Source organism: Sorex araneus, chromosome 2, assembly GCF_027595985.1.
Source record: "Sorex araneus isolate mSorAra2 chromosome 2, mSorAra2.pri, whole genome shotgun sequence".
Lineage (NCBI taxonomy): Eukaryota > Metazoa > Chordata > Mammalia > Eulipotyphla > Soricidae > Sorex > Sorex araneus.
In genome coordinates this window covers 342,711,570-342,780,920 of record NC_073303.1, presented here as the reverse complement: position 1 = coordinate 342,780,920, position 69,351 = coordinate 342,711,570, and the positions used below count along the sequence as shown (strand labels likewise).

Below are 69,351 nucleotides of genomic sequence, written 5' to 3'. Positions count from 1 at the left end.
TGGACAAATGGAGATGTTACTGAGACCGCTCGAGAAATTCAATGATCAACGGGATGATGATGATGATGATGATGATGATGATGATGATGATGATGATGATGATATTAATTCATCAATATCCCAAAGGCAGCACATGAAGGAGTAAATATATTGAATTTAGCTGCTGGGGTAATTTGTTTTGTTTATTTTTATTTGTTTGGTTTTTTGTTTTGGAGCCATATCTCGGGGTGCTTGAGCTAACGTGTGGCTCCAGGGATGGAACTGAGCCTTCTGAATGCAGAGTACATGCTCCCTCCATTTTGATTTGGCTCTGGCCCCCTGGGGAGTGATTCTGATGCAATAAAGTTGGGTTAAATTTTATTTTAAAAATTTAACATTTAATTTTAAATATGACAATATTAAATATCTTTATTAGTAGAGTCTCTGTATGCCAAAATTTAGATATGTGAAATGGTTAAAATTTCTTCAAAAGTCCAGAGTGATATTACAGCAAGTATAGGGCGTTTGCCCTTTACATGGCGGACCCAGGTTCAATCCTTGGCATCCCAGATGGTCCCCCAAGCTCTGCAGGAGTAATTCCTGAGTGCAGAGCCAGGAGTAACCCCTGAGCATCGCTGGGTGTGACCCAAATCACAAATCACAAATCACGAATCACGAATCACGAAATCCCATTGATTGTTGATTTCTCTAGCGGGCTCAGTAACCTCTCCATTCATCCTATCCCTAAGATTTTAGAAGCCTTCCCAATGATGTCGCATTGGAGGCTCTTTCAGGATCAGGGGAATGAGATCCAGCTTGTTACTGGCTTTGGCATATGAATACACCATGGGAAGCTTGCGAGGCTGTCCCATGTGGGCAGGAAACTCTCAGTAGCTTGCTAGTTTCTCCCAGGGGGAGAAGTAGGTTATAAGATATCGCTTCTGGGAAACTTGCTTTTAAGTCTCTGGATGTTGGCCGTTGATAGGATTACACATTACAGAGAGTCTCTTGCCCACACGCCTGGCTGTCTTCCCAGGGGCTCCTCGGAGAGCTTCCCTCTCCGCCCCAAGCAGAGCTCCCATGGCCGAAGACCTCCAGAACCTAGCCACAGCCATGCTCAAGGCCCTTCTCCACACGTTTGGACAAGCCTCACGCATGAAGGTACCGGCAGAGTGACCCAAAAAGCCAAAAAAAAAAAAAAAAGAGAGAGAGAAAAAAAATTTTCTTCAAGAATCTCTCCATTTTAGAGCAATTGGTTCACATGATTATGTTATAATCAGAGGGCATGGACATTTTGGTTGGTCTTCAGAAATGTCTATTGCCCTTGGTCAATCAAAACTGGTAGAAATTATAACATTATGCTCCACGCCTTGCACACAGCCGACCCGGATTCAATTCCTAGCATCCCATATGATGAGCACCACCAGGATTAATTCCTGAGTGCAGAGCCAGGAGTAATCCCTGAGTTTCACCAGGTGTGACCCAAAAATTAAAAATAATAATAATAATAATAATAACATTACAACCACAGGCCTCCCAACTCAACAACCAAGTTGTGTTAGCCTGCATGACCACGCATGGAGTCACGGACTGCTGGTTCTGTGGGTGCAGGGGATGTTTAGATGATCAAGTCTCATTTCCTCAGCTGAAAGTGTTAGAACATTTCATTAAGAGACTTGCTCCACTTGAAATAATAGTAAAAATTCTTGGACTCCACCCACCAGGGAAGCAGTTCCTGGTCTCTTTAGGACACCGATAATAAAGATCAAAGGGCCTAAGGATCATGGGAAACTTGATCAGAGGAAAGTATGACTGAGAGAATCATGTAGTTTCTGGATCATGGCAATGGAGATGCTTCCATTTCCCTCACATGTCATTTGTTGATTGATACGTTGGGCTTGGGATCAAATCCCTGGGCAGTACTCAGTGGCTCTCCTAGTAGTGCTCAGGCTGCTGTGCAGTTCTGAGGATCAAACCAGCTCCACCAAAGTGCCCATGACCCTCCACCAATGTCTTTATATGTACTCCCCAGTTTTATCCAAGTTGCAGCGAACTGCAGCTTTCATCATTTATAATTGCAACGATTCCATTATATTCCATAATGGAATATATATATATATATATATATATATATATTACAACTTCTTTATCCAGTCAATCATTCTTGGACATTTGGGTTGTTTCCACACTATGACTTTATAGGTATGTATTTATCTTTTCAAATTAATGTTTTTGTGTTTAGAAGTAAATGTCAAGAAGTGGAATCTTCTAGATTATATGGAAACATTTTTTTTAAGTAGTCAAAATTAAAGCTTTAATCATGCAAATATCAATTACATTTTAATTTAAAATTTTATTTCTTATTAATTAAAATAAATTCATTAAAAAACCTATCTTGGAATACAGTATATGTTTTCACTGCTCATGAACAACAGTACGAATACAGTAATTGTAACGCTCAAATCTTAAGATTAGTCTATTTACTGAGTTAGTTATGAACAACAATTACATAACCCCTTATCTTTAACACTTCATAGCATTTTTCATTTTAGCAAAACAATGCTAACATGAACTGAAATTAAAAATCAACAGTTTGCATGGCAAGGGTACAGGCTAGCAATAAATTCATTTTTTTTAATTATCTATAAACCGAAACAATTTTCTTTATGAGTCTGACAAGGCCAAAAACTACTTAAGAGCAAACAGAACCTTGTGACAACAAAATAAATAAAAAGTCGAACTCAATAGTAACAGTGTATTTGCCAGGGTGGAGGCTTCCTGTGCACACACAGATCCGCAGGCCCACCCTGAAAACCTAAATATTAAAGCTCAGGGCCGGGGAGAGGGAGCTCGGCAGGGCTAGCACAGGCAAAGCACACTTCGCACGCCGGAGGCCCAGCACTTGATCCCCAGGAAACGGACCCCGAGCACTGCCAAGAGTGACCTCAATATGGAAACATTTTTCTGGTTTTTTTGTTTGTTTGTTTGGGGACCACTGACTATCCTCACAGCTTAGTTCCAGCTCCACACTTGGGAATCATCCCAGGCAGGACTTTGCCTACATTGCACTCAGGGATCACACTTGCCAGGGATCGAAGGTCAGCTACATGCAATGCCAACATCTTATCCTCTCTCTGTCTCTCACTTTCTCTCTCTCTCCTCTCTCCTCTATCACGTCTCTCACTCTCTCTCTCTCTCTCTCTCTCTCTCTCTCTCTCTCTCTCTCTCTCTCTCTCTCTCTCTCTCTCTCTCTCTCTCATAGGAAGGTTTTTTCTTACTTTTTTGAGAATTCGCCATACAGTTTTCCATAGGTGCTGAACCAAAGGACATACCTACCAACAGTGAACAAGGGACTAATATTTCTTTTTCTTTTCTTACTTGCTTGCTTGCTTTTTTTCTTCTTCCTTCCTTCTTTCTTCTTTCCTTCTTCCTTTCATCTTTTTTTTAATTAAATCATCATGAGACACACAGTTACAAAGTTAGGACTAAATTTTCTTTCTGTCTTGTGTGTGTGTGTGTGTGTGTGTGTGTGTGTCTGTGTGTGTGCTTTTTAGGTCACACCCGGCATTACTCCTGGCTCATGCACTCAGGAATTACTTTTGGTGGTGTTCAGGGGATCATATGAGATGCTGGGAATCGAACCCAGGTTGGTAGCATGCAAGGCAAACACCTGACCCACTGTGCTGTCGCTCCAGTCCAGGACTAAATTTTCTTAATAAGACTTTTGGGTTGATGCTTGGTTGGTTGCTTGGGGGTCCACACCCAGCTATGTTAGGGTAGAGCTTCTCCCAGCTCAGTGTGTGGAAACTATTCTCAGTAGTGTTCAAAGGACTGTGCCATGCAGGGGACTGAACCCAGGACTCCAGAATGCAAAGCATGTACCAACCCTTAGAATCACATTCTTGGACACTTAGCCAGAATGTTTTGGGTTTTTTTTTTAAATTTTTAATTAGTGAATTAATGTGAGGTACAGTTACAGACTTACAAATTTTCGTGCTTGCATTTCAATCATACAATGATCAGGTGCCCATTCCTCCACCACTGCCCATTTTCCACCACCAGCATCCCTCCCACCATCTCCAACCCGCCCTCCCCCCACCTCACCCCGCCTCTGGTGAGGGCATTCCCTTTTGCTCTCTCTCTCTCCTTTTGGGTATTGTGGTTTGCAGTAGAGGTATTAAGTGGCCATCATGGTCGGTCTATAGTCTACTTTCAGCCCGATCTCCAATCCCGAACAGGCCCTCCTAGCACCCTTTACTTGGTGGTCCCTTCTCTATCTGAGCTGCCTTTCCCTCAGCATGCGAAGCCAGCTTCTCAGCTGTGGAGTGATTCTCCTGGTACTTATGTCAATTTATGCCTGCTTCAAAAAAAGAGTTTATTTTCCTTCTTTGCCACTTTCCAGAACAGTATAAAAATGTACAAAAATCAGAGAGAGATTTATTTCTGTACTTATCTCTACTGTTCTTGGGTGTCAGTCTCCCACAGAATCATTTCTTATTGTAAACCATCGTGAATGTGTATTGTGAGGGGCAAAAATATGCAGTTGCTTTAACTAACCACTCATTTAAAAATAAAAAGAAATTAAAGACTTTTATAAGCTGGAGATATAGTCCAGGGATTAAGGCTCACTTTGTATGAAGCTGCCACTGATTTAATCCCCAGCACCATGTATGGTCCCCCAAATATTGCAAAGAGTGAGCACAGAAATGGGAGTAAACTACAAGTACAGCGGAGTGTGGCAAAAAAAAATTAAAATAAAAATTTTAATTGAGGGGCTGGAGCAATAGTACAGTGGATAGGGCATTTGCCTTGCACGCGGCTGACCCAGGTTCGATTCCCAGCATCCCATATGGTCTTCTGAGCACCGCTGGGAGTAATTCCTGAGTGCAAAGCCAGGAGTAACTCCTGAGCATTGCCGGGTGTGACCCGAAAAGAAAAAAATAAAATTTAAGTGAGGTGCCATAGAGATAGCTCAACAAGCTGGAGTTCGTGCTTAGCATGGCAGGGCAGGGGATACCTGATTTCTACCTCATGGTCCCCCAAACACCATGAAGTGATGCGCCCCCCACCAAACACACACACACACACACACACACACACACACACACACACACACACAAGCTAGAAATAATTCCCGAGCATCATTTGGTTTGGCCTAAAAACAAATTTAAAAAAATACATGGACTGCAGAAAAACCTCACGCAGGAGGAGGGGATTCGATCTCCTGCACCACAGTCCCCTGAGATCATGGGGAGCAAGTGTCCTGGGCACTCCAGGTGTTGCCCAAACCTCTCCCCAGATAATATATATATTTGTCTTTTCTAGAGAAAATCTTCAAGGGCGAGGCTGAATCCTTAAATGATACCAGAATCATAATTCATACAGAAGAGGGAACTTCTTTCTGCCAGGGGCCATTGGCTATTTATGACATCATTTGCGGACAATACAGTCCAGGCAGAGGGCCACGGGCAGGCAACAAGCAACATTCCTGTCTGTGGCAGCAAGTTTCAGGGTCAAAGCACATGATTTCAGAGGCCAGATGTTCCCTACCCCGGCTGGAAAGGAAAACTGATAAACTGGACTTTTCAAAGTTAAAAATTAGTACAGGGGCTGGAGCAATAGCACAGCAGGTAGGGTGTTTGCCTTGCACGCTGCCAACCCGGGTTCGATTCCCAGCATCCCATATGATCCCCTGAGCACCACCAGGGGTAATTCCTGAGTGCAGAGCCAGGAGTAACCCCTGTGCCTCGCCAGGTGTGACCCAAAAAGCAAAAAAAAAAAGTTAGTACGGTTTAACAGTATGTAAAAACACAGCTACTAGAGTAGGAAAAATATGCTTCCAAAACACACATTCAACAAAGAGATCAGTCAAACATGGTTCCCTGGGCACCGAGACACAAGTAACCTTTGACATTGTCATGTGGCATAGCTGCCCAGTCCCCCCCCCCCCCCCGCCTGCCACCAAAAAAAAAAAAAAAAAAGGAGAGAGAGAGAGAGAGAAATAAATGGCAAAAACAGTAAATGTGGGGCCAGAGAGAGAGCTTCATCAATGGAGCACATGCTTCGTATGCAAGAGGCCTGGACCCTATCCCCAGCACCATATGAACCCCTGAGCACTAAGCTCCGATCCAGAAGCAGGCCCAGAGCAGTACTAGGTAGGGCCCTCTGCAAAAGACAAATGCTCAATTAGTCATTCTGAAAATAGGGGCCAAAGTCATAATACAGCGAGTAGGATGTTTGTCTTGAATGTGGCCAACCGGAGTTCTATCCCAGCAACCCACATGGTCCCTGGAGCCCACCAGGAGTGATCCCTGAGCTCAGAGCCAGGAGTCAGCCATGAGCACCACTGGTGTGGCCCCAAAAACAAAAAAATACAAAAATGATAGTCATTCGGGAAATGTAAATTAAAATTATTGAAATATAAGAGTGTCTAAGATTTTTTAAAAATAGTGACAAGTGAAAGAAGCCAATCTGTAAAGATTACATACTATGTGATTTCAACTAAGTGACATTCTATAACAAGCAAAGATCTATGGAAAAGGTGAGAGGACTCGTGGTTGCAGAGGTTCCAGAGAGGGGAGGAGTCGGAGAGAAGGTGTGGCTGCAGAGCACAAAGGGACTTTGAGGGCTGCGAAAGTATTTTGCAGAACACGTGCCAAACCCATAAAATAAACAATACCTAGAGTAAAACCTGAAGTAAATTATGAACTTTAGATGTGGATGTGTCAAAGTAGTTCTTCATTTATAACAAATTTATTACTGGTGCAAGATGTTAACTGGGGACAGAGGCCTACATGCAGGAACAGGGGATATAAAAGAAATCATCACTTTCTGCTCAATTTGTTATGCATCTGGAACTCCTCTAAATAAAGATAAAATAGTAGTTATCTAAAAAATAACCACTAAAGTGTCTAAAATAACTACTCCAAATAAATTATTTTAATGAAGGAAGTGATCACATCAAAAACTGGCAAAGATGCAGAAAAAGTAGATCACTCATATACTGCCGGTGGGAATGTAAAATAGTATAACCATTTTATAAATCATTTTGACAGTGTCTATAAAAATGTACACATGCCGCTACCATAGGACCCAAGAGCTATTATCCCGGGCATATATCTCAGGGAAACTAAGACTCTTGCCTATACAGAAATATGTATGTGAATGTTTCTAGAAAGTTTATTGATAACAGCCTAAGACTGGAAATAACACAAATGTCCTTCAACCAGTGAATCATTAAACAGATCAAGGTGCCCTAAAAACTACTCAACAATAAAAAGAAATAAACTATTTTCTTTTTTATTAAATCACCATGAGATAAGACAGTCACAAGTTCGCTCTGCCTGACTGTTTCAGTCATACAATGTTTTAATACCCCTCCTTTCACCAGTGTATATTTCCCATCACCAGTGTTCCCAGTTTCTGTCCATCCTAACCCCCAGCCACTATTCCTCTCTCTCCCTCCCTCTCTCTCTCTCTCTCTCTCACACACACACACGCACATACACACACTCTCTCTCTTCCTCTCTTCCTTTCTCCTCTCTCTCATTCTTTCTCTTCCCTTTGGGCATTATGGTTTGCAATACAGGTACCGAGAGGTTATCGTCTAGAACTCTCTACCTATTTTCATCACTCAGTTCTTGTCCAGAGTGATCATTTGCAACTATCATTGTCATAGAAGTCCCTTCTCTATTCTAACTGTGCCCCTCTCACACACACACACACACACACGTACACACACACACATACACACACACACACACACACACACACACACACACACACTTCTACTCGCGGTAAGCTTCCATTCCCAGCCCTTCTTTTTGCTGTGTGTGGGTATTGGTTTCATATTACACTTTTAAAAAAAAATATCTCACAGATGAATGCTGTTATACTATGTCTCTCTATCTTTAAAAGAAATAAACTATTGCACACACAATCTAGGTAAATCTGCAGAGAATATGCAACTTTAATTAAAAAAGTAAATCACCCAAAGTTCTTTATCATATGGTTTCATTAATATAAATGATTAAATTATAAAATGATTAAATTATAGAACTAGAGAACAAATTCATGGTTGCTAGAGGCTAAGGAAAAGAACAAAAAGAAAATTAATATGGCTACATGAAAGCTACCTGAGGAATTCTCATGGTAATGAAAGCACTTTCTGAATTTTTTAAGGGCTGAGAATGGAACCCAAATTTATACACATGGGGGGCATGTACTCTACCACTGAGTTTAATCCTCACTTCCTTTTCTGCATTTTGACTTTTATAGTGTCAAAATTGTGTTTGTAAATTTGTATTTTATCTTTGCAAGATGATACCACTGTTGCAATGGGTGTGGAAGGGAGACACACCAGGAAAACTAGAAAATAAAATTTGTCCTTTAAAATCTCACCCAAAAGGTACCACCCAAAAGGTAGCCGGGAAGGTAGGCAATGGGAGGGGAGGGGCTGGGAGGTAGCAGGAGATCAAAGGAAGGCCCCAGTCACGTAGGGCTCTCTCTGCCTCCACACCTCTGCCCAGACAGGTGGCAGGACCACAGAAATCTCTCCCCACACACATATGGCCTTGACCAGTGAACAGAGAAAGCTGAGGGGACAGGGAACCCCTGGGGGTCCAGTCCTGGAGAGGCCAGCAATCAGCCAAGGAGTGGCAAGCACCAGCAAAGCGACACAGGTTACAGGGTTCCAGTTGCAGATTTCACGCATTGCATGCACTGGACCAGTATGTTGGGGCTGGAGTGATAGCACAGCATGTAGGGCATTTGCCTTGCACGTGGCCGACCTGGGTTCAATTCCCAGCATCCCATATGGTCCCCCAGAACCGCCAGGAGTAATTCCTGAGTGCAGAGCCACTTAAGCCTCAGTTGCCCTCGGTTCCTAGCACCCCAAAAGCAGGGTCCCGACGAGGGACCGGACGGATCCAGGGCAAGCGGTGAGTTATGTGTTACCCTGGCATCGAGATGGGCCTGACCAAAGTGCCTAATGCTTAACTATAAGTTAAGAGCTTGATCATGGACAAATGCTGTCATGATCCAAAAGTAACGACGAGACTAGGACCCTGCTAGGGATAGGAAAGACTAATCTGGCCTGAGCACTGTAGTCTGAGATCGACATGTACCCAGGAGAGCAATTCTATAAGCTTAATGCATTTCTTCCTGTGTCCATACAAAATGATTAATATTGTGAATGCTTATATGTTTGCTGGACGAGGAGAGGAGAAATGACTTCGCCCTTGGGTGGATCATCCTGCTGAGGGAGAATCTGTCCTAGAAGCAGCATCCCCTGAGGGAAAGAACTTTACCCCTATTGATTGTGACCACACCTATGTGTAAACCCCAAGCCCCTCATGCTGGGGGGATTTAACTAGGCTGGAAGAGGGGGTTAGGTGGAATATCCAGAGCCGGGAGAGAATCGGAGAGAGAGTTAGGAGTGAATGAAATAAACGACAACTGATTGAGTAACGGGTTTGGCCTTCTTCCTTCCTTTGCCTGCCCTTGGCCAACAGCCACACACAGCAGCTATAGAGCACGGTGAGACAGAGCCGCCCAGAGAGGCCGTGATCACACACCCTTCAGTGTGCATAGTTTTTTGCACAGGATGTTGTAATCTGGACCAGGCATCAAGGGACAGATGAGTCACTGCATACACGGATAAAAGAACAATCCTTTTGGACACTGGAAAGGGGCCCAAACCCGTGTAATTAAACTGCACAGTGAACTTTAACTTCTTATGTTTTTGTTTTTGGGTTACACCCAGAAATATTCAGGGCTCACTTCTGGCTCTCCCCTCAGGAATTACTCTTGGAGGCGCTTGAGGGACCATATGAGATGCCAGGGATGGAACCACGTGTGCAAGGTAAGCCTTTACCCACTGTGCTCTCTCTCTGGCCCCTGAACTTTAACTTCTTACGTATTCAAGTTTTGTATGCAAACCTTTCAGACAAGATTCAAGAACCCACCAACTCAGAAACAGACCTATTTCTGTGGCAAGAAGACTCACTTGGCCCCCAAATAAAGGCATTTGAAAAGCTCGCTCTGACAGTTGCTTTTGGTAAAGACAATATCATGCTTTCAGAAAAGCCTAAATTACTTTCTGTCCCTTCAAAGCAAAAGCCTCTGGAGCTCAGTAGGGTGAGGTAGGGGGGGCACCTGCTCTACAAGTGGAAGGCCTGGGGTGGATCCCTGGCATTGCCAAGATAGCCCCGAGCATCACGGAGCAACCCCCTCCACCACCACCCATTTGTTCCCTTGTTTTTTCACTTTCCTTGAGGCACTGCTTCAATCCTGCTCATGGTATGATTTCATGTGGAAAGCGTCCCAACCCTCACCTGCATGACACCGCCCCCCAGCATGATCTCAGGATCTCAGGGTTCCACCCTCAACCTAAACACCAGAGACACAAGAACAAAAACACAAACATCTCACCAATTCGGCTCTTGCCCAAACACTAATTTATCATCATTCATACTATTAACAGGTAAGTTATTTATAGGAGAGCAAGGTGTCTGTCATTCATATCAGGTAAAATCCACGGTGAAGAAAGCTTTCCAAGTTTCATTTCTGGACTTATTGTTGAGTTCATATTACTTCAAAAGGCCTCCACCTAAAAGGAGAAAGAACAATTGTCGATTTCACTTCGGAATGGAAAGGCAGTCCATGCAAATGAATCACAATACAAAGATCTGATTCTGAAGTGAGGGGCCCTAAGCAATCTGTCTCTTGGCGTCCGGCTGGCCGGCAGCCACAACCCTGGTCTCCAGGGAGACGCACTAGCTGTGGTGCTCACATGGGTCAGATGTTAAAGCATTACGGTAAGCATATGCTGCAGCCTCAGGAAGGTCATTTTGATTGACTGTCTAAGCAGACCCAAAGGTTCTCTTGTCAGTGAATTAACTATAGAAATACAGGGACTAAGGGCATAAGTACGTGGATTCCTTGCTTATGAGAATTGTTTCAATGACTCAGGAACTAAACAGTTGTGTTGCAACATAATGACTTGTGTGTGTGTGTGTGTGTATGTGTGTGTGTGCCTTTCTACTTTATACACCTACTAAGACCTTAATATACTGCTTTTCTTCCTTTCCTCATTTTGTTTTTGTGTCTTAGGAACACACCCCGTGGTGCTCAGGGATGATTCCTGGCTCTGCTCTCCAGGCTATTCCCCAGGGTGTTCCAGGAACCCTACCTCGAGTGCTGTGATCCAGCCCAGGCTTCCTTTGAAGCACAAGCTCAGGCCTTGGAGCCATCTCACTGGCCACATTTCTCTCTTTATTGACTAAGCATCTATTTTTCTCTCTTCTCTTTGCTTTGGTTTGTTTGTGGCCTCCCTAGCAGTGTCCAGAGGCCCAGGGGCCACTCCCAGCGATACTCAGCCTGTCTCTGTGGCTGGACAATTCCTGCTTGGGCCTGTTGATGCTGTGCCACCACGACCATCCCCAGCATCCCCTGTGGTTATGGGGGTGGGTGGCCAACGCCTGCCAGGGATCAAACACCTGAGCATCTCCAGATATGGCCCCATCTGCTCCAATCATTTCTCTGTTTCTTCTGAACATACGCTCTTGCTTTGGCTCTTTGAAGTTTTTCCCATCCCAGAGATATTCCAAGCAGTTCTATACTTTCCTTATCTTCACTCGTGATTTCCAAAGACTATTTTGAGTGTCATCTCCCCTTCTGAGGCTTCGTGCCATTCTGTCAGTGATAGGCCCTGGAACTCTGCAGAGGCCTTGCCCAGCCTGCACTGAAGGCTCTCAGGCAGGGCCCCTACAGGAGGCTGCCTGGCTCAGCTTCTGATACGCCCGGGAGGAACCAGTTCAGTGGCTGTTGGTGTGGGTCACACAGCCCAAGGGAGCTCCGGAGCACCTGGCAGGTGGGCTGAGGCGGCAGCTATAACCGTATTCCTGTTCACTCTTCCTCTGCCTGGGCCAGCTCTCCCAGCCCCAGGGAAACGCCAGTGTTCCTCAGAGCTTGTCCTTATGGTCACGGCGCCTACAGGGAACCCAGCCGAGGCAGGTAGGCTCAAGAGCCTCTTACAGCTTTATTGACCTTCTGAGACAAGAGGCTAGGTAGGCTGCTAGAATCTTGCATCAGTATTGCATAGGAAGCCAGAATTAGTTGGAATCTTCTTGAGTGCTTTTATTTAATTTGGGGAGGGGTGGTCACACCCAGTGGTGCTCAGGGACATCTCCCAGCTCCAGGCTCTGGGGACTGCTCCCAGCAGGGCGTAGCCAGCAATCAATCCCAGGCCTACATATAAAGCACATGCCTGCTGACTCTCTCCGTGGCATGAAACCATTCTTAATAGGAAAGCCCTAATCTAGCCCGTATCCTCCTCCTATGAGCCTGAGTTCAGTCACCATCTAAAGATTTTTAAAATAAAAATTCACGGGCCAGGGAGATGACTCCAAGGGCTGAAGCACATGCTTGGCCCGGGGGAGGCTGGGCTTTGATCCCCAACATTTCACGGTTACCTCAGAACTGCAGGAAATGACTCCTGAATATTGAGACCTCAAGCACCACTCGGTGTGGCCTCCCAATAAAATAAATAAGTAAATAAATAAATAAATTAGAATTTTAAAACAATATAATGCAGGTCACCTCTTTACCAGGAAAATTCTCTCTTATAGGTGACAGCTGTGTTTTTCTGGAGAAAGACACTCCAGAATAACATGCCTAATCACAGTGTTGCAAACAAATTCAAAAGTAAAATTCTCCTCACCCCACCACAAAGAAAACTTCATTTTTAAGAATCATTGATTTACAATCAAGGTTACAGGAGTTCATAACCTCAAATATGTTTTCTTCTGTATAAAGAGTGAAGAGAAGGTAAAAAATGCATATGAAAAATGTCCTAGGGGGCTGGAGTGATAGCACAGCAGGTAGGGCATTTGTTCCAGCACCTCATATGGTCCCCTGAGCATTGCCAGGAGTGCATGATCCAGGAGTAACCCCTGTGCACCCAACTTTTTGGGTGTGACCCAAAAAGCAGAAAAAAAAAGTTCCAGGTCAAGGATTCAAACCCTGGGACCACATAATCCCATGAACACCAAATAAAAAAATAGTTTCTAATTCCTCTTCGTATAATGTTATCCATGGGTCTTTGATAACCAAATACCAAACTCAACTTACATTTTCCATAGTCACATCTGTGGTGTCTGAGCTTATCTTCTTATTGTATTTCCTCTTGGTGCAATAGACACTGACAATGGTGATAATCAGCATGACGGCAAACACAGTGACGGTGGAGGAAACGGTAATGACAATGTTGTCATGAGTTGAACCCCTCTTTTCACACTTTTCTCCCATGTACCACCAGTCATTCCCCGCCGGACACCTGCAGGCAGAACACAGTTCAGAGATTGGAGTGTGGTATTTGGGGGTGCAGGTCACCATGCACATCGTTGACCTATGAAACTATTTCTTCTGCTCAGTGAAGAGGGAGGAGGTTAGACTACACCGGGAGGTAGGCAGAGTTCATGGAAAAAAAGCAAAGGAGTCACCCCAAATCTGCTACTCAAAAAATCAAATCCAGCCCTCCGCTGAGATGTGACCCCGGGGGCCGCACGCATGTGCGGCTCCTCTGCAGCTGCACGAGCGTGAATCCACACCCAGCTGAACCAAATCCAACATGCGCAGCTACTTGCAGAATGTCTCCAGCCTGGGAACCAAGCCGCGACCCCATGCCCGCCCAGGAGGGGAAAGGTATTTCTCTCTCTCGCCTGTCCCTTCCCGGGGATGAAGGGCGTGGGGACCGCCATATTATGACAACCACAGATGGGATTTACAAGCTTGCAATGATCCAATATCCAGAAGAAATCTCCCTGGACTTAGTTGTTAAAATATAGAAATCCAAAACTGTGCGACCTCATTTCCCTTTACAACAGGTCTGACTCTAGTGGGGTGCTCCTAACAATAATGGTGAGGATTGTGTTGAAATATTGAATGTAACCAAAGTAAATAGAAAGTAAAGTGAAATTTATCAGTTATAAGGGGGGGGGGGGTGCGGGGGTGGGCGGGATGGGAGGCGTACTGTGTTGTTGTTTTTTTCTTTTTCGGTGGTAGGATATGGGCACTGGTGAAGGGATGGTTGTTTCAGCATTGTATGATTAAGACTTAAGCCTGAAAGCATTGTAATTTTCCACTTGGTGATTCAATAAAATAAATTAAAAAAATAAAAATAATAATAAAATCCAAGGTGAGGAAGGAAGGTGGTTTGAAGGATGGGGAAAATGTTGCCCCTAATATCCCTGCCCCTCCAATTTCCAGCTATCTGCCTTCATCATTTCTTCTCAGAATTTAAGTATTTAAATTAACTACACTTAACTACACCAAACCATTGTGGACACTTTATAAGATGTCATTTGGAACTGGAGCGATAGCACAGCGGTAGGGCATTCACCTTTCACACGGCCAACCTGTGTTCTCCTCTTGGAGAGCCTGGCAAGCTACCGAGAGTATCATGCCCACACGGCAGAGCATGGCAAGCTACCCGTGGCGTATTGGATATGCCAAAAACAGTAACAATAAGTCTCACATTGACAGACGTTACTGGTGCCTACTCGAACAAATTGATGAGCAATGGGATAACAGTGACAGTGACTACTTTAAATATAAGTACATATTGTTGACTATTATCAATTATATATTATAAATTTTTTTAAAAAGATGTCATTTGTGAGAATTGCCTTGCAATTATTTCAGGCAATTAGAATATCATGTACTATTCTTTCCAAAATAATGTCAAAGTTTCAAATGGAAAAAGAAAAATGCACACCCCGTGGATGCTTTTTGAGGTGAGAATCAACTGGTCCCATTCACGTGAGACATTAGTATTTAATCCTACATTGCTGGCATGATAATGTGTCTAACCAAAGAAGGGAGAGATCTCACTTGAGCTGCTCCTTACCTGCATACTGCTTTGTTATCCTGGACTGCACAGACGCCATCATTCTGACACCCAAAGTTCACACAGAGGTTATTGTTAGAAGAGGTTGGCTGGGGTTCTAGGTCTGGGTTAGAAGAGGTTGGCTGGGGTTCTGGGTTTGGCGGGGGGCTTGTAGAATTAAGGAAGGATATGTCTACAAAAAAAAAAGAGAGCATAGATAAAACCAGTTTTACTTTTTGTTTTCTTTGGGGACACACCTGCTGATGCTCAGGGGTTACTCCTGGCTCTGCACTCAGGAATTACCTCTGGCAGTGCTCGGGGGACCATATGGGATGCCAGGATCAGGCCTGGATCGGCCAATGCAAGGCAAGAACCCTACAAGCTGTGCTATCGCTCTGGCTCCTAGTTTTACTTTTAACCAACATTTTATCTGTAGATTTTTAATTTTTGTTTGTTTGTTTTGGGGCCATACCACATGGTGTTCAAGACTCACTCCTGGCTCTGTGCTAGGGGATCATTCCTGGGGGACTCAGGGGACTATCTGGGATGCGGTAGATTGAACCCAGGTGAGCTGCATGCAAGGCAAGTGCCTTAACAACTGTACTATCTTATAGATGTTCAGGTTTCACATTTCTGAGAGAGTCAGGTAAGGACTAGACAAGGAGAATAGGTACCGAAACGGGAGGCAGCTGAGGGCATGCCCTGGAGCCATGGTGTCTTTTCGGTAGAGAAAGTTGTGGCTTTTTGTATAAAGATGCCAGGTAGCCTGACAATGATGCTCTATTCTTTTTTTTTTCTTTTATAATGTAGTAGCACTGCTATTTATTCAGCCATTGATTAAGCTGATTGAATTGGGCATGAACTCCACATTATTTTTTTATTAATTTTTTATTTTATAAGTCAGTTCACAATGTTTGGTTACATTCAATAATCAAACACCAAACCCACCACCATTACACCTTCCCACCACCAAATTCGGGATGTTTCCATCCCAAACCCCAATCTCTGTCCCAAAACACAACTGAAATAATATATTTTGTATTGGCGTTATGAAGAACTGCTGAATATGCTTACAAAAAAGTGTTCACATAGGAAACCGTGTGAAGATTGTTCTATTTTGGCAGGAGCCAGTAAGACATTCTTTAGGATATCACTAACATGTTGTTAAAGTTTGGGTGATGTGAGCTTTGGTAATATAATATAATATAATATAATATAATATAATATATCTGAAAATATGTATATGTGATGCTCTATTCTTTGCAATGCTTTATTTGTCTTCTGGTCCAAATAAAGAATCAAAGAACATGTTTTTTCCTCTACTAAAAAAGTGTTTTTATGCTTGACAAGAATTGTTCCTGGGGCTAGAGTGATAGCACAGCAGGTAGGGCGTTTACCTTGCATGTGGCAGACCCGGATTTGATTCCCAGCATCCCATATGGTTCCCCCCTTTCCCAGCACCTCCAGGAATAACTCCTGAGTGCACAGGCAGGAGTAACCCCCAAACATCACCGGGTATGACCCACAAAGAAATAAAATAAAATAAATTTTATTTAATTAATTTTTAAAAAAAGAAAATCACTCTTGCTCATTTCCTCTCATAACTTAACCTAAAAATGGAACCTGGAAGTTCCATTTTTACTTAGTCAATAACCAGTGACGAGCACCACAACATAAAAGAAGCACAACTTATATAAATCAATTTATTGACCTACCTTCTGCTGTCAGTAGGAAATAAACAACATCTCCTTTGATATAATCTCTGCTTCTCAGTCTCTGAAAGGTTATAAAGGCACTGGTTCCAAAGCCCTGACTTCTTTTAAAACGAGTTCCATTAGGGAAAGTAGCGTCTACTCCCACTTTGGAAGGCCTATCCCAAAAATAGTCTCCATTATCTGAAAAAGCAATTTATATTAATGAAATGTGTTTAGCATCATCATAGGTTTTGGTGGTAGAAAAGAACAGATGAAGTGAAATACAATTAGGATGGAGCTCAACATAATTAAATGATGCTCTTGACCTGTGATGTATTCCCTGGCAAATCACTGGAGCTTGTTTATTTATTCTGAAGTAAATGAGATTGTCTGGCAGCAAGAACCATATTCTGGAATTAGTGGAGAGGTACCCCAACTTTTCAAAGAGGGATTACACCTATACAACTCATCATCAAGAAAATTCCCCTACCTCCTAGAACCATTGTTTAGTGACCTTCAGAGTAACTGGTAGTCCTTAAAAAAAAAAAAAAAAAAAACACTGACTCAATCGATATGTTGCTAAGAGGGCTTTTAATATTAGCATTGAGCAATTTGTCTCATTGTGTTATTCACCTAACAGAGTCCTTCAGTAGAAGTCAGTGGAAAGTACAGCTTCCTGGAAAAGGTGATGACATAAATCATTCTCAATGGCATTTAGAAAAAAACAGCATTGTTTTGTTTAAAGTAAAGAATTCTGGGGGCTGGAGTGATAGCACAAAGTAGGGCGTTTGCCTTGCACGCAGCCAAACTGGGTTCGAATCCCAGCATCCCATATGGTCCTCTGAGCACAGCCAAAGGTAATTCCTGAGTGCAGAGCCAGGAGTAACCCCTGTGCATTGCCGGGTGTGACCCAAAAAGCAAAAAAAAAAAAGAATTCTGAATGCCAGGTCTCTACAATCCTCTTTGTGATACTGCTCTTCTCTTATTAAATTAGTGTCTTTTTCTCTATGTTTCTCAATTCCACTTTTTAATGCAGAATTTATATATTTATAATCCCCTGTCCAATGTTTGCCTTTATTAGGATCTCAGGATGCAAAGAATTATTAAAATGAGAAATGAGTCTTCTCAAGGCTATTTCTTTTTCTAAAGACTGAGTAGAGGGGCCAGAGTGATAGCACAGCAATGGGGCGTTTGCCTTGCTGACCTGGGTTCGATTCCCAGCATCCCATATGGTCCCCTCCTCCTCCGCCCCCCACTACCAGCACCGCCAGGAGTAATTCCTGGGTGCAGAGCCAGGAGTAACCCCTGTGCATCACTGGGTGTGACCCAAAAAGCAAAAATAAATAAATAAATAAAGACTCAGAAGATGTGGCATGAAAGCACCATTAGCAAGTCCTTAGAACTTAGTAAGCCATTCTTATACCCTTCCCAACCATCCAGAACACCTTCACAATTTCTTCCTTTTTTTTCAAAACCACTCTTCAATGAGAACCTAATTGTTTTTGACAACCCTGGTGGTGAAAACACCAGAGCAGCATGAATGAGAAACTCAGCACCTGAGGGGCCTCTTCAAACCAGGCCCTTTCACAAACTTTCTCTCTTGATTCTCTCTTGATTTGTTAGTGACTCTCCTAACAAATCTGCAGAGTTATTATTACTGCCCCAGTTTTGCTATTGAGGATGCTGGCACTCCAAAAGATTATTTGCCCAAGGTAGGTCACATAGCCAACTAAACAGTAGACCTTGAGTTTGATGCACCAGACTCTGAAACAGAAACTCTCCACCATGACACTGACGTTTCAGTTACAAGGCCAGCTCCTAGGCATATGAGGTCAATGTCTTCTCCATAAGCAGAGTCCCTGCTGAATTTCCTGACAGTTTGCTGCTGAGTCTCTGTCTATACCTGTTGAAGTCCTTCCTCCAGACTTTTCTATTCCTCAGATTTGTTCGGGGGTTCAGAATTTCCTTGGAAACGGACTGTACAGTTTCCCATCCCCAAAGCATCCATCCTTCCTAGAGCAGTGAGAGTGTAGTAGTAATAAAGAAAATGAGCCACAAACCGTTCTTCTTCATTGGGTCTGTAGTTACACCCCGCAAGTTGGACATACGGCGGCGAATGTCAGGATTTTGATCCAAGAGTGTCATCGTGGTTTGTAGCCAAGGACATGGCCACTGTAATTGATCGTCATTGTGGCCAGAGATCAAGTGGAAATATATTGCTGCATTAGTGGCATGGTTTAGTTTCAAGCTAATCTGATAGGCATAACCATTAGAAGAATAAAACGGAGGACTATATAGCGTGTCAGTTTTGCTGTCAAGGTGCTGTGTAAAATTGCTTATTCGCCAGATATGATGAGGGCACTGTGTCTCTGAAAGGTTGATGTCATCAACAGACAGGCCACCCACTGATGTACCAGCACCTCTGACCCCTCCGAACACCACTCTGAATTTATTGGTCACATTCAAAGATACGTGGTAAAGTTGCCAGGTCCCCATGGGTATATCTACAAAAGAGATATTATAATTATTTCAAAGAAGCAAGGAATCTGTAGTGTATGCACAGATGAACAGTAGCAGTCTAGCTTTCATGGACAAATGATGGCCCTAGGCCTACTGATTACTCAGATCATCTCATTCCTCCAACCCAGGCTCACTAAGGGATTTCTGGGGCAAAGACAACTGAATAATTGAAAGCTTCCCTAGTCTCTTCTTTCCCAAAGTTGGGCAAACAAATAAGAATATGTAACTCATGAATACTTACCTTACTTACAAGTGACAGCCCATTCTGTGCTAATTATATCTCAAACGAGCCTGACATTCTATACTTGTTCCCAGGATTCCTGGGCTATTCAGTGAAAGCCTTCTTTCACTGTTTGTGGTCTTACAGTTTGTGGCCTTACACTTACAGTTTGTGGCCTGGCATGTAACTTAGTAGTGAGTGAATCTTCTCATGAAATCTGGGTTCAATCTCTCTCTCACTCTCTCTCTTGCTCTCTCTCTTTTCTTATATATTATATATGACATATTATATATAACTTCCTTATATATATAACTTCCATATATATGTGTGTGTATATATATATATATATATATAAAACTTCCTTCACATGCCAAAGTTAAACCAACTTTTGTTAACCAGAGATTTATCAAGTCCTACAAAATCTATACCTGCAATTTTCTCCTGGGTCACTTAAAAGTGGCTCAACATTATATATGTATATATATATATATATGATATTAACACCATTTTCTTTCTCCCCAACCTGCACACCCCTCCACTATTATCCCTTACTCCTAGCTAGCAACAGAGTGTCACTTCCTGAGTTATATTTGTATGTCAGATACCAAAATAAGAAGTTTTTATAGTTTTGAACCATAGAAATTCCAGCAATGAGAAAGGAGCTCCCCAATTAGAAAGAAATGAGGAATTCATGTCAGTATAATTTATGTTAACTAACACAATGACTTAAAACATAAAACAAATATAATAGGCATAATATAAAACATAACTTCTAACAAAATATAAAAGATAGATATCTAAATTTCAGAACATGCAATTGTCCATGGGTGACTGCAGACTGAACAAAAACCAAGTGTCCACTCCATTATTATAAGTACTCTCAGTTTAAATTCCAAATGCCTCAATAAGTTTCCTAAGTGTCCCTTATGCTATCTATCAATAATTCCCATAGTCGGTCTATGGAGAAAAAGATATAAACATAATCATATACATAAAATATGATATATGCAATTTTATACCCTTTAGTATACATAATTGCTTATGTAGTGTATTTGTAGGGTAGGTGGTATGCATATATATGAATATGTATACATATATAAAATGAACCTCATTACAGATGTTCAAGAAGAAAAATATCTGTGCTTCAGATTGTTCTCATTGTTAAACAAGAGGCAAATGTCATAAAAGTGGATCAATTTTATACTCCATATTGCTCAACTTATTCATATCAAGATGTCAATATGTGGTATAGGCAGTAATATCTGCCAGTCTCAGCTTCTCCCTTCCTCAGGAACCCTCTGAACCATCTGCTTTAATAAAACGTCAGTAGGCCCAGCTCACTAAGGGTGAAGGATAGGTGCCCAACTGTGTTTTACTCTCTCTCCACTCAGGAGAGGCTCCTGAAGTCACATTCAACCCAAGTCCTAATCGTGTGAGAACATCCCTGGGATTCGTTATTCAAGTGAGATATCAGTCTCCTTTCCAGTCTGATGGCTTATTTGATCTGATGTAAACTGGAAATACTAAAGTGTACATTTTATGGATGAAGTCCATTTGAATAACATGAGAACCCCCAAACCAAGATCAGGCCTAGACATCCCTGAGTCCTTCCTCCCTTGTTAAATTCACGATTAAATTACACTGAGTCAGTAATTCTATTTGACCCAAGATAGTTCCCTTGGTATTTTTATTACTTGCCCAAAACTGCAATAGCACAGCGGGTAGGGCATTTGCCTTGCACACGGCCAACCCGGGTTCAATTTCTCTGTCCCTCTTGGTAAGCCTGGCAAGCTGCTGAGAGTATATATGGCGTATTCGATATGCCAAAAACAGTAACAAGTCTCACAATGGAGACGTTACTGGTGCCCGCTCAAGCAAATCGATGAATAATGGGAAGATAGTGCTACAGTGCTACAGTGACCAAAACTGCAACATCAGAGATTCATCAATAGTTTCTTTTTTTTTTTTTTTTTTTTTGCTTTTTGGGTCACACCTGGTGATGCACAGGGGTTACTCCTGGCTCTGCACTCAGGAATTACTCCTGGTGGTGCTCAGGGGACCATATGGGATGCTGGGAATCAAACCCAGGTTGGCTGCATGCAAGGCAAATGCCCTACCCCCTGTGCTATTGCTCCAGCCCTTCATCAATAGTTTCTTAAGAGAGTGTTATGTTACTGGCCGGCAAATGATCCTCACTTTAGCTTCCATACATGGTATAAAACAAGGAAGACCGAGCTCTAAATTGAAATCATTGATTCCATACCCCCTGTTCTATTACAAACTGCAGCATGAAAAGTTGACTGCCTCACCCTGAATTCGAACCAAATGAGTGTTTAAACCATACCTTTGATTTCTTTGACAAGAATTACACTACCATTCACATGGGCTGCAGAATACTCCCTGATATAGATGTTCAGTTGGTCGCTTGTACTTCCACTATTATAAACAAAAAATTGCAAGCACTGAAATCCTCTTTTAGGGTACAGTATTCTACTTTCCAGCATTGCTTTTCCCCCCACAGCCACGGAGCTACTGTCAAAATGCATGAAGAAGCCAGAACCTGTGAAGAAGACAAAAGCAGAATTGAGAAGAAGCAGATGCTACGTCTGTGAGTGGTATCTCATGAAACCTGGGGCTCCATTTAGTTCCCATTATACTCAGGACACAGTCTTGGTCATTTGTGGGGTGGGGTGAAAGGATGGAGAGGATGGAAGGGGCTTTCCAGTGGTTTTCAGGAAGGCTGGGTTTCCTGGCACGATGTGGCAAACCAGGTCAGAGGCTCAATGTGCAAACACAAGGCTACAGAGCTGTTTGGGTCCTGCAGTGCCAAGGATTATCAGGCCACCCTAGCGGTTTAGCATAGTTCTAGGGGCAAGGAGTTTATGAAAGAGACAACCTTGGATCACTTTTCTGTCTCTGTCTCTCTATCTCTCTCTGTCTCTCTGCCTCTCTCTCTCTGTCTCTCTGTCTCTCTGTCTTTCTCTCTCACTCTCTCTGTTTGGATGATCATACCTAGTGGCACTCAGGGATTACTCTTATTTTGATGCTCAGGGCTGCTACCAAGGGTGTTCAGAGGACCACATGGTGCCCGAGATAGAAGCTGTGTGTAAAGCATGTGTTTCGACCCCTTGAGCTCTCTCCCTGACCCCCAGGTCACCTTTTCTCACATAGATGTTCATTTTCAAAAACTGATGAAAAGGGCAGGAAGGTTACTCAAAAGGCTGGAGCTTGTGCTTCAGTCCAGGAGCCCCGGGTTCATCACTGGTGGCACAGGGCATCCTGAGCACTGCCAGATGTACACCCCGCCACCACCCCCCCCCCAGCAAAACAGAAAATGGCAGAATTATCACATTCGTGGTATAGTTCCTCTCTGCCTTCTTCCAGCCCCCTCCATCTCCATCCTCTATGGCCTTTGTGTGACCACTTACCACTGTCTAGATCTACAGTTTATAAGAAAAAACTTGACTGGCTCTATCTGGAATAGAACATTGTATAAATTTAAAGTATACAAAGGTCTTTGAGTTGTTTCTGCTTTGTTTTGAGGCCACACCCAGTTAAGCTTAAGGCTTACTTAGGGATCATTGCTGGTGGGACTCAGATGCCAGGTGTCAGGGATAGAATCTGAGTTGACCACTTGCAAGGCAATTGCCTTATCCACTGTACAATCTCTCTGGCCCTAAAAATTTTTTAGGGTCTCACACATGTGCAGGGCAAGTGCTGCTCCTCTAAGCCACTTCCACAACTAAGGTTTAACTTGACATATTCATATTTGCAATATGATTGCAATTATCATCTCTACCACTCCAGGATATGCATATCTTTTTGCTGATTGCAGTAATTTCTAGTCTTTTATCAGTTGTGATGATTATAGTACAATATTGTCGCCTCTATTAGCTACACTGTGCATTAGCTCTCTTGGAATTATTTGCTGCTTGTTGCAAGTTAAATAACATCTGGGTTTCCCCACCCTATCTCTTTTTTAAAATAAGGGGAAAAAAGATCTGTTCATAGGATTCAACCCCTTACTCCATCATCAACCCTGTCATACAATGACCCATACAATGGTTCTGAAGTCTGGGATTCTGTACTTGCTGCAAGAAATGAGCAAATAATAAAAACGAAGAACCATTTAAAGCAAATACATATATATGTATATATATATATATACACACACAATGCACAAGTCTCCCCATCTCAATGAAATTTTTTAAGTTATAATTTCTACGAGCAGTATTTTTACAACTTGAACATATAATCACAGCCAGCTGAAATTTTGAACCTGGTAATTCATAGCCATGTGCTGTTCACTAGAAAGTCTCTGTTTCACAAGACTTGAGGACGCATCTCCAGTCCTCGGAGAAAAATAGTCCTGCCACGGCATCACCTTCTCTCACTGGGAGCTTCATGAGCTCAGTTCAGAATGAGACAATGAAAAGCAAAACTCAGAGTCAAAAAGCAAAGACATAAACCATTTCGTGAGAAGGTACAGGACCTTTCCCTTCGAAGCAACCTACTGGGTAACTGTGGACAATTCTGATCGAAATTAGAAATAAAATCCCAGTCTTTCATAACCAAAAACGGGGTTGGACCCACCACTCATGAAATCTAGATTCCTTGTTACCTTTGCACTTTCCCATGTTGGAATAATCGCTCTCTGGGCCAGATGCTATCTGTGAAACCCGCTTCCAGTCAGCATTATCGCCTGAACTTTGAATCATACCACACACGTTCTCCAGTTCAAAATCGCATGAATCCATAAAGCTCAAGGAAGAGGCTACAAAATCGCACACATGCAAAAAAAAAAAAAAAAGATTGACACTTACGATAGAGGATATGATAACCCAAGTAATAAAATTTAATGTATTACACAAGTATCATAATATCAGGAATTCATGGGAGGTAACAGTGACTAGCTAGCTCTGGATGAGGGTTCAAAGACCTTTTGATATCAGCAGAACCAAGAGGTCCTCAGCCCTGGAGATCTCTGTTGACTGCCTGAGTCTAAAACATCTTAGCCTCATTATCTAAAGTGTAGAAATCCAAGTCTTCACTCTCCTTTTCAGATTAATCCCCAAACCAGATGATCTGATTTTATTTATGCTACCACTATACAGGATATATTGACTGAAAGAGTTGTCAAATTGGTCTCCATGTGAATTACAAACAACTTCAAAACCATGTATGGGACCCAGTTTTATATCTGAAGGCAGAATCTGGAAGAAAACTATTGCTAACAAATTGTAGGTGGAAATCTGAGTGTGCTTTAGTGGTTTTGTTGTTTTCTTGGTATCAAATTGAAATCAAGCCAAAACCCAATATTTAAGAAAGGCAATTGTCCTTGCTTCAACACCTACATACAAAGTCAGTCAGCCCTTATTTCACCCACCCCTCCAAAAGTCTAACTTTATGTGTCAGTTTGCAGGTAAGATTGAGTGTGTCACAGGGAACCAGCACACAAGGGGATTTGGTTATTCATTCTAACACTCACTGCTCCAGAACCCACCCTCTCTGAACATGTGCTTCCCTGTTCTCTTTCTAATACGAGAAGCTCTTAAGACTGTGAAATCAAGATGGTTTCTTGGAGGACAGGAGTCTGCCATTTTTCAGCCTGCTGACATGTTGCCAGTCTACCTCTTCCTCAACGTGTCTCATATTTGGTTAGTTCCCAAGTCAATTGGCAGGAAAAACGAATCTTCATGGTCACAATTTTCTATAATTTCAGAAAACTAAATGGAACATTCAGCAAAATGACATAGAACATAATTTTTTCTCACATAGCAGAGAAAAATAGATTTTGTCAAGGAACCTGTTACATACAGCAGTTATACAGTCGATTCAACTTCAAGAGATCAGAGTCACTAAAATCCATTCGCTGGCCAATCACATCCATGAAATCTGAAATTCTTGTTACAATTGTTGGTTCTGATCCATTTTGGAACGCAGTTTTGCTGTAGTGCATTACCGAAGTGTAATCATAGGGAACATTCAGGAAGTCTGATGTTTTGTCATCATAGGTGTTAAAATTGCTCTCTTTGCCTAATTGAAAAAATTTAGTTTCCTTAATTACTTGATGTTCACAAAATAAAGCATGTCTAACTCCAAATAATATTAACTTAAAAATGAAACTATAATAATCATAGGCAAACCTGTGTTGTAACTGATCTATAGTATTTCAAGAGCATTTTATATATTACTATCTTAGAATTTAATATTCAATTTAATATTCAATATGTTATCAGGACTCATGCTGAACATATCTGAGGTGCCATTGCTATTTGAGTTAGATACTATCAATTGGACTAAAGTTCTTAGAACTGCTGGGGGGTGGGGGCGGAGTATGTCCATGTAGGATTTTAGGTTTGGTATCCAACTTTGCCGAACTGGGATCAGCCACATGGAAGGCAAATTTCTTAATTCCCTGTACACCCACAAATGTTTAATCATACATTATTTTTATTTAAAGTTTTTTAAATATTGTTGAAACAGTCAGAGTCATTGACAGGCAACTATGGGACAGTAGGAACATTGACAGCAGATGGAGGCAAAGTAAGAGAAGTTTGGGGAGAAGAGTGAGATGAATTGTGAATGATAAGGTAGACTGGAAAAGGATTGACAGTCGAATTTCATGACTACTGAAATATGTGTAGATATTTTTTGTTTTTTCTCTTTTCTTTTTGGGTCACACCCAGCAGTGCTCAGGGGTTACTCCTGGTTCTCTCTGCACTCAGGAATTACTCCTGCTTGGGGGACCATATGGGATGCCAGGGACTGAACCCAGGTTAGCTGCGTGCAAGGCAAACGCCCTACACACTGTACTATTGCTCCAGCCCCAGTAGATGAATTTTAAATGAATACATTTAGAGAATATAATTTGTCAATTAGAGTCATATATATTATTGAGTAACTGATTTGAATTATAAACTGCACAAGTTTGTGCATAAATAAAGGTAGATCTGCTTTTCAAAGCATGAAACTTCTAACCTCTCTTCCCTCACCGCCCCCCAAAAGACTCTTGGGAAATCTTTAAGAGAGAAGCATCAATTAACACTGAACAATTTCCTGGCTCTAAAAATCTTGGCTCTGAAAGTCCATAGCTACACTTTACCTTTGCCAGACACAGAGCATCAGACATAGTGAGGATTGGGACTGGGGGAGAGACCAAGAGCTGTGATGCTGTCGTGTTGAGAATGTGAGGTCAGGAGACTCAGAACTAAGCAATCCTTACTGTGCCTCACAGGCTAGCAACACCACTGCCTACTCCGGATCCTATGGTTCAGTTTGGGTTTTTCACAAACTTAGGGATGGAATCCAGGACCTCACATAAACAAGACATGAACTCTACTGCTCAGCTTTATCCCCAGCCCCTCGCCCATATTCTAGGAAGTTAGGAAAAATGCAAAAACTGTCACTCTGTGGGTGTATGTGTCCCTGTAGGAATTTGGGGGGATGAAGGTGGGTATAAAATGTGGAAAACATGAGCTCCAGTCATGAATGGTCCTAAGACCCGTCTGATATGGAATATAAAGTCACAAAAAGCTTAGTCCGCTTGAGCATTGCAGTGTTTCTCAGTAGGGGTTCCATGGGCTCATGCTCATACTCCAAAGTCCCAAACATCCCACAAAAAGTCAAAAACCGTAATATGAGCACTTTAGGAAATGGTCCTCTTCTTGAGCATTTGTAACTCATATGTTAGTCTCCTCATGACTGAACAGGACAGAAGTATGAATAACTAGGTCAAGTCTGTCTGGGGGAGTGGGAATGGCCGCACCAGGAACCCAACCCAGGGGCCCGGACAAGCAAAGCGCATGCTCTACCTTGAAGCGCTTCCCTGGTGCTAGAAGATTATTCTTTTAGCCTTGGGTTTTCTATACAACTTTGACCATAGACCCTTTTGGTTGACGCTCTGTAGGACAAACTGCAGATGACACACTGTAGGGCTGTATTCCACAAAATATTTACAAAATTCCAGTTTCTGAGAAGTAATAGAGGGGTTGAGATCTTGCATGTGCTTTACCTCACTTTGACCCCTAATATCTACCAGTGTCTGCCAAGCACTACCAGAAATGGCCCCTAAGAATAGAACAAGGAGTAAGATCTCATACTCCTATATGTGGCCCAAAACCCCCCCCGAAAGAGAGAGAGAGAGAGAGAAAGAGAGAGAGAGAGAGAGAGAGAGAGAGAGAGGAAAAAATACTCGCTTCTCTGATCACATCGAGCTCAAAATTTCTGGGGTTCTGGAATTCTAAAACCTCCACACCTTCAGGCATTGAACCTATAATGAGTTAGAGCTAAATGAGGTAAGACTTCAAAACTGGTTTCCCATTGTTAACAGTCATCATTGAAGGCTGGAGATGAAAATGGAACATACTTAAAAATTCAGTCTTGGAGGGGTCAGAGAGATAGTACAGCAGGTAGGGTTTGCCCCAAGCCCTGCCAGGAGAGATCCCTGAGTGCAGATGGCGGGTATTGCCCCCCAAAATTCAATCTTACAAAACACAGAATTATGCTATTTACCACAACATGGGTGGAACTAAAGGGCATCATGCAGATTTATGGCAGTCGGAAGGAAAAGAATGTTTTAATACTTAATATGTTCTAATAACCCCATACACAATGTTCTCTCTTCATATGTAGAATTTAAAGACACATATAAGAACAACGAAGGGCCAAAGGGAACAGAATTGGAGAGAACTGACCCACAGAACCGAGTTAGGAGGGTTGACGGTGGATGTTCCACCAACAATCCCAAACAGGTCTTTGGGGCCTTTGGTGGAAGAACAAGAGTACTCTGCTGGGTGTAGTGCTGGAACAATATATGTATGGAATCATCATTACCAGTGTTGTACATAACAATTCCTTAATAAAGATTTACATTAAAAAAAAATTTAACCCGAGTGCCCAAGAACAGATGACTGGTTAAAGAAACTTTGGTACTTCTATACAATGGAATACTATGCAGCTGTTAGAAAGGATGAAGTCATGAGCTTTGCATATAAGTGGATCAACAAGGAAAGTACCATACTAAGTGAAATGAGCCAGAAAGAGAGGGACAGACATAGAAAGATTGTACTCATCTGTGGAATATAAAATAACAGAGTAGGAGACTAATACCCAAGAACAGTAGTATATAATACCAGGAGGTTGGCTCCATGGCTTGGAAGCTGGCCTCACACCCTGGGGGGAAAGTCATCCCAGATAGAGAAGGGAACACCAAGTAAAATGTGATTGGAGATCTTGTGCGGGAAGGGAGATGTGTACTGAAAGTAGACTAGAGACTGAACAGGATGGCCACTCAATACCCCTATTGCAAACCACAACACCCAAAAGGAAAGAGAGATATCAAATTGGAATGCCCTGCCACAGAGGCGGGGTGGGGTGGGGGGGATAGGTTTGGGGGGTGGGAGGGATACTGGGTTCATTGGTGGTGGAGAATGGACACTGGTGGAGGGATGAGCTCTCGAACATTGCATGAGGGAAAAACAAGCACGAAAATGTGTGACTCTGTAACTGTACCCTCACTGTGACTCACCAATTAAAACATAAATAAATTTAAATTAAAAAAATTTAGGCTTAGGCCAGGGAAATACTTTGCACATGGGAGACCTGTGCTTGATCCCTGGCATGGCCTGATCCCCAAGAACTACCAGGAGCAACTCCTGGGTACTAAGCTGGGAGTAGGCCCTAAGCACTGCCAAGAGTGACCCCAAAACAAATATATATATATATATATATAAAACATTTAAATTTTAACAAAAATTTTTAAATGGACAGCAGGGACTGGAGTAATAGTACAGCAGGTAGGGCATTTACCTTGCACACAGCAGACCTGGGTTCAATTCCCAGCATCCCATATGGTCCCCTGAGCACTGCCAGGAGTAATTCCTGGGTACATGAGCCAGGAGTAACCCCTGCACATTACCAGGTATGACCCAAAAAAGCAAAATAAGTAAATACATAAATTAAATTAAAATAAATAATCCAAGAGACCGGAGCGATAGCACAGCGGGTAGGGTATTTGCCTTGCACACAGCTGACCTGGGTTCCACTCTTCCGTCCCTCTCAGAGAGCCCAGCAAAATACCGAGAGTATCCCACTCATACGGCAGAGCCTGGCAAGCTACCCGTGGTGTATTCAATATGCCAAAAACAGTAACAACAAGTCTCACAATGGAGACGTTACTGGTGCCCGCTCGAGCAAATAGCTACATTAAAAAATTAATTAATTAAATTAAAAGGGACAACATGTAGCTCTGCATTATGTGCGTATGGTATCCTGCATGTATGTTGTCCTACCTGGGCTCTGTCCCCAGTTTTGCAAAACAGGCAAGCAAGCAAACAAGAGAAAGGTACCTTCTTGAATTCTGTCCCAAACTATCTCCACATAGTCATCCCGATCAGAGCGTGACTGCTCATGCCAGAATCCCAGCGCGTGGAGGAACTCGTGTTGGATGGTCCCTATTCTGTCGCAGTTAGTGCCGATGGAGAGTTCTTGCCTCCCAGCTCGCCTGTTTCCCACTTTAGACCAGCACCTAACCGGTGAGTTTATAGAAGGGAGAAAAGGGATTAAAATGGAGTAGATTAAAGCTTTAGGGCAATATCCCCAATTCCAAACCTACTTAGGCATTCTGCACATCTCTGGACCCCGTACATTTATCTCCTAAGCTTGGTGAGGGGTGGGATCCTGAAAAGAACTTGACTGTGACAATAGGACATAAGAGCAAGTCATCCCCTCATCAGGCTACCCCGGATTTTTCCTGAAAATTTCAATGTCCTTCAGATCCTCTGGGTAAGTATTGACCTTTAGGAGTTTTTATTTGTTTGTGTATTGGGCCACACACAAAGGTTCTCAGGCAATGCTCCTGGCTGACAGGTTGCTCCTGGAAGTGCTCAGGGGAGCACGTGGTGCCGGGCATCAGGCCCGGGGTTCTTGTGTGCAAAGCCTGTACTGCAGCCCGCTGGGCTATTTCCGCACCATGAGGAGCAGTTTTCTAGGTATAACCAGATGGAATTGCTGACTTCCAAGAAAATAAGACTTTCGCCTCCTTAACTTGAGTAGTAAGAGTTGCTAGTTTAAGATAAATATAAATACACATGCATCGTCACACATCTGCTTTACTTAAGAGAGAAATAAGGGCTGTGTAAACTACTTGATGGTAAAGAACTGATGAAGCTCCAGGTACTGCAGGGTCCATGACACGCAGTCCCGCCAACTTGTCCTAATATCATAGGCTGCGGACATGGAAATGTTATTTTTATCACTAGAGTAGTTTACACAGCCCTTATTTCTTTCTTAAATAAGCCAGATGTGTGAGTATGCGTGTGTATTTGTATTTATTATAATCTAGCAACTCTTACTACTCAAGTCAAAGAGGTGACAGCCCTATTTCCTTGTTTCTCTATTTATGGCTAGAGAAACTAGATTCAGCTATTTGCTCGTTCTAAGTTTTGCTTTGGTTTTGGTTTCGTTTGGGGCCCATTGAAGGCAGTTGCTGGGGGGCGGGGCTGGTCTGGACTCGGAGCTCAGGGTTCGCTCCTGCATGGGAAGCATATGGCTCTCTCTGAGCCCCCCCCCCCAGGCCTGAGCCACCTCATATTTCATTCTCCAGCAAACTGTAAAGAAGCCGCACCCCTCACTCAAGGTCAGGGCCTAGGGTGACTCTGTGCTCTAATGTCCCAAATGTCTAATGTCTAATGTCCACTTTTCATTAGGATTCCAAGAAGACAAACTCTTCTACTCACCCACTGCCCTTGAACACTGATATGTAATTAGCTTCTCCAGTCCAAGGCTTGAAATCAATGCAGGTTTTTAGGCGATAACGTTCAAATGCATTGAGGATAAGTCCCTTAGCATTCATTTCTGAAGGAAGAAGACAAACAAAAATAGACTTATTAAAATGGTCACCATTGAACAAGTCACCATGGAAACAGGCCATGCAATATACTGCTTATCGTGAATTGGGCCCTTCTCGAATGTTTAGTGTTTTGTTTTTTACAAAATTTAGTATTCAGTAACAATTAAGTATCACAGTAAATATATAGGTTTTCAGATTTTAAATTTCATCCCATATTTATTTCTGTAGAGTCATTAGAGGAACATTATTGAAGAGCAAAAAAGAGGGGTGGGGGAAGGCATTTCCTTACCTCAGAGAATGTATTCATGGAATCAAAGGCAGCCACAATGAACAAGCCACTGTACAATGTGTATTTAAACTGTCACTGTCACTCTAGTCATCTGAGGTCTTTACAATGGAGGGTTCATGAATAGGCTGAAATAGTAGATCAGTCAGCTACACTGATCTCTGTATCTAGATCTGTAAATGAAAAGTGCACTTTCTGGTGTGGACTAAAGAAAACAGAAAAATTCTGCATTCTATAGAAAATGTTTCCCGCCATCACCGCCTGTATGTCAGAGCCACCTCAGAAACTGCGATCAGAAAAACCATCATTTTTTGCTGCGGAGAAAAACAAAGAAGCAACCAGAATGCCCACATTTTATTTTTTTTTTATTATTGTTACCTTAATAGAACTCTTTATTAAATTTATCTATTACACAGTTATTAACACTGTTATCACAGTTGTTAATCAGTATGGTTGGGTTTTCCAGGTAGGTAAGATTTTTTTGTGTGTGTGTGTGTGTTTGTATTTTTTTTTATTAGTTTATTTTTAATTAGAGAGTCATCGTGAGGGTACAGTTACAGATCCATACATCTTTGTGCTCATGCTTCCCCCATACAAAGTTCAATAACCCATCCCTTCACCAGTGCCCATTCTCCACCACCCGTAAACCCAACATCCCTCCCCCGCTCCCCAGTCCTGTCTCCCCCCACCCCACCCTGCCACTATGGCAGGGAATTCCCTTTTGTTCTCTCTCTCTGATTAGGTGTTGTGGTTTGCAATAAAGGTGTTGAGTAATGCCCACATTTTAAAACTCCCCTTTATGTTTATAAGCGGCACCCTCATATCTAGGGGCATATTTTCTAGGATAAGAAATTCAGATCTGGTGCCAAGAGATGGTGCAAGAACTACTGCACTTGCTTTCCAGCTGCCAATTCTGTTTCAATCCTCGGCAGTGCACATGGTCCCCTGAGCACTGCCAGGAGGGACCCTGAGCACAGAGCCCAGGATTAATCTCTGAGCACTGCTGGGAGTGGCACAAACACACTGCCCCTCCAAAAAATAAAAAGTTCAAATCACCTCTGGTCCTTTCGTCTTCCCATATACACATAGCTCTGAGCGAACTTTGTAAGATGAAGGTACAGCTTTGAAGTTATGAATTACACTTCTTTATTCACTCAGAATGTTAGAAGCCAACCTTCTTTAGTTAGATGAACATGTTAGGAATTCACTAAATATTTCTTTTCTTTGTTAAAGAACAATTATGAATTCTGTCTGTGATGCAATTTACTATATAAACTGAGACCAACAAGGGGTGTGGGATGGATAGTCAGGGAAAGCTGATGTTCTCTCAAAGCTAGGACCTCTTTAATAAATTTCTCTTTTATTGAACTTTGAATTGGCTTCACCGCAGGGATTATTTCAGACATTGCATAGGACACTCGTAAGATTCCTAAATGAATTCAGGACTCAAATTAGGGTTAAGAATCATTGCTTTGAAGCTGGAGCAATAGCACAGTGGGTAGGGCATTTGCCTTGCACACGGCAGATCCGGGTTCAATTCCCAGCATCCCCTATGGTCTCCTGAGCACCACTAGGAGTAATTCCTCAGTGAAAGAGCCAGGAGTAACCCCTAAACATTGCTGGGTGTGACCCCCCCTCAAAAAAAATCATTGGTTTGGGGCCAGAGAGATAGTACAGCATATAGGGTATTTGCTTACATGGGGTGACCCAGGTTCTATCCCCAGCACCCCGTATGGTCTCCCAAGCTTACCAGGAAGGACCCCGGAGAACAGAGCCAGGAGTAAGCCCCAAGCACTGCTGCATGTGGCCCCCAAACAAAACAAAGCAAGAATCATTGCTTTGGAATGAAATACAGTGCTAAGAGTTTGGGTAGAGATGGAACTCACAGAAGGTCAAATTAACAGGGAAGTCAACAAGACATTGGGGAGAAATTCTGGGGGGAGGGACTCACTAAGTGCATGTGCATAGAGGGTTCGCTCTGGAGTGGAGAGTCTTGCAGTCGTTGCCAGAGAGCGAGCTCCAGGACACGGCCCAGACAAAGCTCTCCCCTGTCCCCACCACTTACTTCATGTGTGTAATTGTCAACCTCATTCACGGTTGGGATTTTGGCATTATGACCAGTTAAATAAGGAAATATAATCAACTGTGCAGGAATTAGAAAATTCGAAGAGAAAGTAGTGTAAGGAGTCAAGTCAAAGGGACACTTCTCCGGTACTCCTTCCCTCCCTCCCCCAGGACAGGACTGTCCCAAGATGCCTAAGGGAGAGCACTCAGGACAGACTGCTAAGTGAAGGCCCACAGCAAGATTCATACAGGCAAGGCACTTTCCTTCCTTAATCTCTTAGGGCGCCGTTTCTCAACATAAGGACTTTTGTGGGCCTCCAGGATATACCAAGGGGCTCACAGATGAAATCTCATAAGTGGGGGGCATGGGGGGAGCCACTGCATAGGACTAGGGGGCCAAGCAGTAGGTCAGGAGGTGACAGGAAAGAAACAAGGTCAAGAGGGGCCCAGTTAGAAAAGGCTGAGACAGTGCACTAGAGGCGCTCCTCGCTCCTCCCGGTATAAAACCACTTACACAGCCTCTATTTATTGAAAACAAGTTAGAAAATAACCCTGAAAAAAGGTAGAAATTAGGGGCTGGAGTGATAGTACAGAGGATAGGGCATTTGCCTAGCATGTGGCTGACCCAGGTTCAATTCCCAGCATCCCATATGGTCCCCTGAGTATCACCAGGAGTAATTCCTGAGTGCAAAGCCAGGAGTAACCCCTGAGCATTGCTGGGTATAACCCAAAAAGCAAAAAAAAACCCAAACAAGGTAAAAAAATTATATAGCAATTTCACCCATTAACATTACTATTAATATTCATATATATTAATATCTTATTGGTTTTGTATGTATTAATATATTAATATAAATATATTATTATTGTATTTTACTGTATATACTAATAATATATTACACATGGCAATTTCAGCCATTATCTTTATGTATGCATAATATACATTTTAAATGCGAAAAAAAGTCACAGCTTATGTATTATTTATAAGCTTTTTTCCCACTGACTGGTATATAATTAAAATATATCTTTTCTCAGGGCTGGAGCGATAGCACAGTGGGTAGGGCGTTTGCCTTGCATGCAGCTGACCCGGGTTCGATCCCCGGCATCCCATATGGTCCCTCAAGCACTGCCAGGAGCAATTCCTGAGTAAAAGCCAGGAGTAACCCCTGAGCATCGCTGGGTGTGACCCAAAAAGAAAAAAAAATTTATATATATATCTTTTCTTTCTTTTTATATTTGGGGGCACACCCGGGCATGCTCAGGGGCCACACCTGGCTTGGTGCTTGGGGGTCGCTCCTAGCATTTGGGGAATCAGCCTGTGCTCCAGCCATTTGACCTCCCTCCCAGGCCCCTTGTTCCTCATCTTTAAAGTATTTTTCTTTTTATCTTAATGACTACATTATACAGATATTGTATATCTGTGTACATATATGCCATATTTCACTAATCCTCACAGATTCATACCAATATTTTGCAAGAGTAGGGTGCCATCATTATGTAAAACTTTTTGTCTGTTTGTCTGGGCTTTGGTTAGGGAGCCACACCTGGTGGTACTCAAGGCTCACTCCTGGCTTCGTGCTTAGGAGTCACTGGCAGTGCCTGGGGGAACATACGTGGTGCGATGCATGGAACCCAAGTTGGCCATGTGCAAGGCAAGCACTCTTTTACTACCTTGCAGCAGGGGGAACGACCAGTTCCCCAGAAACAAAAGATTTAAGTGAAATAATAAAATACAATAAATAAAACGACACTAGCCACCGCGTAACTGTTTTAGAATAGTGTATCACAGAAGCATTCTACCCTAAGCTTTCCATAAAAGGTTAGTGAGAAAAGTTTTATCTGCACTGAAGTTTACAATTTTGCTTGTTTGAGTTCATCTTAGTTTATAACATGGTAAGTGTCAGAGGCAGAACATGTAGAGTCAGAGAGGGAGCTTAGCAGGCTGTGTTTGCTTTGCATGGCGGATGCCAGGATTGATCCGGACACCTCATGGTCCCCCAGGCCATGGTCACAGGAGCACCCCTGAACCACTGAGCACTGCTAGGTGTGACCCCATTTCCCCTGCAAAAAAAAAATCCATGAAGTTACCATCTATATACACTACACTATAATCACCAACTAATTCTGGTTTGCATCCTTATTTAGAGACTCAAATAAGCAAACCTAAGTAAGAGCATTATAAAAAGTACAGCCCTCTGCCAAGATAAGAGCTGCTTAGACCGAATGCCTTTTACTACCAAGGGCATATCACAGATGCACAAAGTCTCCAGCCTCTTGGTGATGATCCCAGTCCCCTGACTCTGAAGGCTAAGGCAAATCCTGGGCCAGCCTGTGTGTCAATCCAGCAGCTGTCCAGGATTAATACCCCCTTTTAGCCTCTTCAGGTCTAAGTACCTTGACTTTCCTTTCCATCCTTCCTCTTTCCCTTCATCCTATACTTCTTCCCTCTTCTTCTGCCCCCCACCACAACCCCAGATTTTTGGCATTCGGGTGGGAATTGAGGTTTGTTCACTGGGAGCTACAAATGGCTGCTTCAAGTGCCCGCCTTTCAGAATTGCAGATACTATGAGAAGTTTCTGCTGAAAGACTAAAGCCCTGCTGGATTTCTTTCATATGTTCACCCATCAGAACTTTAGCAAGAATGAGTTGGACTTCTGTGCATAAATATAGGTCTCTGTATCACTGTCATCTCATTGCTCATCGATTTGCTCGAGCAAGCACCAGTAAGTTCACCATTGTGGAACTTGTTACTGGACTTGGGCTGGAGCGATAGCACAGCAAGTAGGGCATTTGCCTTGCATGCGGCCGACCCGGGTTCAATTCCTCTGCCCCTCTTGGAGAGCCTGGAAAGCTACTGAGAGTATCCTGCCCACATGACAGAGCCTGGCAAGCTACCCGTGGTGTATTTGATATGCCAAAAACAGTAGATGAGTCTCACAATGGAGATGTTACTGGTGCCCGCTCGAACAAATTGATGAGCAACGGGGTGACAGTGACAGTGACAGTTACAGTGAGTTAGACTTTCCTGACATGCCCTCCAAAAAGCTTTAATTGGTATTTTTGCTATGTGAAAGAGTTGGTTGTGTTAAGGAACCTCTTCATCTGAATCTTCTGAAGATGCCCTCATTCCCTAAAATGTGAGGAAACTCTCTTCTCACTCTCAGCACTGCTGCAGTGTTAAAGAGGACAGACGTTATCTAAACAAGGTAGAAAACAAGTTAGGGGCTGGAGAGATAGCAGCGGGTAAGGCACTTGCTTTGCATGCAGTTGACCTGACACCACACCCAAGCCCCAACAGGAGTGATCCCTGAGCACAGAGCCAGAAGTCCTGAGCACCATCAGGTATATCCCCAAAACAAAAACAAACAAAAATAAATTTAAAAATAAGAAAGAAAGAATCAGTCCAGAGAGCTAGTACAGGGATAAAGGTGATTGCCTTTATCCTCTCATTAACCCAGTTCAAATCTCCACCGTCAGCACTACATATGTTTCCCTGAGCACTGCTGGGGGTCATTCTTGAACACAGAGCCAGGAAAACTCCCGGAGCACTCTCCAGTGTGGTGCTGTTAAAAATAAATAAATAAAAACCAAAAAATAAATAAATAAATGAATAAAAACCAGAGGTCAGAGAGATAGTACAAAGATTAAGTAAAGCATTTGCTTTTTGTGTGGCTGACCCCAAGAACAGAAGTAGGAGTAGGTCCTGAGCACCACCAGGTCTGGCTCCAAAACCCAGAGCACTGCAGTCCTTTCCCCTCCACCCTCACCCACCTCCCAAGAGAATCAAAACTGAGAACTAAAAAATATTTAAATTTTTTAAGTCTAATAAGATAACTATATAGCATGAGCCAATGCAACAATGCTACACACAAAAAAAGAACACAAATGTTTAAACACTGGAGGTGACTCAAAGGACTTGTGCATATCCCCTCCATGCAGGGGACCTGGGGCTAATCTCTGTGCCCGATGGTACCACTCACTGCCAGAAACTGGAAGTGGTACCTGAGCGCCACAGAGCATGGTCCTCTCCAAAACACAAACAAAAATCTCTAAACACTACAGCAATGACTATATGAAAATGTGTGTAGTTTGGGTTTTTTTCCTTTGAAGGGGGTGCACCCAGCAATGATTAGGGGTTGCTCCTAGCTTTGGACCCAGGAATTACCCCAGGTTGTGCTTAAGGGACAGTATGAGATGCCTGGGATCAAACCAGGGTCAGCTATGTGCAAGGAAAACACCCTTCCACTGTACTATTGCTCCAGTCCCAAAATGTGTGTAGGTTAAATGGTAAGATCAGACTAAATTTTTTACTTGTTTCAATTCACATATATAAATATATACATATGTGTATATTATATATATATACAATCTAATACACACATATATGTATATATGTAACTTATTTCTGGAAATGTTTATCTACTGTTTGTAATATGCCAGAGATTGTATGTGCCTCAGATTTATAAGATGAAAAATAGCTATAGGGCTAGAGCAATAGCACAGCGGATAGGGCATTTGCCTTACATGGGGCCAACCTGGGTTCGAATCCCAGCATCCCATATGGTCCCCTGAGCACTGCCAGGAGTAATTCCTGAGTTCAGAGCCAGGAGTAACCCTTGTGTATTGCTGGGTATGACCCAACAAAGAAGAAAAAAAAAAGCCACTATCTTCAGGTATCCACTATGCTGCTTTAAAGTATTATTTAAAAATAGGAACTTAAAACTCATGAGGTTAGGATAGTTCTGATTTAAATGCATGGCAAGAAGAGCCTGAGAGAGTCAAACTCAACTTCAATGAGCCGTTTGTTTGTTTTGAGGTGAGTGCTCCTGGTTGTGGTTTGCGTTGGTTTCTTTTGTGTATGGGGGGGGAGCGGGGGAGCGAGTGAAGATGGTTCTAGTTTTGTTCTGTTTTGTTGGTTTTTAGCACTGAGGACTTAGCTTGACACCATCTAAAAGCAAAAACAGAGGGCAGGAGCGAGAGTACAGGGGGTAGGGCGTTTGCCTTGTGTGTGACCAACCAGGCTTCGCTCCTTAGCACCACTTACGGTCCCCTGAGTACCCACCATGAGTGCTCTCTGAGTGCAGTCGAGAGTAAGCCCTGGGCATTGCCAGGTGTGGCTCCAAAACAAGACAAAACAAAACAAAACAAAAAAATAGAAAACAGGAAAATGTGCACATGCCAGAAGCTGAAAGTGCAATCCCCAGTGAGCACATGGTGTGAGCCCTACTAGTATGTGCCACACCAAGAGCATGAGCCTTAGCACACACGTGGCAAGCACCACGGCTAACGGAGTGAATGGCCCAGTGAGCACCGTGGCCAGGCTTGTGTGCAACCCCAGTCTTCACAACATCAGTCCGGAAGGGACTCTGAGAGAGTAGGTCGGCTGGAGGTGACGCAGCGGCGTGGGTGGGGTATCTGGGCACTTTGGTGATATTGAGGTGACTGTATATAGCAATACCATAAATGTCAACATTGTAAACACATAACCATAATAATAATAATTTTTTAAATGAGGGGAAGAAGAAGAAAGAAGGTAATAAAATAAATAAGCAATTAAGCTATTCACTGACAGTACTTGACATTTCCACCACAACCAGTGACACATATTTCAAATTCTGTAGCTCCAAATTGAACTTCCACTGTGCCCCTCTGTCCTCCCAGCTTCAAGCCTTGTTTTCTGGTCATGTTATAGCCACTACCACCACCCAGGTACCTCAGACTAAATTCTGGACACCAACATTTATTTACCCACCTTTGCCTCTTTGTCTCTTCTTTGTCTCATGAATAATACATCTCCTCCACTGCAACTAGTGACAACAAGCCCTCCTGCACAATGACACTTCTGGTAGGTCCCCTTTACACTGCGTACCCATATGCCACAGCCTTTCACAAGGGAAAGACTCTAATTCTCTGTCCAACTTGGCCTATCTGCTCTCACCCTATTTTCCTCAATCCCAGGACAAACTCCTGCTGGCAAACGCCCAAGCCTTTCCATTTCCCAGGGAACCCATCTCCTGTTCTCAGGGCTGTGCTAATCCATGGTGCCTTTCTGTGGAATTTTTTAAAAATTGACATTGAGTTAAACACCCCTCCAATGTGTTTCTATAGCTACTAATGCTTGTTCATGCCATTCTATCATTATTTGTTTTTTATTTATACAAATATCCACTGAAATTGATGAATTTTAAAGGAAGGTTTCCTTAACATTTTAAGGAAAGGATCTTTAAGTAAAAGGAGAGAGGGAGGAGGGAGGAATAAATGAATGATGGAGGGAGGGAGGGAGAGAGAGACAGAGAAAGAAGCAGAGACAGTGAGGTGAGAAAGAGAAGGGAGGAAGGAAGGAAGGAAGGAAGGAAGGAAGGAAGGAAGGAAGGAAGGAAGGAAGGAAGGAAGGAAGGAAGGAAGGAAGGAAGGAAGGAAGGAAGGAAGGAAGGGAGGGAGGGAGGGAGGGAGGGAGGAAGGAAGGAAGGAAGGAAGGTCGGTTTTGTTCCTTAATCTTTATGTTTCAAGCATAGAACAGGCAATACAACAATGTTGGTTGAATTAATCCATTCATTTGTCAGAACTCAACAAATACTTAAAAAGAATCACATAAGTTCTCAACATGCTACTAGTTTTTTAAGCGAACATCCGTAACCAGAAAAATCAATAAATACCGTACATTACTACTCTTGAAAATACTGCAATCAAGGATCTAAGGCACTTAGGTAGGGCACGTGAGTAGGGCAACTGCCTTGAACACGGCCGACCCAGGTCCAATACCCCGCCACTCCATATGGTTCCTGGAACACAGCCAGCAGTGATTCCTGAGTCAGACAGGAGTAAGCCCTGAGCACTGCCAGATATGAACCTTCCCCACTGCCAAAGGGAAAAAGAAAAAATACTGTAACCCCAGTGTATTAGAAACAAACATTAGTTATGGAAGCTCTAAAGTATATACGAACCCAAGCTATCTTCTAGAACATAGGGAATGGTATGTGGCCATCTATATTTATCTCCAATGATGGAATTCTTCTCTTGTGCCTGTTAGAAAAAAAATGAAAGAAATAATTGAATGTATCAGATAACTAAATGAATTATGAAACTATCAATAGCTAATATAGAAATAAATGATGGTAGGGTTAGAGATATAGTACAGGAGGTAAGCCATGCTGGTTGTCTTGCATGCTGGCTAAACTCCCAGCACCACATATGGTCCCATGAGCACTACCAGGGGTCACTCCTTAGCACTGAGCACAGCTGTGTTCAAGAAAGGTAAAAAGGAAGGAAGGAAGGAAGTACTTTAAATCTTCCCAGGCAGCTTAAACAAACTATATGTGCATGTGCGTAAGATAACATTGCCACAGGTAGCTTAGGTTTATTTGGGTTACTCCCATTCCTGTGTTTATTTGTAACTACTTTCTTTGTACTCTGTTGACTTGCAAGTATTGTTTTCCTCTTCTCCTTAGGTTCCTTGCATAGTTTATTCAGAGCAATTCCTTTTTGTATAGGCACAGGAAGACAGTAAATGCTATGGTTTTGTAATGTGGGAGTTAATTGACTCTAAATGATATTTGCCTCCTAGGCATCTGTTATCTCAACCTAAGCCTCAGCTGCCCTAACTTCCTAGCACCCCCAAAAGCAGGGCCCCAACAAGGGACTGGATGGACTCAGGGCAAGCAGTGAGCGATGTGCTATCCTGGCATCGAGATGGGTCTGGCCAAAGTGCCTAATGCTTAACTATAAGTTAAGAGCTTGGTCATGGACAGATGCTGTCATGATCCAAAAAGCAATAACTAGATTCAGACCCTGCTAGGGTTAGGAATGATTAATCTGGCCTGAGAACTGTAGTCTGAGTCTGTGGCAAGATGTTCCCAGGAGAGCTGCACTACAAGCCTCAATGTATCTCTACTGTGCCCATACAAAAAGGATATTTACAAGTTAACAGAGCACAAAGAAAGAAGTTACAAATAAACACAGACAAATGGGAGCACTGTGATAGGAGTAACCCAAATAAACCTAAGCTACCTGTGGCAATGTTATCCTACACATGTGTATCCTGCTTTTTAATCATATTATGACAATTTCTAGGAAGAAATCACTACTTCCTGTTGTTAAAAGAAAGTAATAGCAAAATGTCTGTCATCTTGATCTCACAAATATTAGAAAATTAGCACATTCACTAGATGAAAGCCTTAAAAATCTTTTCAAAAACTTGAGATGTTTATAATAGAAATCAAATACCATTTTATTTGTATATTCACACTGTGAGCAGGATGAATACTTCTGGAGAATCACACAAGAACAGATCAATTCATAATGAAGTACAAAGGTCTTTACCTTTATGGTGCTAATATCTTGTGGAAAAGCAAACATTTCACAAGCACCCAAGTTTAAACAAGATAAAATTAACTGTAGTAGAGGAAATGAAAGGGGAGGTGTGGACAAAAGCAAAAAGAAAGGGAGGCCCATTCGATAAAGTGACTAATAGGCTAAAGAAGCTCTTAGAAAGGATGGCATTTGGGTGAAAGAACAATCTCAGAAAAGGCCAGAACAGAACGTGCCCAAGGGAGATGATTTAAACAGAGGCACAGCAGTGGCTCTGATTCTGAGAGGGTCTATGACTGGTCTTGGTATATTTCTTTCTGTTTGTTTGTCGTAGGGTGTTTTTTTTTTCTTCTGGTTTTTGAGCCACACCAGATAGCACTCAGGGCTTGCTCCTATCTCTGTGCTCAAGAATCACTCTTAACAGGCTATAGGGACCATATGGGGTCCTGGAGATTGAACCCAGTTAGCAGTGAACCCAGGTTAGCTGTGTGCAGGGCAAACACAGTACCCAGGGACTCTGGCCCCATATGCTCAGCTTGATTCAAGTACGGTTTCTGCAGGTTTACTTTTGGGCCACACCTGAAGGTCCTCAGGAACTACTCCTGGCTCAGCTCTCAGGAGCCACGCCCTGGGGTTTTCAGGGCTCTGCAGGTGTTGTCAGACAGGAAACCATGGCTACAGAGCCGCTCCAACCTGCAAAGCTCTCCACTGAGCGAGTTTCCTGTCTCTCAAGTGTGTTTTGATGTCAGTAGCCTAAGGAGTTAGGGGAGGAGAAAGAGAAGAGAGGGGAGGGGAGGATGGCGAAAGGAGTAAGAAGAGATGGGAGATGGTGGGAGTTAAATGATTCAAAGGCTTGAAGGCTGTAGGTCACTCGAATACTATTACAGATACAATAGGAAGCTGTTAAGGCTGTTCAATCAGGAAATGAAATGGCATTATGGCCAATGTAATAGATCACTTGAGGGCCAGAGAGATAGTTCCAGCGCTGAGCACATGCGGAATGCTGCAGGCTAGTGTCAATCGCTGCACCACACGGTCCCCCAGACTCTGCAGGGGACAGCCCAGAGTCAGAGCTGTGCTGTGGAGGATGGGAACAAGGAGTAGGTTTGCGCTTATATTTCAACATTTGAAACAGATCAATTGGGTGGGAAGCAGGATTGGCTGAGGTATCTGCTGGAGGTTGGAAATGATGGCACCGTGCATAGAGTGCCTGGTCGGATGGGAGAGAAGAAGAAGAAGAAGAAGAAGAAGAGGAGATTTTGTTTCTTACTCAGTGGAGTGGGATGTGGGATTAGTGATGATTTATCCTAAGAGGGAAGAACAGGGAGGGGTAGTTTGTGTGAAAATCAGAGTTGGGTTTGATATATCTTATAGATATCCAAATGGAGTAGAAAAAAAAAGGCACTTGGACAGACCAGAAAGGGTTAAGGTTGGTATTTGAGCGTATTACTATAGATATGGCACTAAGATCCCTAAGGCAGGTGAGATCAAAAAGGAGAAATTGGGGTTGGCGGGGGAGGGGCAGTAGGAAGCCGGCCCACGAATTGGCGGAAACAGCTCAAAGAGCTAGAGAGCCTGCTTGGCATACACAAAGCCCTGAGCGTGATCCTCAGCAGCGTGGGAACTGTCAAACACGGCCCAGCATGTCCCAGTGGCTCCTAGCATTGATGGTCCAAGCAGCAAGCACATCATCAGGCCCCCAGGGCAAAGTCCTGCCACACATTTAATCAAGTATCTCTGGGAATAACCAACAAGCCCCCACCCAGTACATGCTTGGGAACACCCCCACCCCCGCCCCACCACCAAAAAATAAGCAAGCCTTGGACTAAACTTTGGACCCAGTAGCCCTGCATCTTGAAGTTAAGAGTGGGAACATGAGGGATGTGAATAGCATGTCAACAGGCATGATTATGGCAACCAATTCTCCTAAGTTCTATAAACTAAGTAACTATGTTCATCAGTGCGCATGAGAGAGAAGAATCACCACTTAAGTAGTACATTTAAGAAAACCGCTCTTGACAATACTATTCCTAGTTGAGATCAAAGTAGTAATCCCAAATTCTCTTTCTGGGGCCAGAGCAATAATAGTACAGTGGATAGAGTCCTTTCCTTGCATGTAGCTGATTTAGGTTAGATCCCCAACCTCCCACATGGTCTCCCAGAAGTAAGGCCTATGTGTCACTACTGGGTGTGTGACCTATAAACAAAAAACAACCACAACAATTTTCTTATGGAAAAAAGCCAAATCCGTTGAAGATATTTTTGCAGATTCAGTTTAATTTTGCTTCAACTAGATCAGAGAGATTTCACTCAAAAATTAACATATTGACATAATGGAACCTCATCAAGATGTCAAGTACTCCCAGGAAGATCAATCTCTGGACTCAGAGCTTTGCAGCCTTCTCAGAATGGGGGTAGGAAGAATCCCTCCCTGCTGGAAGCCCAGCAGCCTCCACCCACCCCTGCCACCCTCCAGCGTGGAAACAGGCCAGCTCCACAACTGAACCTTATCAAGCTACCAAGACACCAAATCATCCCAGCTCCACAGCTCTTGTAGTGTGGCATATTCAGCCATGTGACACCTCCGAATTTCACAATACTGACAGCTCAGTAGGAGAACAGCAAATTTGATGGGAAAGTTGCATAGAAGCCCACCAAGCTCAACGGGCAAAAACAGTTACACACAAGGCCCAACTAGCACCAGCCAGCTCAGTAAACCCTCAAACCATGACTCTAGTGACACCATTGTGAGAAATAACAATGATCACAAATGGACTTCTTTTAATCTATTTTTGATCATTCCATTTGTCATTTTGTTGTAATAAGCAATTGTGCCTGCTAAGGGCGCGGACTTAGGGCTATGTGAGAACTGGGGACATTGGTGAAGGAAAGGTCACATTGAGGGTAGAATTGTTACTGGGACACTGAATGCCTAAAACAACTATATTGCGAACAACCTTGCAAATCACAAATTTTTTTAATTTTAAAAAATAAAAATTAAAAGGTTATATTGCTCTAAAAATAAAAATCAACTACCTGAAATAATAAGATTGATAAGATTGATGAGCGACAATATGACTTTAACCACATAGAAATCTGAATAATGATGATGAGGACACTATTATCTGACTCAGAGTGCAATGTATCCACTGAACTGTCACCATGGCTCTGTACTTCAAGCAATAGATGGTTCATAGCAAAGTTCATGCTTATGAATCATTTTTAGACACTGTATTCTTAGTTTGCAGGGATTAACAGGATGTTCTTTCATTGTTTTAACTTACCTCATCAAGTCTGATGTCTCCCTCAAAAAGATCCAGTCCCAATTCTAAGAGGGAAGGTAAAATTTTCATTAGCAAACTAGATTCAAACACCCCATTTAATAAAAGCTGTGAACAAATAAAATCCACAAACCTTCATTGATATCAAATATGTCCTTGTCAATTCCACCGTCCACATCTTTGAATAAAGTAACAGAAAAACATATTGAATGTCACACTTATGAAAGAACATTTTAGCCAGTTGCAGAATTAAAAGTAAGTCCATTTCTGTAGCCTCAGTGCAAAGTGGTTATAAAGCGGGCCTGGAACAATAGGATAACAGGCAGCGTGTTGCTTTGCCCAAAGCTGACCCAGACTCAATACTGGCCACCTCATTGCAGCCTCCCATGTCCACCAGGAATGATCACCAAAAGTAGTGCCAGGAGTAAATCACAGTCCGCTGAGCACCGCTTGGGTTAGCCAAAAGCAAACGACAAAAAGGTGATTATGAAGCTTTCTGATTCAACATGTCAATTGACTGATTGATTGATTGAGAATCTCTTATGAGTTAAGTTTGGAGCTAGGAAAATTTTGCCATTTTACTCTTACCCTGTTCATGTCCCTTGATTGCCTAATGACTTCAGATAAGAAATTGATCATTTTTTATAGTAAGTTTAATTTGGAAGATTAATGTAGATGACTAATAAGAAGAAAGTATATATTTAAATTGGCGAAATCTGTCTAATTTCCCTATATATGTATATTCTTTGTGATCAGCTTATCTTGGAAGTTTCAAACAAAATACTAATTGGAATATGAATTACTCTTTTAAGTTGCAACAGACTGGAGAATATGACCAAAATTCAAGTGTACTACTGAATAGATTATCTGATTTGACATAAAAATAGGAAAATAATAGTAGCAAGATTCTATGTAATATCTATGCATCAATTATAATGTTCAACTTTCCTATCATAGCAAGATTTTAGATAATATCTATGTGTCAATTACTATGTTTGACTTTCTTATACCGCCATCGATTTTTCTGTTGGGTATGTGAAACCTCAGAACAAGAGCACTAAATTTTTCTTCAAAATATCCAAAGAAGTCAGTGTTTGTTTAAATGCTCATCAACCTTCAAAGCAATATGCATAATGCTTAGTAATAAATTGTCTTAAGTTATTTGGTTCTGCTTTCTATTATCCAAATAACTACCATTAGCTGTGACTGACAGAAAAATTCAAAATAAACTCACCAAAATTTTCTGCAGCTGACTGAGAAGCAAACATAAAATATATATATTAGTACCATGTCCATGATATAAATGGCCTTCTTTATCAATATTTATTCATTTTTCTGTTGCTTTCATCATAATCTTTTATATTATTTTATATAATTATTTTATATATACCCATGACTTCTTTTTTTGCTTTTTGAGTCACACCTGCCGATACACAGAGGTTACTCCTGACTCATGTGCTCAGGAATTACTCCCGGCGGTGCTCAGGGGACCATATGGGATGCTGGGAATTGAACCTGGGTCGGCGGCGTGCAAGGCAAACACCCTACCCACTGTGCTATCGCTCCAGCCCCACGTTCTTTATTCTATGTAAAAATGAAGCTGGCCAATATATAAAGATAAAAGTGGGAGAAACACAAAAATAAGTGCCCAGATTGAAATCCAGACTATATGCTCAATGGAAAAAAATGAAATAAATTAGAGAAGTGTCTTAGTATAACTAGAAAAAAAAATACTAATGACTCTGACAGTAAATCTGAGTAATAGTCAATATTCTACCAACTCATAGCAAAGGTGGAATAAAAGACTCTGACTTTCAAATAAGTATTTACTTTAAATGTACTTTTCTAAAGGATTCATGGAGCAATATTTTGTCAGGATGGCTATTTGTAATTAGGAGGCTACTCCTGGCTTTTTACTCAGGAGTGGCCCCTAGTGGTACTCATGGAACTGTATGTGATGCTGGGAATTAGAATGAGGGCTGCCTGAATGAAATATATCTCTCTGGCCCGTTGGAGCAATAATTTCAGAACACTAAATTATTAGGACCAGACAACGCAGCAGGAGCACATGTTTTGCACACAGCAGGCCAAGATTCAATTCCTGGCACCACACCCCCAGCATAGGCAGGAGTGACCCCTGAGTGTGGAGCTGGGGGCAATCCTTGAGCACCGCTGGTGGTGACTCCAAAACACAAATAAATAAATAAACACTTCTTTACTGTAATGAGATGCTACTATAATTCACAAAAATCCTTTCAAAAGAATTGCATTCAAGAACTCATCAATCATAACTTACGTTGTAGTTTTTTAAGTTTCTTTGTGGTGCCAGGAATCAATCAAATCCAGAACCTCACTCCCCACCCAATCATAGTTTCTTATTCCTCTCAAGATATTGCCTTCAAAAACAACACAAACTGGGGCTGGAGCAGTAGCACAGCGGGTAGGGCATTTGCCTTGCACACGGCTGACCCAGGTTCGATTCCCAGTATTCCATATGATTCCCTGAGCACCACCAGTGGTAATTCCTGAGTGCAAAGCCAGGAGTAACCCCTGTGCATCGCCAGGTGCGACCCATAAAAGGAAAAAAAAAAACATTTAAGGGAGGGGGAATAATTGGCTATACATTATAATTTCCTTTTGGTGGGGGAATCACACCCAGTGGTGCTCAGGGCTTGCTCCTGGCTCTGCACTCAGGAATTACTCCTGGCAGTGCTTGGGAGACCATATGGGATGCTGGGGACTGAACCCGGGTCAGCCGCGTGCAAGGCAAATGCCCTACCTGCTGTACTACCGTTCTAGCCCCATAATTTCCTTTTATAAAATACTGAAAATAGAAACTTCACAAGTGACCAAATGAAATCCAGACTGTGCTCAATGGAGAAAATGAAGTAAATTGGAGAAGTGTCTTAGAATAATTAGAAAAAAAAAAACAGTTGACTCTTTGAAAGTAAATCTGGGTAATAGTCCAGATGCTACACAATTCATAAAAAGTTCAGTTTACCTCTTGATATTCAGACTGTAGCACTGTAGCACTATTGTCCTGTTGTTCATCAATTTGCTCGAGCGGGCACCAAAAACATCTCCATTGTGAGACTTGTTGTTACTGTTTTTGGCATATTGAATACGCCACAGGTAGCTTGCCAGGCTTTGCCTTGAGGGCGTGATACTCTCGGTAGCTTGCCGGGATCTCCGAGAGGGATGGAGGAATCGAACTTGGGTCGGCTGCGTGCAAGGCAAACGCCCTACCCACTGTGCTATTGCTCCCGTCCAGACATATACTTAAATACTAATGTTATTTGGAGTCTTTGGCCAACAGTAGGGATGAATGAATGATTCACTTTTTTTTACACTAACAAGTGCCTTAACTGTCTCACACTTTAGCCACACATTGGCACACACTCACAGACAAATGTCAAGCAGCAGTTAAAAAGTTATCAAGTACTCTCTCAAATTTTAATATCTTAACTGGTATCTCTTAGTATCATGGGATTAATGAGATCACTGTAGGTCCTGTCCATAGAATATCAGCTCAATAGTACTTATTACTGTTCTTATAAAAGCCAACTATAGATTTACTCCCAGGCATTTGAAACTTATTAAACCTTGAGTTGCTTTACTGTATACACTCCCTGTCACTGTAGAAAGATGAGTCAAAACTAATAAATAGGAAAAAAATCCCATGCATGCTACAAAACTTTCTAAGCATTTGCTGTACTAGTGACATTCATCATTCACGTTTTTAGTTACTGTAACAACATCCTTCTTTTCATTCAGCAGTAAAAAAATGGCACATTTCACATTTCCCATCTAATCAAAAGAAATTGTGGAGTGGTAGGTGCCGCACAACTAGAATCCCTGAATCCCCGCTCCCCACCACTCCTACCCCACCCCAATAAGCCTGCTCTCTATTTTTAAAAAGTAGAGGTAGGGGCCAGAGCAATAGTACAGCAGGTAGAGTGCTTGTCTTACATGCAGCCCACCTGGGTTCAATCCCTGGCATCCCATATTGTTCTCTGAGCACCACCAGGTGTAATTCCTGAGTGCAGAGCCAGGAGCGTTGCTGAGCATCACTGGTTGTGACCCAAAAAGCCCCCCCAAAAAATAGTCCCGGGGAATAAAGAAAGAATAAAGGAAACTTGTTACACAACAATAAAACTGAAATGAAAACAACAATTTTATATCAATAGCTATGAAACTTCAGTTGACTTCTCATTCCTTACACCCTGCTCACCCCCACCCCCCAAAAAATATATTCTTAGAGTAACATACTGGAACACCTAAATATCTAAAAAGGAACAAACGGGCTACTCTTTAATGAACAATCAGCATCGGTGCTGGAGAGATACTGCAGGAGGTAAAGTGCTTTCCTTGCATGCAGTCGTTCTACACCTGTGACCACCTGTACTCCACAGAGCACCACCAGGAATCATTCCTGACCACGGAGCCAGGAGTAAACACTGAGCACTGCTAAGTGTGCCCTCTCCCTGCTAAATAAGTAAATAAATAAGTAAAAATTGTATCAACTGCCCTCAACTGTCTATTTTCCATTTATTGTTTCCTTACCAAGCCAGAAGCCACTAGAGTCGCAAAGAGCAGCAGGGAAGGCAGACCCCGCAAATCCATGCTGTCACATCCAGTTGGGAGTTGCAAATTATGAAATACAGGTGATCCTTTACTTTTTAAAAGGCAAACATCATAACATTGAGCCTTTGATCTCAATGATCCATCTTGCAGGACAGCTTCCTGGATATCTCCAGTCAAGGAGTTAAAGTCCAGGGGTCAGAGCAATAATACAGCAGGTAAGGCCTTTGCCTTGCACACAGCTGACCTGGCTTGGATCCCCGGCATCCCATATGGTCCCCCGAGCACCTCCTGATTCTACTAACAATTCCTGAGTGCAGAGCCAGATGTGGCCCCAAAACCAACCAAACAAAAAAGCAATGTTAGTGATGAGGAGTTAAAGTCCAGTCCCCAGGGTCCAGGGAGACAGATTAAAGTGTCGCACTAAATCCTCTGCATGCAGAAACCTCAAGTTCAATGCACCAGTCCCCAAACACTCCTGGGTATGTCCTCTCCACCAAAAGCCAAGAAACAAAAGGCAATGATAATTTCCATTTAATTTTAAATTTAAATTTAAATTAAATTTCCAATTTTTAATTTCCATCTTTCAAAGAGTAAACATTTTTGATGCTAGCTACCATCTAAACCCATCAATATTCCCAGCTACCTCCACTGATTTTTATTGATCATTTAATGGAAAATTATTGAAGGGCTGGAGCGGTAGCACAGCTGGTAGGGCGTTTGCCTTGCACACAACCGACCCAAGTTCAATTCCCAGAATCCCATATGGTCCCCAGAGCACCAACAGGAGTAATTTCTGAGTGCAGAGCCAGGAGTAACCCCTGCACCTCGTCTGGTGTGACCCAAAAAGAAAAAAAGGAAAGAAAAAAAGAAAATTATTGAGTTATAAAAATGACTAATGAGTTGGAAGTATGGGTGGATATGTAATATTCAAAAAGGAAAATAGCAGCATATTTTATTTCTGAAAATTCCCATCAAACAAAGACAAGTAGGAGCTGAGCTAAAAAGCTGAGAATGAGGGCCGGAGCGATAGCACAGCGGGTAGGGAGTTTGCCTTGCACGCGGCCGACCCGGGTTCGATCCCCGGCATCCCATATGGTCCCCCAAGCACTGCCAGGAGCAATTCCTGAGCAATTCCTGAGTGCAAAGCCAGGAGTAACCCCTGAGCATCGCTGGGTGTGACCCAAAAAGCAAAAAAAAAAAAAAAAGCTGAGAATGAGATGGCACAAAGGAGTGACGAGCAGGCTTTGCATGTGTGAGTTCAAGTTCAATCCACAGCATTGGTGATTGCAGCCCCCATGAACCCAAGGACCACAAAGGTGGCCCTAACAGAGGCAGGAAGAAAGCAAAACAGGCTGAGCATATGCTTCGTATGCTAAAGACCAGCATCTATCCCCAGCATCACCTGGTCCCACAGCACTTCAGGAGGGTCCAACCAGCTAGGAACAGCCCGTGAATACTGTAGGGTGAGGTCCCCAAACAAAACAACCAAAACCAACAAGACTAAGAATAATCACTGGTTCTCACATTAACTAATGTTCCCAGCTCTCAATTTTCTCTCGCCCTCTGTCCTGGATGACTACTCTTCATAGACAACTTGCTCTTTCTTTATTTGAGGAAGTGGGGGTCACACCTGGCAATGTTCAAGGGCTACTCCTGGCAATAGTACAGCAGGTAGGGCTTTTGCCTTGCACTGACCAACCAGGTTCAGGAATTACTCCTGACTATATGGGATGCTGGGGATTAAACCCGGGTTGACCACATGCAAAGCAAACACCCTATCGCTCTGGCCCGACAACTGGCTCTTTCAGTTTCTAATTTCACTCTCAATTTACTGGTGTACAGGATACTATTGAAATAGTCATTCCCCCGCTCAGTATTCCCTTTCAGCATCAAGAGTGGTCTCTGTTCCCATTCTATCCTAGAAAAAGGATATTAAAAGGCTTGGGGGAACGCCCAGAAGGCAAGTGGGGTGTTGTTCAATGTGGTTCTGGGATCACTCCTTGTGGTACATGGAGGACCATGTAGTGCCTATGTCAACGCCAGGCCTCCCGCATGTAAAGCGTATCCAGTCGCTACCTCCTGGAGCTCCCAGTCCATTGTTTACATACTTTCAAAGCATTTGGACAGGAACTCCATAAGCACCAACGAGTCATTCCCACCCTCCAAAGATCAAAGTTCAATAAAGTTAAAAGTAGGGAGACATGGTCAATTCCCCATATGCTCTTTGGAGTCCCCTAGTCCAGGAAACTTGTGGAATCCAAAGCAAAACAGGGTAAATCTCCAAGGAAATAGTACTATAGAGAAGAAAGCATGTCTTAGCACAGGAGCCCAACTCCTGTGAGGTCAAAAAAAAAGTCAGAGTTCTCAGAGAAAGTCTCACACTTAAAGGGCCATGAGAAGAGGAAGAAATCCCCTACAGTGACTGGTTTGGCCTGAGCCTCCTGCACACAGAGCATGTGACCCAGTCAACTACTGAGCGCTCGCTCTCTCTCTCTCTCTCTCTCTCTCTCTCTCTCTCTCTCTCTCTCTCTCTCTCTCTCTCTCTCTCTCTCTCTCTCTCTCTCTCTCTCTCTCTCTGTTGTAGCTGGGTTTTCAGGTCATGGTGTGAACGACACAGTCAGAGAGACAGTAATGCAAGTGCAAAGGAGTTTTATTCCAGTTAACTGGGGTCAACTATCTCACCCACAAAGTGGTCTCTCGATAGTGACCCCAACTTCCAAGTGCAAGCAGTGTATATAGGTTCCAACGTTGAGCAAGCACTATGGTAGCAGTGATCAAGCAACAGTCATCAGCTATTCGTCAACATTTGATAACAGTCAGTTTCTGGGCTGGTGCGATAGCACAGTGGGTAGGGCGTTTGCCTTGCATGCAGCCGACCTGGGTTCAATTCCTCCACCCCTCTTGGAGAGCCCAGCAAGCTACCAAGAGTATCCCACCCACACGGCAGAGCCTGGCAAGCTACACGTGGCATATTCGATATGCCAAAAACAGTAACAAGTCTCACAATGGAGACGTTACTGGTGCCCGCTTGAGCAAATCGAAGAGCAACGGGATGACAGTGATACAGTGACAGTGATAGTCAGTTTCTGATTGCTTCAAAAAATGGACATAGTGACCTTTCATGCTGATCTAGCAGTTCCTTACCAGAGATTGCAAGTTTAATTTCTGGGAAACAGAAACTTAGGCCTAGTCAAAACTTTGTTAACTGTGCCCTGTCATGGCTGTAGTCTGACTCTAGGTCTGGTTTTCGGGTACCTAACATCGCTCTCTGTTTCACTCTCTTTCTCTGTCTGTCTCTCTATCTCTCTCTCTTTGTCTCTCTGTCTTTATCTCTGTCTGTCTCTGTCTCTCTCTGTCTCTGTCTCTCTGTCTCTCTCTCTCTCCAGATCTTGTTCTCCCTTTATTTGCCAGACTCTTCGAGATCATGAGTTCACTGCCTTCACTAGACATGGTGATTGTCACCACATAGTATCATTGACTTGATTGTCACTCAGAGTCATGGTTTAAGACAAAATGTTGTGTATAACAGTCTATGAACAGCATGACTACAAATCAGTCACATGCTTGGTACTAAGAAAACAGCAAAGGATCAGAAATAAACTTTCCAATTTTAAAAATCAAATTGACTTGAAACTGGAAGGGAAATTTTCACTCCTGTACAAGATGGTCATATTTCAAATCTCTGTGCAGATTTCATGTAGGGAACTCTTAAACTGGGAATTAGCCCACAAAGAAACAGTGGGGGCGGGGTGGGTTGCTACAGCATGAAGAGATAGGAAACAGCTTCCTCTCGTGGTGTCAAAGACTCACTAGATCGTTCATGAAGTTTAGCTGCCCTGATCCATTTCAGTTGGCTCTGTTCAATGAATAAGTCCCCCCGAGCTAGAACAGGTCTAGAAGGGACATGCACTGACACTGAAAGAGGAGGGACAACAGAGGCTGCTCCCAAGTGATACCTGTCTGTGTCCTTCATAGACTCTCCAAGAGGCTTGACTCCCTCACACTCACACTTTTATCCTCAGGCCTGCAAATACCTTGCAGAGATTAATCAGTCCTGTGCTCTGATTGCTGTTGGGTGGTACTCATTACCCATGTTTAGAATCCTTTATTTCTACATCTGCCTCTCCAAGTAACGAACTAGAAACCAGTCTCATTGGAGACTATAAAGTCAGTCGATGGTGCTCAACAGATGCACGGAGGAGTGGAGCCCGTGACCAGCATGCCAAGGCCCCGTGTCTGCTCCTGGACACTGCAGGTTTCCCGCCAGCACCCAGCAGCACTAGGTCCAAACTCGGCCCCCTGTCATGAGATTACTTATGGCCAAGAGTGGTCCCCAGACCTAGAGGAAAGCTAGGTAGACACCATCACCCCCCAAACAAGAAATAAAACCAATAAATAGACATTTTGAAAGGGCTATGAATTGCAATTTATAGAAATAAATTTAAGTTAGTACCTGGAATATAGACCAAACTGACTGTAAAAGATTTCCTGAACAGAAGAAACGTCTGGAGGAGGCTGGATCCAGCACAACTGTAGCGCATGAGGTCGTGAGTTACATCCCGGCAGGGCGCCGCAAGCCGAGTGGAGCCCAGCAGCCTGCCACGTAGAATGCCTGGTGCCGTAACCTAGTGCGGGATCTCCTACTCACTGCAACAAAGTGTTGCTAGAACTACAACCAAGCCAACACCACAACTAAAGTGTGTGTGTGTGTGTGTGTGTGTGTGTATGCAACCACTGGGGAGCAAGACAACTCTAAAGTGTCAAGCATGTGATTAAGGGTGCAGCTTCTCATAGTCACAACAACAATAAAGGAAAGGGAAGAAATGAATACACTAACTTTAAAAAAATTAAAGAGGGCCAGGCCAGTGATAGACCAGCAGGGAGGGTGTTTGCCTTGCATGCAGCCGACCCTGGTTTAATTCCTGGAATCGAATATGGTCCTCCAAGTACCACCAGGAGTAATTCCTTGTGCAGAGCCAGGAGTAACCCCTGAGCATCGCTGGGTATGAACCCCCCAAAAAAATAAAATAAATAAAATAATTGGAGAAGTTGGGAAATTTGTTCAAAAGGCTGGTGTACATGCCTTGCATTCACAAGGTCCTGAGTTTGATCCCCAGCAGTCCACAAGCCCCTTGAATGAATGGATGCTAGCTGGTGATGACCAGTGCTGGGTCCATGCGGCACAGCATTGCTGGTCCCTAGCATTAGCTGTGTCACCAGGAGCAGCCCCTGGGCCTGGGAGCACGACAGGTGAGCTTCCAGCTCTCCCTCCCAATAAACAAGCAACTGTTGGATAAACGGAAGGATTCTTTCTTGACCATATTCATGCATCTACAGAGAACCACAGCCAGGCACTGTGCTAGTGCTCCTGCTTAGGCAGTGTTCACGGGGACATTGACAGCGACTCGGTTTCTCTATCGCTCGAAGAGGTGTTTGCCAAGTGACAAGGTCAAGCAGTGATACTCTTTTTTTTTTTTTTTTTTGCTTTTTGGGTCACACCCAACAGTGCACAGGGGTTACTCCTGGCTCTGCACTCAGGAATTATTCCTGGCGGTGCTGGGGGACCATATGGAATGCTGGGAATTGAACCCAGGTCGGCCGCGTGCAAGCACCCTACCCGCTGTGCTATTGCTCCAGCCCCCAAGCAGTGATACTCTTGCTCATGGTCTTTATCTAGAGCTAAGAAACCAATTGGAAAGGGAAGACGGGTTCAGGACGATTGGAGAAGAAGGCAGAGAACCTGGTTAAGACAAGTTTTCCGGGCCACCAAAAGTGCCTGATGGGTCAAAAGCAAAGGGAGAGGCTGGAGAGATAGTACAGCAGGAGAGGAGAGATAGTACTGAACCTGACCTGTCTGGGTCAGTCCCTAGCATGCCATTCAGTCCCTGGAGCTCTGCCAAGAGTAATTCCTGAGTGCAGAGTCAGGAGCAAGCCTGAGCATTGCTGGGTGTGGCCCTAAAACAAAACTAAACAAAACAAACACACACACACACACAAAAGGAGTGAGAGGAGAGTGTCCCCACTGTGCTGTGTGCTTGGTTCTGAGTCCAGAGCTCCCAGCTGCCCATCAAAGTGCAAGAGGGATGGCTGATTCCTCACACACGCCACAGGACTGACAACACTCCTCTACTCTGTGACTCTCCACTCTGGCTTTGACAGGTGCTTCTGTGGGTTCAGGAGTTGCTGGGGTTCAGGTGCTAGCTGTGTGTGGTCTGAAGAACAAGGTGTACTTGGAAATCAGTGAGATATGACTCACTGTGGTTTGAAAGAATAAAACTGGAGTCGTATCATAACTGATGGTGTGGTGATGGTTATTGTGGGTTTCTCCTGGTGGTGCTCAGGGAACCCTGCGGTGCTGGGATTGAACCCAGGTCCACAGCATGCAAAGCAAGAGCACTAGCTTTTAAAACTATCTCTCTGCTTCCTTCGAGTCAAAATTTAAGCTCCTGGTCCACGTTTTCAAGGAGTTTCTTACTCAGATGTTGATGTCATTATTGTTATCTTTTTTTTTTTTTATTGAATCACCATGAGAATAGTTACAAAGCTTTCAGATTTAAGTCTCAGTCATACAATGATCAAACACCCATCCCTTCACCAGTGCACATGTTCCACCACCAAGAACCCCAGTATACCCCCCATCCCCCACCCCCCACCTGCACGCCCTACCCACTGTGCTATCGCTCCAGCCCCTGTTGTTATCTTTTAATACCTCTTGCATTTATTGATATTCAGGTCAAAAGACCTTTTCATTGTGGGGCAGTGATTTTATGATAGCAAGGAGATATTTGGAGCTGCAGGATAGAAATCAAAGGTTTTTGATAAGGAGAAGGCAATTCATCTGATAAGGGCTAACAGCCAGGCCTGAACCCAGAACCAGAAAACCAGAGAACACCTACAAATCCACCATCTGGGGCACCTGCAGCAACCATCCCTGTGATCCAGGATCGCTGCTCAAGTGTCTCCCTGGAGAAATCAATGACTCCCCTTAGCCCCAGCCCTGCACTGAGGGTCAAGGCTCACCTGCCATGGAGATCTCCTGTTGAGGTCTCTGAGGCTTCATGCCAATGTGAAAGCCCACCACACCCAGACACACAGCCCCAGTCACTGCTTCAGACAAATAGACAGAAGTACAGGCTGCCGCTCCACCTATATCTAGAGGAAAAAGAGAATAAGGATCATGGACCTCACGGCTTGGCCCCCAAATCAGTCTTGAATTGAGAACTCATTCGCTTTGCTTTAACTTACCTATATCTCTGAAGAGGGCTGTATCATTGATAACACTTTGCATAACAAAGGTATTTCTCAGAATGACTTGATGAACAAGGGGGGAATTTAGAAGGGAGGTGACAGCAATCCTACCTTTATTTGGGATTTGGAATTCACTTGGAATTCCTTCTAAGCTCTAAAACTCATCTTCTTCCTCCCTGGACACCAATGACATCCATCAGGAGAGACACAGCACGGGGCCGGGGGTTGCATTGGGGAAGGACAAAGTGGCATTTCCAACATGGTGGAAATTTGCTCTCCTCCTAGATTTCTTTTTTTTTTTTAATATTTTTTTTTTTTTGCTTTTTTGGGTCACACCCAGCAATGCTCAGGGGTTACTCCTGGCTTTGCACTCAAGAATTGCTCCTGGCAGTGCTTGGGGGACCATATGGGATGCCGGGGATCGAACCTGGGTCGGCCGCGTGCAAGGCAAATGCCCTACCCGCTGTGCTATCGCTCCGGCCCCTCCTCCTAGATTTCTTAGGAGGTCTCACTCAGAGAGTAGTATTGGACAACCAGAGACATAAAAGAAATTTGTTTTCCACTTGGTACCTGCCACCTACAGTGTACAAATTCCAAGCCTTGCAAAAAGCTCTATTGGCACTTGGGTTCAAGTAGCTCCCATTAGAGTGATTGTTTCAGCCCTAAATCTCAGAGTTTCCTTCTCTTTTTTCAGGTGGAGGCAGCTTCTGCCGACTCGAGGGCCCAGCAAATATGAGTCTGACCCGGCCCTGCGAAGCCAACGAGGGACTGAATCTCCTGACCATCTTTCAGTTCTGCGTCTGTTACCAGTGGCTAACCCCATCCCTGGAGGATTGCCCTGAGGGTGCAGCTATAGGGCCACCCGGCCTTCCTGTTTGTGAAGGCCTGGCAATAGCTGGTTGGATCCTCTGTGGTGTGGTCAGGAAGATGATCAGCCAGGAGTCAGAGCAGGGGAAGTGGTCTGGGTGGCTGGGACTCCCTGTCACTCTTCGCCAGGCAATCCTTGCAGTTCTGGTGTCAGTTGTCTCTTCTGACAGGCACCTCACGTTACGTGTTAGCCATGTGAAGGGCTGCAGACAAACCACAGTACATAGGACGCTTAGCTTGCACATAAGATTGACCCGGGTTCAATCTCTAGCACCCCATATGGTCCCCAGGCCCAGCCAGGAGGGATCCCTGAGCACAGAGCTAGGACTAAGTCCTGAGCACTGCCAAGTGTGTCCCCAAAGCCAAAATAAATATAAATAAAAATAGAATCAGAGAGAGCGAGAGCGCAGGAGGTAAGGCACTTCCCTTTCTAATGCAACCAGCACCACATATGGCTCCCCAGGCAGTGCTGGGCTCATTCCTGAGCCCAGAGCTAAGAATAGCCCCTCAGCACTGCTGAGTGTGACCACACAAACAAAACAAAAAACAAAGCAGAAAAAGTTTTCTGAAAGTATTCATAACTATAGCACAATTTCTACCTAAGTTCCATTTTAGGAAGAGAGAGAAACTTGGGAAATTATTTTGGAGCTCCTCTGAGAATAAATGTCTGAAAATAGAGAAAGTTTTGCAAAGAATTGAGAGGAGGAAGTGTGTACTCATGGCTATGGAGGAAGAAAGTGGTGTGACTTCTTTTTCTTGATCTTAGATACTACATGTATATTTCAGATGGGTAATAATAGGGCCAGAGAGAGTGGGTAAGGTGCCAGTTTCTTCCCATCTGTGGCTCCTATCTCCGGCTGCATTGCCAAGGACACTCCCTACACCCCGCCCTCCTCCTCGTCTCCAGAACACACTGTCCTGAGTCTGTTTCCAGGTTCTGTGTTCCAAGAGCACTTACCCTCCCGTTACTGTCTACTTCAACTTACCTTCCAAAGGCCAGGTCAGCCCCCTCTGGCAAAGCTCCTTCAGCATCAATGCCCCAAAGTAGAGAGAGACAGAGTACAGGGGAAATTGGCTGCCATAGAGGCGGGGTGGGGGGGGGGGTGGGGGGAGTTGGAAGGCAAGGGGGGGAGGGGGCTACTGGGAACATCGGTGGTGGAGAATGTGCAGTGTTGGCTGAAACTCAAACGTGAAACCTTTGTAAGTGTATCTCATAGTGATTCAATAATAATAATTTTTAAAAAGTGGGAGGAGTCTCTAGTTTCCAAGGGTGACTGTCTTTGCCGTCTATAGTGAAATGTATTCGCACAGACATGCCATCTTTTCAGCCTAAGTTCCTTGAAGACAGAATGGTCCAGTACCCTTTACCCTTCGGCTATGGTTCTTAGAGTGATTTTGTTGGACTGCAGTTTTGGTTTGTTACTTAACAAAAGCTCTAGGGTTTTTTTTTTTCCAAGCAGTCTAGAAATGGCATGCTACATAAATAGCATTTTCTCTGTCTTCTTTTAGTCATTCCCCACATTCTCATAGTTCCGTGTTTAATTTCTATAGTGGGGTGAGGAGTAAGAGGAGACTTATGGGGTTTTTTCAATTTCATTTTTGGGGCCACAGCCAGCAGTGCTCAGAGCCTATTCAGGAGCAGTGCTCAGGGTACACTCGCAGCAGTGCTCAGAGGACCATGCAGTGCTGGGGATCAAACAGGCAAAGCATGCATTTTAAGTCTTGGAGCTTCTCCCTGGCCCCAGTGTCTAGTTTGGGAACTTTTTTTTAGAAGGTAGGGGGCAGATTACGTTTGAAATCAATCCTTATTAAGCACCTAGTCTGGATGACGTACTAGAAATATAAACTTCAAATACAATATCTGCCTTCCTAAATTTTTCCTCCTCGCAATCACCTTCATGTTACTTCTTCAAGCTTGCAACTATATTATAGGAACTAGTATTTAAATCATTCCAAGAGTTTCTGGATGTGATGACACCAGATAGATCCAAACTACAAGGACCAAAGAGGCCGCTTTGCTCTGAGGACAGGGAGTGGACAGACATCTGATGTTCCCTCAGTCGCTGGTTTATTTCTTTCTTTATTTATTTTGCTTTTTGGGTCACACCCGGTGATGCTCAGGAGTTCCTCCTGGCTCTGTACTCAGGAATTATTCCTGATGGTGCTCGAGGGACCGTATAGGATGCTAGGAATCAAACCCGGGTCAGCCACGTGCAAGGCAAATGCCCTCCCTGCTATGCTATGGCTCCAGCCCCCGGTCGCTGGTTTTAGTTCTTCTAGGATCCTCTGGACTAAAACCCCCTCTAGATCATTTCTGAACAATGGCCTTACGGCCCTCTGGGGTTGCCAGGATGTTCCAAGGGACTCTAGGTGAAAATGGTGTAAGTGGGGGACTCTCATCAACTTACAGAGTCCTGAGCCAGGCAGTTTGGATGATCCCTATAACACCACCCGTGCAAAGGCAAGTAGGTGGGCATCTCTCCATCCTACCTGTGGCGTGCGTTCCTTTATTTTACTCTCCGAGGCCTCCTCTTTCACTTGCTTTCATAATTCCTAGATAAAACAATTTGCCTTCCCTCTCCGTCTCCTCTGGAAATTCTAACCTGGCCCTGCCTCTTAAAACTGATGTGTTTTAGGGGTCCTGAGCCCCAGGCACCTCTACACTGCTGTCCTCCGCTAACAAGTTCACACCTTCCTTCTCCTGGGCAGCTGCATCCTTTCAGTCCAGCAAACACCTGGCCAATGCTGACTACAGGGAAAACACGATGGTTAACGGGCTTCCCAAAATCTTTGTTTATATAGTGCATAAAATAGGTCATAAATAATACCTGTCATAAGGTATATTTTTATGGGCAGAGTAAATTATCACCTAAAAGAGGAGCAGGGGCCACAGCAATAGTACAGTGAATAGGGCATTTGCCTTGCACGCAGCCAACCCAGGTTTGATCTCTGGTATCCCATACAGTCCCCCAAGCATGGCCATAAGTAATCCCTGAGTGCAGAGCCAGGAGTAATCCCTGAGCATCACTGGGTGTGACCCAAAAAGCCACAAATAAATAATAAAAGAATCAGATTCAAAAGTAAATACAGGCTGGCTATATGATTCAATAGCAGAACACTTGCCTTATGCATGTGAGGTCCTGGGTTCAATCCCCAGCACCACAATAAAAGTTAAAAAAAAAAATCAGAGGTTAGAGAGTCTTTAAGGCACTTGCCTTGCACACGAACAACCTGGGTTCAATCCCTGGCATCCCATATGGTCCCTCAAGCCCCACTAGGAGTGATCCCTGAGCACAGGGCTAGGAGTAAGGCCTGAGCACTGCCAGATGTGACCCAACTCACCCCGACCCTCCAAAAATAAAAAAAAATTCATCAGATGAAAACCTAATAAAAGTAAAATTACCCTCATGAAATGATGAAATGCTCTATAAAAACATAGTGTAAAGGGCACAAAGGAAGTGGGAACACCTGTGGAAACCTGAGGCCTGAAACATCTGCCTTCCTGAGCACCCCCACAAAGCGGGTAGCCCCTGTCCTCCACTCCAGGGGAAACCATGAGCGCGGCGGCCCTACAAATCAGTCCCCGCCTGGGCCTGCTGCCTACGGTGCCCCCGCACCTGTTCTCTGTTCATTCAGGCCGGCCGCCCAGCTGCTCGGGCCCACAGAACGTGCTCCCTGATGCCATAGTTCTGAGCTGCCACCGTGTGGCTGTCATGGGTATGTGCTTTGTCTTATTCAGACACTGTGGTTTACAAAGTTACTCATTGTCGAGTCTCAGGCACTCAATGTTCCAACATGAATCCCACCACCCGAATCCCACCACCCGCTTTGGCTTTCCTCCCCCAGGACCTCCAGATTCCTTCCCAACGCCCCCACCCCCAGCAGCCTCCTGGTTGGTGGAGTTTGGATCTCTGGCTTACACTGTTGGCTCTGTGGTGCAGACCTAGACACATACCACACCTCTACCCGGCCCGTGCGCCTAAGGTCCCTACCCCCTGCCCGTTGCCTCCAGCCCAGCTCCTTTCCCTCTCATCCTTGATTGTCTTCCCTCCCTGAAGGGTATGCGTTTAAAGCAATCTTCAAGATGCCTCTCGCAGAGTAGCCTATCAGTGTCATGCCATTCCTCATCCTGATTCAGCCTTTCTATCTCCTGCTTTCTGTTGCCTGGCACTCAGGAGGACCATCTTGTTCAAGTGGCTGATAAGGTGGAAAAAAATATGTTTGCAGCTGGAGCGATAGGGTGTAGGCAAACACCCTACCGCTGTAGGGTAGGGTGTTTGCCTTACACATAGCCGACCCAGGTTTGATTCCCAGCATCCCGTATGGTCCCCCGAGCATCTCCAGGAGTAATTCCTGAGTACAGAGCCAGGAGTAACCCTGTGCATCGCTGGATGTGACCCCCAAAAAGAAAAAAATAAAAGGTTTGGAGCTAGAGCTATAGTACCGTAGGTACGGTGTTTGCCTTGCACACGGCTGACCTGGATTCGATTCCCAGCATCCCATATGGTTCCCCGGGGACTGCCAGGAGTAATCCCTGATGCATGAGCCAGGAGTAACCCCTGTGCATCGCTGGATGTGACTCAAAAAAGAAAAGGAAAAAAAAAATGTTTGCATCCCCCAGCAACTGCCAGTTGCTAAGGTGTTTCCCCCCCACACCCCATTTTGGTCACAGGATGATAAAAATGAATGAAAATCCTTTATCAGCATAACCAGTGCCCCAAGATTTTCATTTTGTGCAGGGTTGGTGTTTGCAGTAGAGACAATTCCAGTTTTCTTCACTTCCTCTTACCTTTCTTCTAAAGCCCCAGGATCCCCCAAGCAACAACAACTTCCTGTCATAAGCCCTTGCTAGCACCTATTAGGTTCTACCCTAAGGAGTCTCTTTTGGGGTGATTTGGGGCACATATGGCAGGACTCAGGGGCTTTTCCCGGCTCTGTGCTCTAGGGACCCTATGTGGGCCTGGCGATTGGACTTGAGGAGGAGGGACGGCCCTGACTCGAGGCCTGCCTTGAGTCTGGGAAGGAGGCCGCAGGCAGCAGTGGCTCCCCTGCTGGGCCGCCTCAGATCTGAGAGCACGGGGCACAGCTCAGGAGCACTGGAGCTCCTTAGGGAGAAGTGAGGTCTTCCCAGAAAAGTCTAGAAGATGCAGGGGCCAATGCTGGGAAGGCAGGCATCAGAGAGCAAAGAGCAGCACTGGTGGAGGCACCCCGGGCCCATCCTCGGGGAACTTCCTTCCAGAGCTTGATGAGCCCAAGCAGCCCTCTGGGGTCTTGCTCTGACCAGACTCAGGGACAGCCACCACCTCTGCATCCCTCTGTTGTGGCTCTTGTGGGGATGATGTCGTCCATGCATGGCACTGGAGCTTGGAGGCGTCGCACATCTGCTTATGGTGCTCGCCCACACCTGGTTCTGCCCAAGAGCTTGTGGCACACAAGTGTTATTGCACACAACAACTTGTGTTGCACACAAGTTGCACACAACTGCAACACAAGTTGCAGGACCCGGAGTGCCTCTGGCAGGGCCACCCCGCCACTGGCTGCATATGGCTCATCTCTCCCTTGCCAGGCAGATGCTTGTAGCCACAAAGCTTTCCCCCAGGCCCCCTATTTAAACTTTCTTTTTTGGTTTGGTTTGGTTTGGCAGGGGTACACCTGGCAGTGCTCAGGGCTTATTCGTGGCTCTGCATTCAGGGATCATTTCTGGCAGGCTTAGGTGGACCATACAGGATGCCGTGTGCAAGACAATCACCCTACCCACTGTACTCTGTGGCCCATGAACTTTTTTACTAGCACCTTTCTTTTCTTGTTTCAAACAAAGTAATACACTGGGGAGGTGGGATGGGCAGGGTGCAGAGAGTGCAGGGGTTAAGACGCTTCCCTTGCATGTACCTCCGCACAGTTTAATACTCAGCCGTGACTCAACAATACAGTAGCCCCTGAGCACCACCGCGTGTAGCCCAAACACCAACCAAAAACTCTTTGTTTTTTGTTTTTTGCTTCTTGGGTCACACCCCACGATGCACAGGGGTTACTCCTGGCTCTGCACTCAGGAATAACTCCTGGCTGTGTTCGGGGGACCGTGTGGGATGTTGGGAATTGAACCCGGGTCAGCTGCGTGCAAGGCAAATGTCCTCCCCACTGCGCTATCACTCCAGCCCCCAACCAAAAACTCTTACGGCAAGTCTGAGACAATTGGCCAGCCATTGCATTATCCAGTGTTGGCTCCCTCTTTCCTTAAGATTCTCCCATTTCTTCCTTTGTTCTTCCTTTTCCCATTTCCTCCTCTCAGTATTATTGGTGTTGCAATAACTCGGAATGCATCCATACCTGGCTTATGGGCTCACCGGGGTCACCGTGAAGTCGCGTACTTACACACTAAGCCACAAGCTTGCCCCAGTCTGCGCTCCTTTCCCACTGTGGTGTTTACACATATGCTCACTAGAGGCTGCACTTCCGGGCCATGGCACTTGGATATCATCTTATTTTAGGTATTTTGTTTTAATGTTTGTTTGGGAGCCAAACCGGCTGTGCTTGGGACTTACTCCTGGCTCTGAGCTCTGGGATCATTCCTGGCAGTGCTTTGAAGACCATGTAGGGCTGGAGCTATAGTACAGCGGGTAGGGCATTTGCCTTGCATGTGGCTGACCCAAGTTCAATTCCCAGCATCCCATATGGTCCTCCAAGCACCGCCAGGAATAATTCCTGAGCACAAAGCCAAAAGTAACCCTGTCCATCTCAGGATGTGACCCGAAAAGAAAAAAGAGCTTAAATATTTTGGAGCTGGAGTGATAGTACAGTGGGTAGGGCGTTTGCCTTGCACAGAGCCGACCTGGGTCCAATCCCTGGCATCCCATATGGTCCCCCAAACACCACCAGGAGTGATTCCTGAGTACAGAGCCAGAAGTGACCCCTGTACATCGCTGAGTGTGACCCAAAAAGCAAAAGCAAAAAAAAAAAAAAAAAATGTAGTGCTAGGAATCGAACCCAGGCTATCTGCACACAAGGCAAATGTCTTACCCACTGCACTCTCTCCATCCCCTCACACATCTTTTTAGCTGTGGGGCTCACCAGGGGTCACACTCCCTTCTATGGTGCTCACACACACCCTGTGGAGTCGGGATCTCAGCTGCCGGATGAGATCTTACAGACACTCACAGCCTCTGAAGCCCTTCCAGGAACGATCCCTGAGCAGAGCCAGCAGTAGGTGTGAGCAGAGCTGGCAGGGGAAGGGCGGCAGGGCAAGGAGAGGGATACAGAGCTCATTAAGGTTTTTCCTTGGAAGCAAACTCAGGGCAATTTTACTCTTTTGTGAGTAAATGGGCTTTGGGTAAGAATATCAGGCTGAAATTTTAGGAATAGGCCCACAGATCTAAGAAATGCATCTACCTCCAAGTGTGGTACAGAACATTAACTTACTCATCCAACCTCGTCTACTGCGACTCGGATTTTTCATCTGCAAAACAGAGGCATTTGCCTGGTCTACCTCTGCCACGCAAGCAATGTAAGGAAGCACTTAAGCACTAACATTTTTGGATTTTAGCACTACACTTGCCAGTGCCCTGGGGTTACTCTGTGCTCTGAGTTTGAGGGTCGCTCTTGGTGGTACTCAGGTGTGTAATCACAAAAAAGGGGCAGGTGGCAGCAGTGCTCCATGTCTCCCACCGCCTGAGTTCGGTAGTCTCAAGCTGCTTTCCCCACCCCGGGGAGGTCCATGACGTTGGGCAGGTGAAGGAGGACCAAGCTGGTTGCTGATTAGTTACCGTTTATTCAATCTTCCGTCCCTCCCGCACTCTTCCTTCCTTAGCTCCTCCTTCCTCCATTCCCGCTCTCTGGATTCTCCTCTCACCTTCCCTATTCTTTTCCCCCTACTTGTCTCTCCCCACCTTGCCCTCTGGGCCACACCCAGTCTGGTAGCAAAATCAACATAAGAAAGCCCTTCCTAAAAGCATAGCATTTGCTGCGGGGTCTTCTGGGTCTTCCGGGGTCTTCCAGTGCTGGTGCCATAACAAAAGGACTTGGTTCTGAATAAATTATGCAAAGAACTCAAGAAGAGAAAAACAATGTTTACAAGTCAACAGAGCACAAAGAAGTTACAAATAAACACAGGAATGGGAGCACTGTGATGGGAACAACCCAAATAAACCTAAACTACCTGAGGCTATGTTATCCTACACTCAGGGGCATTGTGGTGCCAGAATCAATCAAACCCCTCTCTTGCATGTAAGTGTTCTCTTAGGCTATACCCGTGACAATATATTGTATTACTTAAAATGAGGACTGGAGCGATAGCACAGCAAGTAGGGCGTTTGCCTTCCATGTGGCCGACCCAGGTTCAATTCCTCCGTCCCTCTCGGAGAGCCCGGCAAGCTACCGAGAGTATCCCGCCTACATGGCAGGGCCTGGCAAGCTCCCCGTGGTGTATTCAGTATGCCAAAAACAGTAATAAATCTCACAATGGAGACGTTACTGGTGCCCGCTCGAGCAAAATCGATGAACAACGGGAGAACAGTGCTGATGCAGGCAGGTAGATAGGGAAAGGCCCTTGGCAATGAAACAGATTAACAGTCTCTGGGAAGGAGAATCCTGAGACTGATCCACCTTGTGGATACAGAAAATAAACCTGATAAGACCTTCAGCGGACCCTGAGGAGCTTGGACCCCTCCCCATGAAGTTCCTCAAATTCCCTTGACCTCTCCCTTAATCTGATTAAAATGTGATCCAGCCTAAAGAAGACCATCACCACTCCCAACCTCCCTGGTAACCTCCTTAGCAACGGACTTTTACCTGGGAAGAAGCCCCACGTGGGGGCAGGTTGAAGAAACCCTATAAAGGCCACCTTGAACAAAGGACGTGCGCGCATATGCTGCCTGAGCCCATGTGCTGCTTGTGCCCACGTGGCCGAGCACATGTGTCACCCGCATCTCCCCCCTTGAGATGTGTACTTTCATGCTTTCGTGTCCAGTGCTAGGATGTGTGTAGAGCTTCCTCCACCCTTGGAGAAGCCCGCGTTCTCTCTTGAGCACGTTATTCCTATTGTTTTTTCCTTTCTACTTAACCCTTCCTCCTTCCCTCAGAAACCTCTAAATAAAATCTGTTACTTCACTGCTTGTCTACTCCTGAATTTCTTTTCCGCGAGCGAAGACAAGAACCCAGTAACTCTGGGTTCCGGGTGGTAGAGGCGGCTGGGGAGAAAGTGACCGTCTTTCTCCTCCCCGCTTCACGTAAGTCACCCGTGGGACCCACCGACATCAGTGCTACTTAAAATGAACCAAATTAATTTTTTCCATTTTGTAAAAGCAGAAAGACACCCATGTCCCTATCCTGAGAGCCTATCTCCCTCCCCTCCCCTTGCTGCAATGGCCAGGGATCACCTCATGCCTGGCTATGGTGCTCACTGAACACCTTTAGTTTTGTTTGCAAGCATTCTGGTAGCCATCCTGGGGTGGGAGGTATCTGTGATGCACACATTTGCCAGGGTCACACTTCCTGGTTCCGTGCTCAGTGACTGCAGGCACTGTTAGTGGGATTCTTTGTGGTACCAGGGTTGGTTCAAATCTTAATCTCTGTACTCTCTCCAGCCCTCAGAATTGTTTCTTAAAAACACCAAGTGGGTATGAGGGAAGAATAAGCACAAAAGTGTATAAATCTGTAACTGTACCCTCACGGTGATTCTCTAATTAAAAATAAATAAATTATTAAAAAAAACACAATATAGTAAACTTATAACTATAAAGCACAGATCATACTGATTACCTGTTTATTCTTCCCTAAAAAAAACAAACAAAAAAAAAAAACACCAAGTGGCTGGAGTAACAGTACAGCAGGTAGGGTACTTGCCTTGCATGTAGCTGAGATCAATCCCTGGCGTTCCATATGGCCCACCAAGTACCACAAGGAGTAATTCTTGAGTGCAGAATCAGGAGTAACCCCTGATTATCACTGAGTGTCCCCACACCTCCAAATACAAAACAACAACAAAAAAACCACAATTGAGACTCTCGCAACGTATTAGCAGCTTGGTGTGGGGAGACCACTAATTTCACTTCTACTGCATAAAATAATACAGAGATTGTGGCTTGCAAGCTATGTTTTATACTAGATAGAACCAGAAATTTCAAGTCCAGTGACGAGACCCTACATGTTAGTCTCCTAAGAACATAACTGGGAGTAGCCCTAGAGCAAAGGCAGGTGTGAACAGAAAGAAAAAAAAAAACTTTAGTAAATAAAACTCCCAAATAAAGTTTCCAGTTCAAAACAATCACAACTTAACAAATTTTCAGTCCCATGTGATGCTGCTTCAAAACCCTACTGGCATATTAGCATCATGGAGTTGCCCTAGACAGAAAAAGTGAAACTTTTATTCCAAAATTTTCTGCCTCCAACATGATTTTATTGAGCAGGCAATATTGAAAATCATCAAGCTGATTGGGGAAAATAATTGCACAAATTAACTCTAAGGGGCCCAAGAGTACAGTGGGTAGTGCTAGCCTTGCACACAGCTCACTTGGGTTCTATCCCCAGTATCCCATAAAGTCCGCCCCCAAGCACTGCCAGGAGTAATTCCTGAGCACAGAGCCAGGAGGAAGCCCTGAGCACTGCCAGGTATGACCCCCAAATCAAATAAAGTGGAAACAAAAACAAATTAGTAGTCATGTTGCTAGAGATGTAAATATATAGCTGTTGAGGCCACATATTTGATTTGGGAACTGACAATATAAACTGCATGAAGGCAAGAGATTTAGATTTGATTCTGCCAAATCTAGCAAGCTGTAGAACTTATAGCTATTCAATTCATATCCCATTTTATGGTGAGCCTTGAACGGCTGAAAGGGGTCAAAGATCTGTGAGGTCAAAATATTTTCATTAAAAACTATGACATTTAATTAATAGTTTTGACACTTTCGTTACTAATACTTGAGCATGAATTCAGTCAGTGGTACCAAACATAGTATTGTTTATATTCATCATGTGCCGAAAGCAGTGTGGGAAACACTTAAGGCTGGGACGATAGTACAGTGGGTAGGGTGTTTGCCTTTCACGCAGCTGATTCAGGTTCAATCCCTGGCATCCCATATGGTCCCCCAGCAATGCCAGGAGTGATCCCTGAGTGCTGAGCCAGGTGTTACCTAAAATAATTCTAATAAAAATAGTTGGAGTGATAGTTGATAGTTGGAGTGAAAGATTTGCAAGCTGGAACCCAGAATTCCACCAAGGACCAAGTGAAGCAACCTTCAAACATCTTCAGGTGTAACCCCAAACTCAAAAACAATAAAGTCACAGTGTTCAAAAAGGGAAAAAAAAATTTGTCTTGGTTAGTGAAATCTTTAATTGTATTCCAACTTTTCTTTTTTTTTGCTTTTTTGGGTCACACCTGGCAATGCACAGGGGTTCCTCCTGGCGGTAATCAGGGGACCATATGGGATGCTGGGTATTGAACCCGGGTCAGCTGGGTGCAAGGCAAACGCCCTACCCGCTATGCCATCACTCCAGCCCCTCCAACTTAACTCTTAGGTTGTTGGGTTTGGTTTTTTTTTTTTGAACCCTCTGTTTATCCACAATTTCA

General features: G+C 44.0%; 1 protein-coding gene across 1 annotated transcript; it reads right to left on the bottom strand.

Moving 5' to 3' along the window:
- Positions 1 to 10,481: 10,481 nt before the first annotated feature.
- On the bottom strand, positions 10,482 to 58,820 carry MEP1B (meprin A subunit beta). Its single transcript, XM_055124823.1, has 17 exons — positions 58,775 to 58,820; positions 56,919 to 56,984; positions 56,694 to 56,825; positions 45,223 to 45,267; positions 45,093 to 45,136; positions 40,446 to 40,524; positions 31,039 to 31,156; positions 29,650 to 29,828; positions 25,118 to 25,336; positions 23,922 to 24,074; positions 21,645 to 21,860; positions 18,621 to 19,064; positions 16,582 to 16,761; positions 15,036 to 15,059; positions 14,888 to 14,990; positions 13,111 to 13,315; positions 10,482 to 10,588 (listed from the first exon to the last, which is right to left on the bottom strand). Exons 1-17 carry the CDS (start codon positions 58,818 to 58,820, stop codon positions 10,574 to 10,576), a joined length of 2,268 nt encoding a protein of 755 aa, XP_054980798.1. The 3' UTR covers positions 10,482 to 10,573.
- Positions 58,821 to 69,351: the final 10,531 nt, after the last annotated feature.

Excerpts from the sequence above, each read along its gene's own strand:
- MEP1B (XM_055124823.1), bottom strand. The coding sequence starts at position 58,820 with ATGCTGAAGGAGCTTTGCCAGAGGGGGCTGACCTGGCCTTTGGAAG. Across the intron at positions 56,985-58,774 it reads GCTGACCTGGCCTTTGGAAG|TCATTCTGAGAAATACCTTT; the intron begins GTAAGTTGAAGT and ends TTGTTCATCAAG. Across the intron at positions 40,525-45,092 it reads GAGACATCAGACTTGATGAG|GCACAAGAGAAGAATTCCAT; the intron begins GTAAGTTAAAAC and ends TTTTTCTAACAG.